Source organism: Musa acuminata, chromosome BXJ3-9 (genome assembly GCF_036884655.1).
Source record: "Musa acuminata AAA Group cultivar baxijiao chromosome BXJ3-9, Cavendish_Baxijiao_AAA, whole genome shotgun sequence".
In the NCBI taxonomy this organism is placed as follows: Eukaryota; Viridiplantae; Streptophyta; class Magnoliopsida; order Zingiberales; family Musaceae; genus Musa; species Musa acuminata.
In genome coordinates this window covers 13,662,501-13,726,215 of record NC_088357.1, presented here as the reverse complement: position 1 = coordinate 13,726,215, position 63,715 = coordinate 13,662,501, and the positions used below count along the sequence as shown (strand labels likewise).

At 37.5% G+C, this 63,715-nt stretch overlaps 4 protein-coding genes across 4 annotated transcripts; 3 read left to right on the top strand and 1 right to left on the bottom strand.

Annotated features, from left to right (window-relative positions):
* The first annotated feature begins 19,360 nt into the window (after window positions 1-19,360).
* LOC135649032 (tetraspanin-8-like) lies at window positions 19,361-21,009 on the top strand. Its single transcript, XM_065167128.1, has 2 exons — window positions 19,361-20,206; window positions 20,695-21,009. Exons 1-2 carry the CDS (start codon window positions 19,703-19,705, stop codon window positions 21,007-21,009), a joined length of 819 nt encoding a protein of 272 aa, XP_065023200.1. The 5' UTR covers window positions 19,361-19,702.
* A 591-nt stretch (window positions 21,010-21,600) lies between these two features.
* On the bottom strand, window positions 21,601-24,753 carry LOC135648659 (protein CHAPERONE-LIKE PROTEIN OF POR1, chloroplastic-like). The gene is made up of 5 exons (XM_065166536.1): window positions 24,550-24,753; window positions 24,339-24,430; window positions 22,787-23,169; window positions 22,017-22,093; window positions 21,601-21,936 (listed from the first exon to the last, which is right to left on the bottom strand). The coding sequence occupies exons 1-5, from the start codon at window positions 24,642-24,644 to the stop codon at window positions 21,789-21,791; spliced, it is 795 nt and encodes a 264-aa protein (XP_065022608.1). The 5' UTR covers window positions 24,645-24,753; the 3' UTR covers window positions 21,601-21,788.
* Window positions 24,754-25,803: 1,050 nt separating this feature from the next.
* LOC135649962 (calcium sensing receptor, chloroplastic-like) lies at window positions 25,804-29,683 on the top strand. The gene is made up of 6 exons (XM_065168969.1): window positions 25,804-26,400; window positions 26,485-26,730; window positions 27,654-27,846; window positions 28,829-28,970; window positions 29,063-29,194; window positions 29,284-29,683. Exons 1-6 carry the CDS (start codon window positions 25,819-25,821, stop codon window positions 29,540-29,542), a joined length of 1,554 nt encoding a protein of 517 aa, XP_065025041.1. The 5' UTR covers window positions 25,804-25,818; the 3' UTR covers window positions 29,543-29,683.
* Window positions 29,684-36,586: 6,903 nt separating this feature from the next.
* LOC135649564 (homeobox-leucine zipper protein HOX16-like) lies at window positions 36,587-39,604 on the top strand. The gene is made up of 4 exons (XM_065168048.1): window positions 36,587-37,228; window positions 37,303-37,439; window positions 38,012-38,251; window positions 38,958-39,604. Exons 1-4 carry the CDS (start codon window positions 37,135-37,137, stop codon window positions 39,336-39,338), a joined length of 852 nt encoding a protein of 283 aa, XP_065024120.1. The 5' UTR covers window positions 36,587-37,134; the 3' UTR covers window positions 39,339-39,604.
* The last annotated feature ends 24,111 nt before the right edge of the window (window positions 39,605-63,715 follow it).

Sequence of the window (63,715 nt, the reverse complement as noted above, 5' to 3'; positions counted from 1 at the left end):
GAGCTAGTTACTGGCCTTCGCCTGCTCTTTGCTCACACTTCTGAAGCACATGAAGTGTTTGCACTCCTTGCGTTGAGTTAGCTACTGTGATTCACCTTCTCAATGCCATTGAACTTCTGGAATGCAGGAAGTTTTCACCCCAACTTGGAGTAGTTCTCTCATAGGTTTGGTCGCCTCTGGGATCCTACCGTCTTCTCCATCAACCCTGCCGCCTACTTCACTGAGTAGCAAAGGTACAGCACCGCGTACTACCTACTTCGTTCCTTGGTTATGCCCTCTTGCATGACCCGAAGTCCTTCACTTTCGGCTATCTTGATGAGAAGCACATTGACACCGGTCTTACGAAGTTCTTCAGCCTCTGCCCTTCAGCCTTGTCTCGGTACTTGGAGATTACCTCTGCATTCTCCACCTCCTCGGCCCCTTTCACGACCAAGCGCTCTCCCTCCATAAGAGCAAGGGATCAATGACCTTCACGGAAGTCCCGCCTCTACGGTACCATGGCGCTGCCATGCCCATGGCACTACTATCCGTCGCCTCGCATTTACATCCCTTTTCTTCACAATCAGTAGATATGCCTCTGTGACACTCCTCCGAGTCCACCTCCATTCTAACTGATTGCTTGATTTTGGGTAGCTAAGTCCCTCTGGACTCGTCGTCGCTTCCTTGCCCCTTTCAACCTCTTGCTTCAACACCTCTGTGTTCTCCAAGCAGTCCGTTTGGTCAATGGAAAGACAGACTGCAACTCCCATGCATGGCCTCTGCCATCACGTTGTAGGGTTTGCACCGATTCTGTTCTCCTTAGCTTCCTTGGTAGCAACGTTCGCTTACTCGGCCTTGTCCTCTGACTTGCCAGGCTCCCTTAAGCGAATATGAGCTCTGGAGCAGTCCAACTCTCTAGCTGCTTCGATCATACCTCTGCATGATCAAGTCCCTCCCATGGACTCACTGGTACTTGCATTCGAACTTTTCCCTTAGTGGAACACAGCCCCCATATGCTGATGACCAAGGTTTTCATCCGATGCAAAATTCGATGCACGCCCGGAAGACCCGCCTCTACGGTACCATGGCCTTCACTCCTTGAATCCATAGCCCTTCTTGCCGTCGTGTTGTTCACCGAAGTGGAGCTTCCAGTAGCTCCCGATCATACCTCCATATGTTCCAGTCCCTCCCGGGACTAAGTCGTGTGTATCACATTGCCACAAAATGTTCCACCACGATCCGCTGCACCATGTCGCCTCCTGGTGACATCTCCATTGCATTCTGATCCTTGTGGAATAAACTCGAATTGTGAACCCTCCATGTGTGGCCTCTGCCAATACATCGCAGGGTCTCCTCCACCTTCGATTTTGTTCGCTCCTTTGGCAATCGACCTTCATCCACCCACTCTTGGGTCACACCTAGATGAAGCACCACTCTAGGACAGTCCGTCGCCTAGTAGCTCCCGAAGTCCACCGACTTCACTGTAATTTGTGCACCATTGTCTAGATCCTGGGCCTCTGCCCCTACCAGCACAATCTCTGCTGCGCACCGCTTCCTTCATAGCAACTTTGAATGACAACACTATGGCATATTCTTCAAGAGTACCCGCCTCTGCGTCCTCTTGCCCCGTGCTAAGGCCTTCTGAACCCAACTTCGCCTCCGCAAATTGAGTCGCCTTAGTTCCTCCATCAAATGCTTCTCCGAGATAAGGTGCATGTGCCCCGAAGCTCCCTTCGTCTTTGGCACCATGCAAGATGAGTCCGCTCCGTCAGAATGAAGGACCCATGGAACAACATGATCCTACTCTTGCCTCTACAAGAGTTCAAGTCCTTGACCTCTGTCTAAGGAAAGCACTGTGCCTCTGCTCCACGTTCCAACTTCTATGCTGGCTCCCTTCATGCGGCTTGAGTACTTCGCCAAGTTACACCCAAGTTGCTCCGCTCCTCGTTTTTGCATTGAGTCGATGGTGGTCCTCGCGCCCACCATTCCACGGGTCAGCCCTCCCTTGAGTCCGATCTCCACATCGACTCCAAGTGTGCCCTCATTTAAGTTGCTTTGGGTCGCTCCCCCACTTGATCTCGCAATGCATCCACCAATGCATTCTCTCAAGCGAGATCATGCGACGACTCCTCGCCGCTTGCTCAGTCCATCGAGCTTCGTCGAGTTGTTGTTTGTTGAGGTACTCCTCCTCAACATGTGAGGTCCGTCTCACATGATTCTCCCTCTGGAGAGCCGAGACTTATCCCTCCTGGATAACTGTCCCATTGGAGCAACATCTCTCTTCGTTTCGGAGACCACCATCCCCTTGGACTACTCTTATCTGCTGAACAAACTGTGCATTATTCTGCCTCATGCAAACACACTTGCTAGATTATGCCTCCACGTCAATACAACCACCACTGCACCCCTCAAGGCCTAGCAACATATGCTGAATTCGTTGCACACATCAGCCTCCTCCGGACGTATCCTTCGCATGCCGAAGAGAAAGTTTCAATGCTCCATGGCGCCGAGTTTTGGTCACCTTGGGATGGCCATGAACATTCCATCGTCCGCATACAAGACCATGCATGAGTACCGAATTCTTCGAGTTAGCAATTCCCCTCACCTCTGTGAGCTTTGCACAACTCTTTCGGTCGCTGAGCAACTCATTCCACCTTGCCTGGTCTCATCCATTGCCAAGCGCCTCGCTTGCCTTGAGCACCATCAAGTATAGTTGCCAACGTTGAGCCGTAGCTCAAACTCAGCCATCCCAACCTTTGTGCGCTCCGCATTCTTCCAAGCTTGTCTGTTCTCGTGGTGCCTCTTGCGCGAAGGGTTGGCCATTCCTCTGAATGCCAATGTCGGATGCCCGCTCTTCCGAGCGACTCCTTTTCCCTACATCTCCATGCCCATTTTCTCCCAAACGATCGCGCGTGTGCTGACTGCCCTTAACGCAGCCCCGCTAGGTCCCCCACGTTTGCATGCTAAGTGTTTCTATGAGTGCTTGTCCCGCTCTGATACCATCTGTCACGGACTTAGCTGGTTTTGCCTAAGTCGTGCGGCACCCTTGCGTGTCCGTCCGCAAAGGTCAGCCTCCCCGAAGCCTCTCATTATCCCTTAGGACCACCAAAAGAGAGAACGGGTTAGAGAGAACGCCTCAATCGGGATCCACAAGCAAACATGTCCGAAAAATACTTCATAGACAATGCAAATTACAAACAGACTTTACAAGCTCTAAACAGTGGCACAACAAAGGGTAAAATGATCCATTACAGACCGAAAATCTCTCGCACGTGTCCACATGACACAACCTTTATTTACAAGCCTAAAGAGGCCACCAACCCAACTAAAATGGGACTATTAAGCCTTCGGCCGCCCCTCTACATGTTGTACAAGGCATGAACATGCCAAAAGACACGGACATACATAAGCATTACATCAAACACCCTGTTTCGAAGTTTGTCCGTGACAAGGCGGTGGTACCACCCAGTATTAGTGATGCTAGTGGTGGTACTACCCAGCACAAGCGGTGGTACCGCCCAACACGGGCGGTGGTACCGCTAGTACCCCTAAAATCGGGGAAGAGACACTTTTAGGCTCCATGTTTAAATCCACTTGAGGCCTATAAATACCCCTCTCATCCCTAGTTAACTTATACAAGAATTGAGAGCAAAAAAGTAGAAAAACGCTATTGTAATCTTGTGAGAACTCCTCTTAAGCTCTGAGAGTTAGTATGGTTTAAGAGAGGAGTAAGTAGGGGTGTAAAGGTTCTCTCCTAAACTTGTCAAAAGGAGAATCAAGTTGTAAGGGCAGTTGATCTTCGCCCATTGAAGGAAGATAGTGGATGCTGGTAGCCTCGACAGAAGAGGAATCGGCGGAGTAGATGTAGGTCACGACGACCGAACCACTATAAAACTCGATTTGCATTTCTATTCTTGCAATTTATCTTTACTGCAAACTATCTTACCTGCTTACTACTTTCACTATGTTTACAAATGATATTTGAAGTTATCTTTCCAAAATTAGTTTTATCGAATGAATAATTTTTCAAACTAGTGATTTTATCCGCTGCACTAATTCACCCCCCTCTCTTAGTACCGCTCTTGATCCTAACAGAGATCTCTTGTAAAAAGAAAGTATAAAGGTTATTCCCTTAGCCTAAAAAAGGAGAGAATTATAATAACAGTAGTTGATCTTCACTCGTTAGAAAAAAGATTGATAGTAAAAGTCGATGACCTCGTGGAAAGAGAAATTAGGAGTGAACATAGGTTAAAAAACTAAACCACTATAAATTGGTTTATCTCTTTTTAGTTGTCATTTACTTACGACTTAGTTTTCGAAATGTATTGATTTATCAATCGAGTTTTAAAATTGATTAAAATATTATATTAATTCAACCCTATTACCATTAAGATCTTAATGATTAAACTCATTAATACGTAATAGAGATCTAATGACTATTTTAAGTAATCAAAAAGTTTACTCCATCACTCGGTTTTCTATGTTCAAGGGGATAGACTATACTTATTAAATAACAAGAATGATAATTTTTTTATCTTCTGTGGATTTTGACCTATAGAATATTGTTGATTTTTTTTTCAAAAATCTTTTAAAGTGATGAATAAATGAAATAATTTTAAAAAAATATTTTTTAAATACTAAAGTTATGAATACTTTATTTTATGTGTTTGATAAAAATAAGTTTAATCTAGCTTTTACTTGTGACACTACATATGATATATGACACACTTGAAATTACTCACTAAGGCATAAGTAGGGTAAAAGAATCCAAGATTAATCTTCATATATATAGTTATGAGTTATTTAAAATAAAACCAAATAAATCTATTAATGATATATACAATCGTTTTATGGATGTTGCCAATGGATTAAAAGCTCTTAGTAAAAGCTATACTAATCTTGAATGGTAAGTAAGATTTTAATATCTCTTCCTAAGAGTTGAGATTCAAAAGTAACAATAATACAAGAAACTAAAGACTTGAACAATATTCCTTTTAAAGAACTCATAGAATTTTTAATAACATACGAAATAACATGCAAAGCACATGATGAAAAAGAGAAAAATCTTCTTAAGAAAAGAAAAAATATTGCTCTCAAATCCAAAGAAATTACTCAAGCAAAAGCTCAAGTGATGATGAAGACATGACATTTCAGTTATGACCCTTTTATTTTATGATCTTTTGAATAATGTTTATTGAGTCTATTTAGTTCAGTTAGAGTCGGGTAGAGATTTATTTAATATTTATTATTAAGAGTCCAAGTTCTGATGGACTCTGTGGAACTCTATAAATAGTGATGTAAACCTTTCTTCAAGGAATCAATCAATAAAATATTATTCAGTCTTTTGACAAACCCTAGGAGGTCGATCCCCTCGAAGCGATCAAGAAGGCTGATCCCCTCGAAGCGATCATTTCCTTTCCCTTTTTCCTTCTTTCTTTGACGATAAGACCCTAAGGTCTTATTATTTGGTATCAAAGCAGCGATCCTCAGCATTCATGCTGTAGTTATCATCTAAAAAAAAAGAGAAAGAGAGAGAAAGAAGAAGAAGTCGCATCGTGCTTCCGGCCAGCCCACTTGTCGCCCATCGCTGTTGCTCTCCGACCAAGTGTCGACAATTGCCGATGCTTCAACTCGCTCCACCAGTTCGGTAGAGCAGTTTCTGCGGTCTTGGCGGCGCCACCCCCATCCCTTCCATCTCCTGATCCAATCTAAATTCCCATCTCCTCTTTCTCCCTTAGATCGTTAGTGACCACCACTACCGCTGCACCCCGACCACTCGCCACCGCTCGATCACCATCGGTTGCCTCCTAGCAGCAACCCTAGCTGCCTCCCCTTGTGTTATAGTTGTAGCTGCTCGACCTCCCCTCCTCGCAGCGACCAAAACAGGGCAACCGAGAAAGGGTCACCGTCGCTATTTCTAGTCAACAGACCACCCCCTAGCAGCACTAAGCCTCAGCACCCCTTTTTTACTCCTCGCCCTCGATGATCTTGCTCCCAGCCACACTGCCACTGCTGCCTCTCAACCCCGACAACAACCTTTCCTTCTGCGGTGTGATAGAAATAGAGCTTCTTCTGTTGCCGTAGCCCCCCGTCGATACTTGTCGCGACCCTCGTTGCCTCCTTCTCCACCACCGCACCCCTGCTTCCCTTCTTCCCCACTATCGTTGCAAGGCAATTCCTCCACCGTCGTCGCTATGCTCCGGCCAGCAACCACCATTACTGCCAGCCACTGCAGCCTTCTCCTCAACCGTTGTGATCCTTCTGGCCAACTCCTTCTATGGTGTGACAAAAATAGAGTATGCAGCAACCACTATCGCACGCAGCAACAAAAATAGTGGCACTCTCTACTACCGCAGCCACTGATTGTAACCACCGCCGTCGCTGCTCGCAGCCAACAACCAACCCCTCATTCTGCAGCAGCCGTCCTCTAGCAGCACACGCAGCAACCACAGCAAGTACGCTGCCCTGCCTCAAACCTAGCAGCGGATGCACCACCAATTCCTCTTCTTAACCCTGACCACTTCAATGTCACCTCCTCCTTGCTTAGCATCTTCTGCCACAACCGCAAGTTGTCATCACCGCAGATTGCCATCACCACAGCCTCAACCCCACTGCTCGGCGATCGCCCCTTGGGTCGCAACAACTGTAGCCACATCGATGCAATCACCTTCCAGCCCCGGTGCTCTCACCCCACACAGCGATAGAAATAGGGCAGCAACTCCTCCTCCAACACAGCGATCGTAGCACTACCCTCGGCGTCCACCTCCTAGGTAATTTTGCATCGATAGTATTGATGCCCTTGACCGACATCAAAAACAGGAGTTGAGATTACAGATTTATAGTCATACATAATGACTGTCGATAACTCAATGAAAGCATAAATGGAAGCGTTGGAAACCAGAATTGAGAATCGGCTATAAGAAACCCTTCATGATTTCAAAAAGAGCTTGTTGAAGCACTTTAGCGGATTTCAACAAGATGGGAGCTCAAGTTCTATGTTGCATAAATTGAAAATACAAGAAAAGGGCCCTAAGACTGTGATACAAACTACTCACACATGAAGGTGCAATTTCTAAGATAGGAAGATGGGGATCCGACCAGTTGGATCTCTAAGGTGAAAATTTTTTTTCGTTTTCATAATACCCTAGAAGAATCCAAGGTAGAAGTGGCCTCAATCTAGCTCGATGGAGATGCAATCCAGTAATACGATTAGTATGAAACTTTCCATGGAGTTCCTTCATTGGAGCAGTTCAAAAGAGGGCTTCTTGTTCGCTTCGGCCCATCAGAATATGAGAATATTGATGGATAGCTCGTTAAAATTCGTCAGACTTCTATAATATTGAAATATCAGAGCAGGTTTGAAAGATTGTCAAATGAAGCTAAAGATTGGTCGGAACGATAACTTTTGGGTATATTTATTGAAGGGCTTAATCTAGAGATTCGGTGTGAAGTTAAGGTTCATCAACCCCGCACCATGATAGTTGTGATTTTATTTGCATGCCTGCATGAGGAAAAAATCATTATGCAATATCGTTGAAATAGAGGTGTCAATAAATAGGTGAGCAACAAGCAGCCCACCCTATCTACTCCCAGTCAAAATCCTATCACTCGTAGACTAACCTGAGAAGAACTCAAAGAAAGATCAGTGAAGGGTTTATGCTATGATGAAAAGTAGAGTATGAAGCATCGATGTAAACAAGAGTAGCTTCTAATGATTGAGCCAATTGGAGAGGAACCGGAAGCAGAAGAGTTGGACTCCGATAATGAAGGTGTGAAAACTGATGAAGATATTGAAGCCATCACACATACAGTGCATGCATTTGCTAACTACGCTAACCCACAAACTATGAAAATCGAAGGACTTTAAAGCATCAGCCTGTCACTGTTTTAATTGATACGGGTAGCACTAATAATTTTATGGACAGAAAAGTTGCAGCCTGATTTGCCCACCACATTAAAAGCTATGACAAATTCGAAGTAAAGATCGTTGATAGACAGATTTTTATTTATGATAGCAAATGTTCAAAGATAAAATTGATTATATAGGGCTAAGAGTTTCTTGCAACGATTACTACACTGAAAGACCTACCTATTGCTTATACTATCAAAAAGTGGAGACCCTACTTTCTTGATCAACGGATTGTGATGAGTTGCAGATAGCCTATGACTGAAATGCTGAGAGAGAAACTCCCCGAGTTTAATGCTGCTCAACCTTAAGGACAAGGCTGATTTGAAGAGGGAGGAGTTGTTAGAACCCTTTTATTTTATAAGCTTTTGAATAATGTTTATTGAGTATGTTTAGTTCAGTTAGAGTCGGATAGATGTTTATTTAATATTTATTTATTATTAAGAGTCCAAGCCTTTGTGGACTCTATGTGGAACTCTATAAATAGTGATGTAACCCTTTCTTCAAGGAATAAATCATTGAAATATTATTCAGCCTTTTGACAAACCCTAGGAGACTGATCCCCTCGAAGCGATCAAGGAGGCTGATCCCCTCGAAGCGATCATTTCCTTTCCCTTTTCCCTTCTTTCTTTGACGATAAGACCCTAGGGTCTTATCAACTTCTTACCAAAAGATTCAAAATATTCATGAGGAAAAACAAGATAAATCTAGCAAGAAGAAAAGAAAAGACTAAAAGTGAGTCCAAGAAAGATACAATAGTCATATGTTATTGTTGAATCTCGAATTTTGATGATAAAATTAATTGATAAATTATTTAATCTAATCTATATGTTGAGATAAGTATGTAGGATTAACTATGATAGCAGTAAGACATGAAGTAGATGTTGACCGGAGTCAAGATCGAGACTTCATTGGGAGTTCGAGAGTTCGTCGGAAGTTCTACTGGAATTGACCGAGAAGTCAAGGAGCTTGCTAAAGCAGCTCATCTGAACTTGCTAGGAAGATCATCGTAAAGTCCAGGAGCTTGTCGGGAATCTGCTGGAACATTACCGAAAGATCATTGAAAGTTCGCCGGAAGCTCGCCGGAAGAACAATTGACATACCAGACCAAGATTGATTAGTTAGTATCTTAAATTATCATAGTTAGACCTTAAGTTAAGTTAGGATTGGGAGGTAATCCCACTAACTTAGTTAAGGGCCAACTAGGCCCTTAATAGGGTTGTACTAGGCGGGTTAAATAGCCCATTCAGCACCTAAAGTCATGGCCGACGGTCAAATGTTGTGTCAAAAAATTAGCGTGTCAAAAATTGGATATCGAGCAAAAGGATTGGTTGATGTGCGGAAGGTTGGACTTCATGTTAAAATTTTAGGCATCATACTAGAAAGATCGAATATTGCACCGAATAATTGGATGTTATGGGAAAGTCGATATGCTAGTGAAATATGTGATATACTAAAGGAAAGAGCAATATATTAAAAGTTCAAATAAGGAGCCAGAAGATTGAACAACATGTTAGAAGAGTGTATAATGTGCCAAAAGCTTTGTAAAAGTGTCGGGACTATAGTTGATTTATCAAGGTCTTAATTGAAATTATTTTAGGTTAATTTGAGTCAATATTAGGCTAAAATAAAACCTATTATAAAAAAAAACCATTGAGCTTGAAGCTAAATCAATTTAGGCTCATTAAAAGATTAAAACAATAGCCTAAACCAGGCCTAGGCTGTGGTACCACCAAGTCCAAATGATAATTGTTAAGACCAAAATTGGCACTAAGAGGGGGGATGAATTAGTGTTATCGAAAAACTTCGATGATTTAGAAAAATCGTTTCGGTAAAGCCCGTATCGGAAATGAAATCGAAAGTATGCTTCACTTGAAAAAATGATAATAAATAATTAAAATAGAGAATAATAGTAATGAAGAGCAAAAAGAGTGTGCACACCAAATTTATAGTGGTTCGGTCGTCGTGACCTACGTCCACTCCGTTCACTCCTGATTCCTCCTCTGTCGAGGCCATTGGCTTCCACTATCGATCTTCTTTTAATGGGCAAAGATCAACTACTCTCTTACAACCCTTTTCTTCCTTTCATAAGTTTAGAAGATAATCTTTACAAGCCACTCATCCGTCTCTTAAACTGAAATTAACACTTAGAGCTAGGGAAATTCTCACAAGATTACAATAGGATTTATTTTAATTTTTATTCTCAGTTTATATGTTAAGGATGAGTAAGGTATTTATAAGTCCTAAATGGATTTAAATTTAGAGTCAAAACGGTCTCATCTTAGGTTTTTAAGGTACTATTGGTACCATCACGGGTGGTACCATCGCCTGTCAGACTAACAACTTGCAGTACTATTGCTTGTCAGTCTAACACTAGGTGGTACCACTGCCCAGTCTGACACTGACATTGGGCAGTACCACCGTCCAATCTGGTAGTACCATTACCTAACATAGTTTGGGAGATTGTGTATAGGCAGTACTACCGCCCAAATAGCCTGGGAGGTCAAGCCTCAAGCGGTGCCATCGCCAGCCCTAGTAGTGCCACCACTTGGGCCAGTTAAGAGTTATTGAATGTACCTTCTACTTAGCCCAAAATAGTCACAACGCAGGACCGATGGGTCCCTAATTGAGTTGGCATGGTTACACCCCAAAATTAACTTAATCAAACTCTAAACTTTAACTAACACTTAATTACAATCATAAAGCTTACGTTGTCTGACATGTCATTGGTATATCTGGTACTTCATCTGATCCTTCAACACATTATTCTCTTATTCAACATATTGCCCAATTGGCATGTTGCCTTTTTGCAACACTCAATCCTCTTGGCGCAATGCCCGATTCTTCTGGCCCGATGCTCGAACTCATGACACGAAGTTTATCATCCGACACATCGACCAATCATCTGACATGATGCTCTTTGACCAAACGTTAGATTCTACTTTCATGATTCAAGTCCACGATCAAAGTTTTTCTTGCGTCACTTATCTTAAACATATATTAGTTCATAACTTTATCAATTGATTTCATCATCAAAATTTAAGATTCAACAATCTCCTCCTTTTTAACGATAACAACAAATTGATGATGGAGTTTAAACTAAACTCCTTCTATCAACATATCATATTGAAATGAAGCATCATTCAAATAAATTATAACCTTTATATACATCATCATAATAAAATCATGAGTATTGCATACATAATCATAATTTCAAAACATCAAAGTACACCATGCATGATTCAAATTTCAAATTATCATAACTTCTTCTCCTTTGTCATTAACAAAAAGGAGAAGTGCAACTAGCAAGTTTTCAAGCTAGCAATTTAGCAAGATTTATATCACTTTAGAACATACAAGCTAGCAAGTTGGCAAGTGTTACTTCTCTTTGAAGTATGAAGGCTAGCAAGTTTTGCTTCTCTTGATAGGAGTAAGCTAGCACTTTTCTCTTGAGATGTGTAAGATAGTAAGTTTCTATTTCTTTGAAATTTGCAACCTAGCAATTTTGCTTTCTTTTGCAATGTGCAAGCCAACAATTTTTGCTTCCTTTTGTAAGTTAGCAAGTTTTCTTTCTTTGAAATGTGCAAGCTAGTAAGACTTTCTCCCCCTTTGTTATTGTCAAATAGAATGGAAGAATACAATAGTATAATTTTTTACTTTTTTAATCAATGATTCAATCATATCATGAGATATATAAATCATAAATACAAGGTGATTGTACATAATAAAATTTAAATCATAAACATCAAGAAGTTAAGTGATATATCATGCTTAATTTGAATACATCTCTTCTTTAGTAAATACCAAGATGAATCGTAGGAGAATAATTAATGAAAATTTTAATTCATAATAAATCTTAATTCATAAATATTAAGTGAAAGAATCAAGATTCATTTGGATGAATCTCTTTTTTCAAGTTGTAATCAAACTTTCAAGTTGTAATTAAAAAAACAATCATGATTCATTTGGATAATTTTTGTCTTTAGTAAATGGTTAAAAAAAAAGAGATCAAATAAGAGATAAGAGATCTTGATTCCCAAAAAAAATCTTAAGTATCAAATATGGAGAAATCAAAATCATGATTAGGATAAAAACTTATCTTTAGCACAAAGAAAGATAAGAGAACTTGATTTATGCATAAAAAATCTCATGTCATCAAAATCATGATTCATAAAAAAATTTCAAGTATCTAGTGTAAGATTTGGATAAAACTCATTCAAATTCAAATCATTAAAATCACTTTCAAGAGATTCAAAATGACATAAATAGATTTTTCAATCTCTTATAGAAAACTCAATGGGATAGTGAAATTTTAAAAAAAAATACATTCCCCTTTTAGTTTCAAATAGTGTGATGCCCTAGTCTTTCATATAAAAGAATTACATCATTGTTTGAAAATGAAAAACAATACGCAAATCATCAATATACACATTATTACTTCTTACAAGGTGTTAATATGCAATTGTCATGATCAAATTTTTAATTGTCCAAAATCACTAGAAAGAGAAGTACAATCCCCTTTTTTTTAGCATTTTATATTTCCTACTAATTAATTAAAATCATCAAATAACTCATAAAATGTTTCAAGTAATTTTATAGTAAGAAAAAGGGGTTTCGGTTGAATTACTTGTTGAATCTCATATTTTAATGATAAAATCAAATGATGAGTTAACAATTTAATCTGCATTTTGAGTAATGCAGGACTAGCTTCAATTAGGGAAAGATAAATCGATTAAAGCAATGGAATCAGAGCCAGAGTGGAACATATCAAAAGATTGGATATCGAGTCGAAGGATCCATCGACGTACCAATAGAAAGACTTCGTGTCATGAGTTCGGACATCGGGCCAGAAAGATCGGACATTGCACCAAGGAGATCGGATGTTGCTAAGGTCAACATGCTGATTGGGCTATACACTACAAGAGAGGACGATGCGCCGAAAGGATCGGATGAAGCATCAGATGAACCAATGACATGCCGGACAACATAGTATTTTATTTATAATCGATTGTCTAGATTAAAGTAATCATAATTGTAATTGAGTTGATTGTAGGAAGAACCTTACTAACTCAATTATGAGTCAATTGGGCCTGTTGGGATTGTTTTGGACCAAATGGAAGGCTTATTCAATCACCCATAGAAGGGTCAAAAGGTGGTACCGTCTAGACACAATCTCCCAGATTATGTCAAGTAGTGGTATCGCTAAACTGAGTAGTGATAACTCTCAGTGTCAATGTCAGTGTCAGATTGACAAGCGGTGATATCGCTAGTACCCCGAAAACTCGAGATGAGACGATTTTGGCTCCAAATTTGAATCCATTTGGGACTTATAAATACCTCACTCATCTCTGCTCAGTGAACACATGAATTGAGAATAAACATCAGAGAAAATATTGTTGTAATCTTGTGAGAATTCCCTTCCTCTTGCTCTAAGCGTTGATGTCAGTTTAAGAGAGGGGTGAGTGGCTTGTAAAGGTTATCTCCTAAACCTATAAAAAGGAGAAGAGAATTATAAGAGGATAGTTGATCTTCATCTATTGAAAGAAGATTGATAGTGGAAGCCGGTAGCCTCCACAAAGGAGGAATCGGGAGTGGACATAGGTCACGATGATCGAACCACTATAAATTTGGTGTGCACACTCTTTCTATTCTTTATTACTATTGTTCTCTATTTTAATTACTTTTTAAACTTGGAAGGCTGAGCCTCAAGTGGCGCCACCGCTTAGGCCAGCTAAGAGTCACTAAATGGGCCTTCTACTTGGCCCAAAACAACCCTAACTCGGGCTCAATGGGCCCCTAATTGAGTTGGCATGGTTACACCCTAAAATCGACTCAATTAGACTCTAAACTTTGACCAAGACTTAATTACAATCATAAAGCCTACGTTGTTCGGTATGTCATTGGTATATCTGGTACTTCGTCCGATCCTTCGGTACATCATTCTCTAATTCAGCGTATTGCCCAATCAGCATGTTGACTTCCCACAACATCGGATCATCTTAGCGTAATGCTTGATTCTTCTGACCCGATACTCAAACTCATGGAATAAATTCTATCCACTAGTACATTGACCAATCATTTGACATGATGCTCTCCGACCCAATATTAGATTCTGCTTCCATGATTCAAGTCCACAATCAAAGTTTTTCCTACGTTATTTATCTTAAACGCATATTAGTTCATAACTTCATCAATTGATTTCATCATCAAAATCCGAGATTCAACAATAATACTGCTTAAGTTAATTAACAAGCATTGTTTGTACTTTGTCAGCTTTTATAGTTGTGGTATTACCTATAATAGTAATAGTACCACATAGGGTGGTCATAGTATCACCCAAAATTCAAAAATTATAGCAATAGTATTTCCTAGTGTCAATAGTAGTTCCACGCATGTCCCAAAAATAATAAGGATTTAAATTTTTGGTTTTATTCTTTAAGCCTTTTAGGTCTATAAATTCTCTACTTAGGCTTGGTTAATGAAGTATTCATTCCTGAGCTAATGAAGTACTATAGGCTCTCATTATAGAAGGTGAGAGATAAGAAGAGAGTACGAAGGCTATCTCCTAAGCTGGAAAAAGAAGAGACTTATAACAAGGATAATTGATGTTTATTCATTGTAAAGAAGATTGGTAGTGAAAATCATTAACTTTGAGAAAAGAGAAATTAAGAGTAGATATAGATCGAAAAGATCGAACTACTGTAAATTAGTATGCTTCTTTTTACTTGTCATTTACTTATAATCTAGTTTTATTCTCTTTACTCATGACTTTAACTTGATTAATCTAGTTTTTGAAATATGTTGATTTATCGATATAGTTTTAAAATCAGTTAGATATGCTATTGTACTAATTCACCTCTCCTTTTAGTCCTATTAAGATCTTAGCAGTTATTACTCCAAATATAAACATAAATAGAAACACGATCATCAAAAGCTCAAAAAATATTTTATAAATCTTTTGTTTTTCTTTTACATAAAGTGCCGAGTGGTTTGAGAAACTAGGTTGGCTATAAAATTCAAAGTCTCTTGACAATAATAATTAAAACTAAATTTTTCACCGAAACTAAAATATAAATATTGAATGAAAATTGATTTAGCTAATACTTCATGATTTATTTCAATAGAAAAAAGAAAAGTAAGATTAGTGGGGTGCTCGAAAATATATGTTTGATTTTTTTCATACGGACTTATGTTTGATGTTTCTTCTTTATATAATTTCAAAAAATTTCATATCCTCCTCTTTCTTTAAATTTAAAAATCTAATCACAATAGTTGAATATGATATGAGATATCGATGTTTCTTAAAGTACAACTTGAAGATGTCCGGCTTTACTTTGGCCGACATATCAAATTCCTTTGGCTCTTACTCAACGTCGATATGTTAGCTTTTTTGAATGGTCATAGTTGGACTTTCAAAAGGCTCGAAGTATTAGCTTACACTTGTTATTAGAATCACAGAGAGAATTTACGAGCTTACAAGAGAGTTTAAGAGAGCATATGAGTTCTTAATAATATTTAAGGAGGGCTTAATCAAACAAATAAGAAAGACGGAGGGGTTTGGTGTATTTATAAGATTTTTATATTTTTTTCTCTAAAATATCCACAAAACTAGTTATTATTTAGTTGTTGAAATAGATAATTTTTATTTTTTATATATTTTTATATTATAATTATAAAATAATCAAAATATTTCTGAAAACAATCATTAATATAGCAGTTGGGAGAGGCAAACCAATCATTTGCCTCTCCACCAATTGTTGGATTAGGCGCAGAATGTAGGCCGATCGTTTGAGCCCAACATTAAGTTCTATTTCGATTGTCCCTTTTTCTAAAAAAAAATATTGAACCATCGATTCAGAAACCAACGATATTCGATTTCCCAAACCTGAGAACCAGAATCGAACTGCTCCTAATCAGTTCTGATTTGATATGAAACCTACGAATCATTAGATCGATTTGGTTTTAGTTCCCTTCTATTTAGTTTCAATTTGAATCCTGTTGGTAATTTAATTTTTCTTCGAATCAAATCATGGTAGTCAATGCTGAAGTTAAAGATGGTGTCATAACGTGTTCGTGTGTGTCGTAGAAGACAATGATGATGAGCAGGTTAGATTCTCGTTCGTGAGCAACAGCTGGAAAGAACAAGGTTTGATGCCCCCCAAAAGAATGTTCAGGTTAAATGGAGTTCTTTTCATGAGTAGTGAAATGTCAGAATATATGAGAGAAGAAAAGAGTACTCCAGAATGATCTGGAATGAGACCTTAAAAGAGAATGAATGTTAGGTGATGATTAAGATAAGATGCATGTGTGGAAAACTTGAGAAAAACAATGGAAAATGCTGAGAGTCATGGAGAAGAGAGAAGGTTTTGCTCCATAGCTTTCGGAAGATGGCAAAGAGAAACAAATTAGCCTTGCTAGAGTCATAACAAAGATCATCATCCAAATCAGCACATGATAAATTATTCTTTTATGCGCACACAGTCTACAGGTTAGGGTTTTGCACAAAAACACCTGATATTGTCACTTCGTGTAGAACAGTGGAATCACAAAGCTTCCTGCATTGCACCGCTGAGAAACAAATTAGGGGCACTTCAGCTGGATCGGAGTAGATTCATCGAGAGTTGAGAGAATATCGAGTTCGCATGCACATTAAGTTGCAGTTTATATGATTAATCGTTGTACCGAACAACAACAGTGTCTGTGGACTACTTTCTTGTCGATGCTAGTCATTTATGAGTCGATACAGTCTGCAACATTAGCAACTTGAAGAAAGGAAACCGAGATTTTATTTCGCTGTAAAGATTAGATTATATCACCGAATAATATGAAGAATCAGTCAAAAGCTAACATCTTTCTTCCAGATCGAGAAGAACAAACGTGGCAAGAAAATCTTTCCTCCTCCTTCATTTCTTGATCCAGAGAAACAAACATGGCAAAGATGTTAGTTAGTGCATGTTCTTGCAAGATTTCAAAATGAAGATAGATTTTTTTTGTTGCCTGTATAACAAAAGCTTAACTCTTCCGTGACAGCAACTATCAACACAAGCGGTCAGAAGCATCGACACGGGCAGACAAAAGCAAAGCGAAGGTTAAATTGAGAGAAAGAAACATGGCAAGCTTTTATTCTCCGTTGTGCAGTCATTGTGGTGGACACACTACGTGACACACTGAGATGAACAGAAGAAGCACAAAAAAATGGTGCGACTTGGAACCTAAACCATGATAGCCTGATGCTCAGAGTCCATGAAACGTGAAGCATAAAATCTAGCGATGAAATCTGAAGCCTTCTTGTCCACATCCGGTTCGCCGATCCATCGTCCCCGGTCCTCATCGCTCGAACTTATCCTCCTCGTGTACCTCTGCTCCCAGTCAACCTCTTCGTCTCTGTTCCTCGACCTCCCGAAGCAAAGGCAGCCGAAGGACTTGGAAGAACCCCTCTTTCCTCCCATGTCTTCGCTTCTCCTTCCGTCCTCTGTGCACTTGGAAGGAGAGACAGATCACTGCTCGATTTATAGTGCTGGTCGGTAGCTGCTTTCTTAGGAACTAAGCCAAGTGGATGGTGGACGTTAGATGATTTGCTTTGTGCCCAAAAGTTGATGGAGGAGATGCCGCAGCAAAATAATTTATAGGCCTCTGCTTCCATCATCGTGCCATCTTTGTTGCCGTAGCTCTCTTCTCGTGCTTCTGAGAGTATCGAAGAGATATCATTTTCAATCTATCCGAACGGGGTTAACCATCTGAAGGTTGAGACAGTTCTACATGGCAAGGACACTGCAGTTGCACCATTTTGCATGTGATTTGCCAAAGAGGACACAGAATCTGGTCTCCTGTAGCTTAAACAGAATGCAACCATGGAAGCTTTTTACAGAAATTGATGGTCGATTTCGAGACTAGCAGTCTGCCATCACTTAACCACGTAAAGTTCTACGAAGCTAGCTAGAGTCCATTGCTCAGGGTTCTCGAATGCCTCCACATGCTGCATCCATGGAGCATATGATGCATGTTTGGGCATGCGAAGATGTATACACGGATATGTAGGTGAGTAGAACAATGGCGAAGACTCCTCTTTTTGGCTTGGAACAAGTTCTATGATGGATTGATTGGTTAAAGTGGGGCTTGAGGTTGATGTTTCCTGAGAGCACATCCTTCCCTTTTGCATACTGCAAGCTGTTCTTCTCTACTCTCCTTGCAAGAACGGGAGCTTCAGATGCAATCAACACTCAACAAATATCTCGGTGTAATCGAGTTCTATATAGAACCGTACCAGCGGAATCTTAATCATCGAGAGCCCTCGAGAGGTAGGTGATGCCTTTATATTGTGGCCTGTGAGGTTCTTCTGCACTACCTGTCCTTGACATGTCTTCGTCACTCATCCATTGAACAAAAGAGACTGCAACAGAGAACCCTATGCCAAGTGTTGGGAAATTTTACTGGCACAACTCTGCATGTTATTCAATGTACTTAATGTAATCCAACCAGTACTGCGCATCCACCTCTACTCTTTTTGTTTCAGTAGTACATCAAAGAGAGCAGCTCACGTCTTCTACAAATATCTTTCTGGAGATCTCAGACCAATCTGGTCTGCACATATTTCTCTTCTTAGACCACCATACCTGATGTTGTATGTAATTGAGTATATTGAATAACTAATCTATTTAAGTTGACTTTTTAAGTTGGAATTATCGATTCAAAATACTTATCAAATCCAATTGAATAACTAATCAATTAAAATCTGAATTATTGATCAACATGTTTAAGTGTAAATTGTATGCTCATCAAGATTAATTTAAAATTTTATTCACTTTCAATATAAGACTAACATTGAAATTATTACAACCTCCCCCCACTTAAGGATGTGTGGAGAGAGATTGTACAAATATATGGTACAAGTGAAGTGAAAAATAAATATTTTATAAATATTTTTAATTAATCACTGGACAAAACAAAGAAATATAATGATAAGAGTTTTCGTCACTGATCCCAAAGTTTTTAACTGATTAGAAAAGAATCATATATATAAAAGCTTTAATAAATAAAACTTCCCATATAAACTTTGGATCGACGAAACACAAAAAAAAAAAATAGTTACATGATATGATTCTTCTAGAAGGTCTGTATAAATAGTTCCATTAATATGGTGTTTATAAAAAATATAACTAATTAATTTGTGGCCACCACACGCAATAACAACAGCTTGAATCAAAATTAAATAATGCGAAATATAAGATTGACTTCCTTAATTTATTGGGTAAACATTGAGTATTCGAAATCTTACGTGATAAGTGTCGAAAATATCAACTGGTAAAGACTTTGACTATTAATAAGAAGGTCTTGAAATAAAATCTCGTTTTTGCTATTTATCATTTACAAAAAAAAGAAAATTCAATGAATTAACAAATTATAACCTTTTAAAATAAAAATTATTAATATTGACGTAATTATTTATATCCCGACATTCTCTTGTCTATCATTTCCCAAACGGTTGGAGGAAACCGAGGCCAAGCCGCGGCCCCACGATTCTAACTGTCATCCTTTATATAGATGCCTCTCATCTCTACCCTCCATCTATCTTTCACGAATCTTCCAACACCCATCTATCGCCCACTCCTGCTGTTCCTTCTTTCCCTCCCTTTCACCTTGCATGACAACCTCTCAACTCTTTATTATGAAATGCTGAGACCAAACTGTATCCCTTCCTCTTTCTCCAACGACAGAAGACAAAGAGAGAGAAAGAGCGAGAGATCGTCTTCCCTTGTTGCATGTTTCTTGTGGTAAGGCTTCACTGGCATTGATCGACGTCAAACAAGGAAGAAGACAATGGTTCAGATCAGCAACAGCCTTGTGGGCTTCCTCAACTTCCTAACCCTGCTCATCTCCTTCCCCATCCTCGGCGCCGGGCTGTGGTTCCGTCTCCATGCCGCGACGGAGTGCGAGAGGTTCCTGCAACTACCTCTCCTCGTGTTGGGCGGGTTCCTCCTGGTGGTGTCGGTGCTGGGCCTGATCGGCGCCTGCTGCCGCGTGTCGTTCTTCATGTGGCTCTACCTCTTCGTGATGTTCCTGTTGATCCTCGCCATGATCGTCTTCACCATCTTCGCGTTCGTGGTGACGAACAAGGGCGTGGGCGAGGCGGTGTCGGGCGTGGGGTTCAAGGAGTACCGGCTCAGCGACTACTCGGGATGGCTGCAGAAGAGGGTGGAGAACTGGGAGACGTGGAGGCAGATCGACGGCTGCTTGAAGGACGCACAAGTATGCGCCGGGTTTGAGGGCTTCGCTGGTCTCCAGGCCAGCCAGTTCTTCGCCAAAAACCTATCACCCTTACAGGTGCTGCTTCCTCTCCCCTTGCTCGTACGTAATACACGGCAACTTTCATCGATATAAGAAATATAATGTCGATAAACACCGTCTTATTATATGAATAGATATTTATTTTTACGACTTAAATCACTCAATCTCACTGTTAATTACTTTGATCGATGACGATGTGCTCTTTGTGGTCGTTCAGTGAAGAGTTTCTATCTTTTAGATTGTCTATCTAGCAAAAATTCTGAGAGAGAGAGCGAGAGAGGATATTCTTAGAGAACATCAATCAATCGTAACATTATTTTTCTCTCATGTTTTCTCTGCGTGCAACTGCGATAGCAGAAAACAATTGAGCTAGGCAAACAAATAGATTAGAGAAAGACTATCTGACTCTAATAATTCCAACTATGATGAATCTTGTTTATATTTGATTTTGCTACACTATTCATAAGTAACCAAGAAACATCAAGTCAGACATATCTCACCACACTTCTCGATCTTTGATGCAGTCTGGGTGCTGCAAGCCCCCAACATTCTGTGGATTCCAGTACAAGAATGCTACTTTTTGGACAATTCCCACAACAGGGCTTAAATCGACAGATGCTGACTGCAAACTGTGGAGCAATGACCAGGACAAGCTGTGCTACGACTGTGGCTCATGCAAGGCAGGTGTGCTTGCAACCTTGAAGACCAAGTGGAAGGCGGTTTCCATCTTCAATGTTGCCCTCCTTGTGTTTCTCATCATAGTCTACTCAATTGGTTGTTGTGCTCTGCGAAACAATAGAGCTAAGAGGCACGGGGGTTACTATCCCTATGCTCGTTGATCTTTCCACCTTGGTTCAGTGTATGCCTGTAACTTGTGGTTTCCTCACTCACAGATGCTACATTTTCAAAGTTGTAAATGATTGGCATCACGTTTTGATGGAGATATTTGCCAAACAACACATCTTACGGGAGACTCTGAAGGTGGCCCATAAACTTCAGAATTCTACTGAATGAAATAACCTATCAATCTTTAACGGACAGGAAAAACGAAACGCAATGTTATCACTCCAATCCAGGTTTTGATATGTATCCATACTTAACAAAAGAGAGAAGAAAAGTAAAAGATTTGGACACAAAAAAGCCATCATGTTTGCTAAGAGGTTAGTACTAAAGCAATAATTAATTGAGACTGCACTTTAAACAGCATTGAAAAAATTTTTTGACCTTCAGATAAGGACATGGTTGGAGACAAAAAAGAATATCATGGCCAACGCTTACCACACGAGCACATGTTCTCTCTCTCTCTCTCTCTCTCAAATAGCTCCTCAACATGCACTAGGGATAGCTGCCTTCAGAATAAGGTTCCTATTCTCCTTTTATGTGACGACAGATGACAATTAGAAGAGAAAATTACAGTGTAACAATGAATATGAGCTTGAGAAACTAATCTTTTAAAGGTGTTAAGCATACATAGTTACTAAGAATTCAGGCACTTTTATGGTGTACAAGGGAAAAACAAATGGCTCAAAAAATTTGTTCCCCGAGAGGAAGCTGATTTAGTTGATGGTTGCATGAAATCCAAAGTTCATTCTACATGTTTCAAGAAGGTAGAATGGCTTTATTTGAGAAAGGTGCATGCTAGAAATAAGAAAACATAAGAAATCAAAGAGGTCAAGAGTTCAATTGTCCAACTCGGATGTACAACTGATGGGATCATAGGTACCACAACTGATCCAACAGCCCACCCAACAAGAAGCACCCCGAATCTGAAATTTAATGTGGTTGATAAGCAACAGAGAGATTTTGTTGTAATCAACTCTTTTGATATTGTAGCATTCTCACTTACCCGGTTGCCGATGCTCTGACAAGGTTCTTCATCTTGTCATTGAGGAAATAAATACATGAAAGGATTGATAGAGCAACCTGCAGAATATAGACGAGTGCAAAATTGTAAACCACAGGCCATATCAATACTAGCATACAAATAGCTTGGCTTCATATACATTCAAAAAATAAATAAAAAAGAAACGTAAAGAAATGCCCAGTTCCAGAGCAGTTTAGGTGCATGAATTGGAGGTGAACATCGATCCGGTTCAAATTGCTAGAAAGTTACATAACTTAATCCAGGTAAAACTGTTTAATTTTTGAAGATAGAAGCTAAGTTAGAAATAGAAACATAGTCAAGTGCTGTGCACCCAAGGTTTCCTGACCATCTGTCGATTCAAATAGCATGGTTTCAATAAGGTACTTAAGAAACAGAAAGCCGATTTGAGTTGATGAAAATTGCTAAACAGCCAACCAATAACCTCATGAACTATGTATGGTCAAGTAGGTGTATACTAAAACAGGATGAAGAAGCATTAATAGTTCATCGAGCAATCAATCTGTACTTAGCAAAGGTAGTGATGCAAATATTAACTACTGCTCATCAAAATTTGTTAGCTGAATCAGGAAATTATGGTTGATTACAGCTTTCAAAGGCACTTTCAAGCAAACAAACAAGATGATGAGAAAATGTTTCATCAAATATAGGTTGTCAGCCTTGCATTGTAGGAGAAAAACCCTTAGAACAGGCATAGTAGTGCATAAAATATGACAAAGAAATTGAAAATTTACTTGGAAAGCAGGTCCAGATTCAGCAGAATTTATCACACTCCATGCTCCCATGAAGACAAAGAAAAAAAGTCTTCTAAGGATCACATCAGTCGGAGGCAACTCAACAAATTCAAGCAATCTTTTCATCCAGGGAGGTGATTCCACTACTTTCTTTCTTAACCTGCTTTTCAAATTGAATTTTGTTTTCTTACGTTCCTTGAAACTGGTAAACAGTATTCGTTCATAAGCAGCTTCAATGGTCTCCACACTGCTTTCATGCCCAGCATATTGTTCTAAAAGAAAGTTGCGTGCCTCTCTGATTTCTTCTTCAGAGGCATCATGACCGACTCCGAGACACTTATAAGGATCCCTTATATTCATCCTAGGAAATTTAGGAACATACTCTGCAAAATAAAGTAAAATTACTTTAAAAATTATAGTGGAATACAGTTGTGAATTGAAGGAAAAAAAGTCAGATACTAAAACCACTTCTGTTTTCAGTATGCAAAATAAAAGATCCAACAAAAATACAGAAAAGGATGATAAAAAAAATCCTGATGCCACATCTATGATTAAGCATCGAGAAAAAAAAAAGTTGTTTACGTTTTCATGTATGAACTCGCCTCATGATTGTCATGCTCATATGCATCAAGAACTAAAAGGGCCAAATGGCCAATCATAGAAAAATGTGCTTAGAATATCCATGGACAGTATAAGAAGATCAGTATTAGACACAAGAACTCATCACATATAGCTCAGAACATAGTCACATACCGATAAAGAAAAACATATTTCTAGTTTGAGCCAATAGCTTTGACAGAGCATGTTCACAGACTATGGTGTGTGCCATGTTGGTTCCTGAATATTAAGGCATGAAGAGAAATCAATTTCAACGACACGGAACCAAATTTAGTAAAGGTGTGCTAAGTCCAGAGGTTCATCGAGGCCAAAGTTTTGCATTTCATCTCAATCAAGATGGCATACAAAGTGCACCAAAGAATTGCACCTAGTGTGTCTCCTAGAAAAAGCACATACACATAAAATGGCACCTCTATATTGTACATGTATGTCTTTTCCATCAACACGGCCTTCCATCCTAATGTATGATAGACAAAATTAATTCAGTTCAAACCATCTGGTTAGACAACAAAAGCAAGTGGCAACAATTCAAGGCTGGCCTCTGGTACGAATCCATTTAACGAGATTATCTTTTGATAGTTGATTTTATACCATCTACTTTAATATATTTAGTACGACATTTTTTCCTTACCTTTCGATCTGTACAAAGTTAAGCAGGAACGAAGAAATCCTTAGTTCTGACTGCGTATCACTATGCAGGAATTTCCCAACACCCTTTGGCCACCTCTATTTAGAACATCTATTTCTGTGTTTTCTTTCCTTCCTTTTACAAAATCCCAAGAAGCTGATCACAGTTCATTAGGCTATTTAACGAAGAATAGAAAGTTCAATTGGAACTGAAAACAAGAGAGTAAAAGATCCTCTCTTTTTTTTCTCCTTTTTACCCTTAAATTGCGTCAAACAAAGTAAACAAACCTCAAACTATCTATCGTACCGTAACTATAGTTGCCGCCGCCGATTGCCGCGTCCAACGAGCACCTCGGAGTCCCAAATGCTGCTCCGCCAGCCCTCTTCCCCGCCGGCATCCTGCGATCCGACAAAAAAAAGAACCCAAAAATAGCAAACGTTCAAGAAGATCTATACCCCAAAAAAGTAGAGAGATTAGCCAAGAGAAAAACAGCTGAGCAAGAATCAAGAGAGGGTACCTCGCGGGGAGGAGCAGAGACGGTCTTCGATGGATCAAAGACCGAGAGAAGCAGCAGCAGCAGCTCGTCGGACTCGGGAGGCGGACGGCCTCCATCTCAGAAAAGAAGAAGAGCAGCAAGAGGAGTAGGTTTAGGAACCCTGGGAAGTCTCCCCCTCTGACCGTCTTCTCTCTTCCCCAAGGAGAGATTAGAGAGCCCGAGAGTGCAATCCCTGGAAGATTAGGGGACGAAACTAGTGTTGGGCTCGGAGAAGTCCGGCCCAGTTTGATGTGCTCTCGCTCTGTTTCCCTGATGTTCTTATTTTATTGCTTTTTGTTTCTAAAAACAAAAACACAAGGACGAAATTTCGAAAGAAAAAAAAAGAAGTCATTTTTTGAATTTTTCACGGGTATTGCCTCTCAATTCTCTAATAGGATTCATTCGAACCTAATACCTAATAGAAAATCATATTCTTAATTTCATAGTCAATCATTTATTTTTTTAACCTTTTGACTTGGAGTGACTCGATCTAATTATAATATTTTTATATCATATTATAGTATATTTAATAATATCAAAAAATATAATATATAAAAATAGGACAAAAAAAGAAAGAAAAGGATCGTGGCGGAAAGCATTTCAAATATTATGGGAAAAAAATATTAAGGAATTCTAAAAATGGGACAGAAAAAACCTAAAACAATGGGCCCAAAACAGGACAATTTAAAAAACATTTCCTGTTTTTAGATATTCTTCACCCTTTACTATAGACACTATGAATCATTCACTTGATATACAATAATTATACTTCAACTTATAAATCTTTTATTATTCATAGCAAAATTCTGAGATCAAACTTTAACGTTGGTTAGAAATATCAAACGTGTGATACAGATGACGATTTCTAATTTGATTTCCATAAGAGAATACATTGCTTGAGCTCTCTATGTGCTTACTTGGCAAATAGGAGCATTTGTAGATTTTAATGAAAAGTAGGCAAGCATACATGTAGATTCAAAGATATATACACGCATATAGCGCAATGCTTAATGACATTTAGCCTAGCAAGTTAAGAATTAGTGAATAACAATCACTATGAGGTGATAATAAATCTTGTTGTATTTTAAGAGATAATGGAGCTAAGAACTCAAAATTTACAAGTAATTGTAAACATATTACAATTTTCTAAAGATTACCTGTCTATGTCAAGAAAGGGTACAGTATTAGAGACCCAAAGCATGCGTGGGGCTCTCAAAAACCTGATCTGTGCGGGGCAGCGGCGGCGTGCGGATGACTGTTCCCTGCATTGGACGAAATAGGCAATCTCCAGAAGATTGGGACGCTCCGGCGGCGCTCACCGTCATCACCCGGCAGATCTCCTCGTCCACACAATCCAGCGTCAGATTCTTCGACAACCCTCCACCACACAAAAGGTCCGGCGAAGAAGATCTACTCTTATACCGAACACAACCTACCACTCGATCGCCGACTGTCGCACGCACCCAATCCACTCGTCGCCCGATCGAGCCAACCACAACCGAATCAGTCTTAAAAGTCCGCATCGATCACACACACAGCGGCAGCAGTAGAGCGAGGGGGGAGGGAGACGAGGAGGAAGAGGAGATGGCGATGGTGGCGTTCCGAGCTGCGGCGGCAGCGTCGACCAGTCCTCGCCCTCCCCTGTCCAAACCACAACAGGCGCAGCCACAACATCATCAGTCCAAGCTGCTTCACCCAAAGCAATCTCTTCCTCTGCTCCCACCTCGTACGCCCGCCGCGCTCTCCTTCGTCGCCGTCCTCTCCGCAGCCGTCCCCGGCGAAGCCAGGGCCTTCTCCTTCCCCAAGGAAGACATCGTCTCCTCCCTCACCAAGGTTCCACACGACGCCCCCTTCCCCATTCTTCTCTATCTTTAGATCACTGCCCTAAATCTTTTCTTTCTTCTCCATCTATCGAAGGCGGAGGACACGATTGGCCAGGTAGTTGATGTTGGTTCGAGTGTTTGGGGTTTCTCCCTGGACGTGTTCAGGTCCTTGTCGGAGACGCTCAAGCCAGGAGTCGACGCCGCGCTACCGATCTTGCAGAGCGCCAGTAAGGAGGCTTTGAAGATCGCCTCTCCGGTGGTTTCCGATGCTTCCAAGCAGGCCAAAGAAGCGCTTCAGAGCGTTGGGGTTGATCCAAGTCCTGTTCTGACCGCAGCACAGGTTGTTTCTTTGTTCTCCTCCTCCTCCTCCTCTTCTCTGCATTCCAGGCTAAATGTGCGTCATTTTCTAATTGCCAAATACAAAATGTCGATAGATACTTTTTTTCTCTCTCTTTTGCTACTGGTAAGTGGTGTTAGACTGGTTCTGATCTTAGGACCTTAAGATGATCCTTTACAAGTTAGCTAGCACCTTAGAGACCAATGTTTTAGAAGTTTAAATTAGGTTTTGAGCCCCCTATCATACCAATATTTTAGATGTAAAATTTATCAGATGTGGTTTTGAACCCTCGACTTCCTATGTCGTAGTTAAGAACTTATTCAATTTTAAGCTTAACTGGCTAGCTTAGATGTAAAATTTATCAGATGTCGGCTGGGGTTTCGTTGGTAAAGACCATGATAGATTATTGCAAGATCCTATATCCTATATCGGAAATGGACAAGATTAAGATTAACATATAAGGGTCGAATGAGAATATTATTATCAATTTCAACTTAAGCATTTTGGTAAGTGATTTACGTCAAATAAAATCGATAGACAGCTGGGTTATGACATTTGGTAATAGAACCGATCTAGTAATAGGACAGGTCTTAAGCATTTTGGTCAGGTCGGGTCATGAGCCTTTACCCTTTGCAAAATAAAAAATCGTCTTTATTCATCAATCTTGTAGTTATTTTCCTAGGAGATTAAACTTCCAAGTCATTTTTACGCTTATTTCACATTAATATCCTATTTAACATGACTTCTGTTAAGAGCCTGTCAAGTTTCTTTCTCTGTCGAATTATGGCTGTCCAAAGTACTTATGTATTCATTGTGGAATCTTGATATTATTGATGTTTCAACTCTCTAATTCTGGATTCTTCAAATTCCATTAGTACTAGTTTATACAGAGGATCACCTTCCTGATGAAGTTTTTATCTCAACAGACAATCGCCGATGCAGCACAGCAGACAACAAAAATCATAGAAGGAGCAAAGCCCCTTGCTTCGGCAACCGTGGAGAAGATCACATCCTCTAGTCCTTCAGTGGTTGTTGTCACTGCCGGAGCATTGTTTGTTGGATACCTTCTTCTCCCACCAATTTGGTCCACCATTTCTTTCAACTTCCGTGGTTATAAAGGTGAATTACATGCTCGATGAACAACCAGAAATGTGGTTTTCATCAAACATATTCTGACTCTCAAATCTAGTCTTTTTATACGTTTATGCAACTAACAACACCAATTATGCATGAAACTTACATTACGTAGCTTGGAGCAATAGTTGAGTTATGCTTGCAAAAAAGGAAGACATCGATCATAAGGGATTAATGGAGAGAAACTAAATGAGAATTTATATCGAAGAGCATTGTTCTCCAAACAGATCATCTTGTTCGAGAACTTAGGAGGATTGGTTTACCATTTTGTATTTATAATTAAATAGCTTGTACTTTTTGGTTAAGAGAAATTTGCAGAAGGTAATGTGGCGAAATAGTTTGACTGCATCAATTTCTTCTGTTGGCATAAGATTGAAGTTAGACTTATTAAGGAACAATGAAGTTCTTGTAATAAATAAAAAGAGACTAACAACGAGCAATTCTGACTTACAGTTTACTTGGGATGTGGAATGAAGTAGATAATTGTATGAGTGCAGGTACAGTATATATCATTTAATATCTGGTTACTTGGTTGACCTACATATTGAATCACTTAGCTTGTTACCTTAAATTTAATGTCTTAGTCTTGCTAGTCATTAGCTATGCATTTAATTATGTAAAAACAACATTATAGAAAAATCTAAAAGCCTTAGAGTTGTTAATATCTTTTGTTCATTGAGCTTTTATTGTATATATTTTAGTGTGACTTTTCTTTTTGACTGGTTCATACGTAAAATTGGATAATGTTCATTATTCATTCAATCTACACCCAATTTTGGAGACTCCAAGCTTAACTCTTATTTTGCCACATGTAACACGGTACATGAAATGCTACAAGTATATGTACATGATACAAGAGTTGGGTTACCAATTCTTACGCTTCATGTTTCATTCTTGCAAAAATAACTTTATTTTTGTTGGTGGACGACTGTGTTCTTATTTGTCCCTTTCTTTTGCTCTTCACCAGGCAATCTCAGTCCTGCTCAGGCGCTCGACGTGATAACCGCACAGAATTATCTTATGATTGACATAAGATCAGAGAAAGACAAAAATAAAGCTGGTGTTCCTCGCCTGCCCTCGAATGCAAAGAACAAGATGATCTCAGTGCCGTAAGAAATTCTACCTTCTATTCCTATGTGCTTGTTGGTTGTTATATAAAACAGCAGAAGATGCGACTACTGAGCTCACTTTTTTCTTGTAGTTTGGAGGAACTTCCTAGCAAGATAAAGGGCCTTGTGACGAGCTCAAAGAAAGTGGAAGCTGATATAGCCGCGCTAAAGATTTCGTACCTTAAGAAAATCAACAAAGGATCCAACATCGTGATAATGGATTCGTGAGTTCCTGCTGCTCAGAACTTCAGTCTTTCCATTATAAATTCATGATATAGTGAGTTGAGGCACACAATACAATTCAAATGTGCAGCTACTCTGATATAGCGAAACTTGTCGCAAGGACACTCACCAGCCTTGGTTTCAAGAACTGCTGGATTGTGACGGATGGATTCTCCGGGGGGAAGGGATGGCTGCAGAGCCGTTTAGGCACAGACTCGTACAATGCATCGCTTGTTGAGGTTCTGTCTCCTTCGAGGGTCATTCCTGCTGCTGCAGCTCGGTTTGGAACCACCAGCTCTACGGCCCTACAGTCGACTAGGAAACTTCTTCCTGGGAGCGTTGAGAACTGAAAATTCTCAGGCAGAAGGTGATTCTTTTGTAACTTTTTTTTATCTTTTGTGAAGATAAGGTATGCAGGGTATGGCATGTTATGTTGTTATTGTACAATGCATGCATCAGCTAATACAAATGAGTCTGGTTATATTGTCCCACTTTGCTTCCTGACTGCATCCAACAAGTTCTTAACACAAGTAACCTGGCAGCCAAATAACCATAGTCAGATTTGATTAAATGTTAAATCATAAAAAATGTTTCTTTTTAGGTTGGAAAGATGTTATTATTTATGTATGGAGCAATTTGTAAAAAGTGTTTCAAGAGCCTTTCTGTATATCTTCGGCTAAATGAATGCCGGCAAGTTCTTCATCGAAACCATAGGACATCAGTGATCCTACTATCTTGATTCAAGATACAACATATTATAACTACAGGACCACATACTATATACAACTTATTCTGTGCAATGATTTTTTATAAAGCAGGATAAAATGAAATAAAATCTGTCAGCAGAACTTTGAAAGCTTATCACCTTATTTTTGGCTGTTTGGAAGGATATTATAAGCTGATTGCTTGATACATCGAGGACATAAGCGGAGGCCAGAAATTAAGTTGTTAAGCTGTTGGCATTCAGCTACCATTAGAAAATTTAGTGAGCAGAAGCTACGAGCAATCGAACTTTACCATCTGATGCTGAACAAACTTCCTACAAGAATTCAAGAACCATGAATGAACATTAGCAAGAAAAAAGGGGGAAGGCTGAAGAAAACTTTAGCTACAGAAGCTTGTTTCTCATAGCCAAAGAAAAGGTTTCATGGTCCTTCATGAACATGAAGCATTTTCCTTCTATAATAAATGAAAGACCAAATTGAAATTTTCTTCCAATAGAAAAATACAAATTTCATGTGAGATATGACTTTGATGGCAAGTCATTGTAGAGAAGTTCAGCTCCAAAAAATATTCCGAATTTATTGAGAAGCCTGAAAGCTGAACTGATTCCATTAGATTGACCTCTTTTACTGTCAACAGTTGTTAGCAGTCTGTTGAGTTCGATTCCAGAATCCATCAAGTGGAGATCCAAATGTTTCCTACATTCGCATACCTCTTCTCTAATTCAAGTAGAAAGAAGGAATATGAAGGACCAAATCTATCAGCTGTTCCCTTCGAGGGACTCGGATGGAGGGCTTTTATAACCAGTAGTGCCTCTTATGGAGACAATAAAAGATTATTCCTTTCGCAGGTAAACAGCACACTTTCATCTGTTTCTATCAGTTCAATTTAAATATTAGAGATACTGATCGTGTTGTAACTTGAAATCAAGTCCCTCGGAAAAAACACTGCAGGAGTTACCATGATCTTTTGCGCATAGTTGGATCTGTTCTTGGACTCCCCAAGTAGATGTCACATGAGATTCTCCCAATCTGAAGTCATCTTTGATTGGTTCTGCAGAATGAAGTATGTAACAACCATGTTGATGCTATGCAAGAATGGCATGTACTTCATCAATCATTTTGGCACGGCAGCATATGGCAGAAACAAGACAAACCATTTCTGTCGCCATTTAAATTCATCTGTTCCCTGTTGCTCAAGCGAGTAGTATCAATTAACTCACGTATGCGATGACAAATTGTTTATTGCTTGAGAACAACACTATGAAGTTATCCTAAACTTTGTCAGAACTATTTAATCACATGAAGCCAAGCACCACAAGCTCAACTTGGCCTGCAAGTGCTCCTGTTTCTTTTTCTCTCCACCAACACTCAGATATCAGAAGAAGAAAGCTGCGTTCTCTTTATGTTTTTGTTTTTTAGCTTGATTTAGGTGACACTATCTATCTTCGCCTGTAGCTCGACTTTCGGAAGTGGGCAACCTCTGTGGCCATAAAATAGAAACACAGACACAGCTTTCATCTGTTGGCTTTCAGGTTTCCTTCTTAAAGAAAGGAACAGAAGGAGAGAACAAAAGCAATGCTGCTGCTTGCTACGTAGTCCAGATTAGATTATGAGATCCCAACTTTAACTCACACTCACACTCGAGAGAAAAAGAAGGTGGTCCTCAAGCTTTCTGAAGCACCAGCGAGCAGCACTTTGAGGAGGCCGCAGCAGTGGGAAGAAGAGGGAGGAGCGCTAGCTCGTGCGCCGACCTCTCTCTCTCAGACGCGCACCTTATCTCCAAAGGCATCCTACTTGTTCTTGTGCTCCATCCTGCAATCGCATTACCCTTTTCTCAGCTCACCACCCTCCCTTTCTTCCCACCCACTTTTCTTCTTAAAAAGCTATAGGCACCTTCCATCAAACTTGGGCATCGAAGTTGGCTGATCACATTCTTCTTCTACTTCGAAGTCCTTACCTTCGTAGCTAAGAAAACAAGGGACAGAAAAAGAATGACCACAGTTTGTTTTGCGCACGCACGACTTGGTTTTCACTCTGCAGCGTTGATCAAAGACGGCAAAGAGAAGATGAAGTATTCTATCTTTGTGGATTCTTAATCGACAAGGCAATCCGAAAAACATGGTTTTAAACTTTACCACATCTCTTCTTTAAATAAAACTTAGTAGTCTCTTTGTAAAAGTTGTTATTGTCGATTTTGGTTGTCACCTCGTCGTGACAAAGGCGATGCGACCCCAACCCTTTTTCTGAATCTTATTGCTACAAAGCAAAAACTCCCCGATTCGAGAGAATCTATCGGGAATTAAAGAAAGATTACAAAACATGTGTCTAGCATTCATCACATAGAATCTCAAGCAGATAAATTTTTTTCAATTATACGAGGAAATCTCTTTATTCAGTTGAGAGAAATCTTTTATTCTATTGACTTCAATAAAACTTCTTATCTTCTATTCTTTCTAATATGGTATTAGAGCAGGTGAGACGAGCGAGACTCCACGACCATCGAAGTTTGTCATTCATCACAGACGAGCGAAACTCCACGACCATCAAAGTTTGACATTCATCACATCCTTTGCCTCTACAGAACAAAGAAGGGGGAACTCTTTCTTCTACTGCATTTCTCCTTTGTTGCAGTTTTCTTTTTTACTGTAATATTACTGTAGCTTTCTCCTCTACTGTAGCTTTTATTGGTATTCTTGTTGCCAATACTAATAAGTGGTTCCTGCAACTCCCCACTAATAACGAACAAAGATATGATCGGCCTGGGAAAGATGTGTTGGGTAGGACATGCATCCAAAACCAGATAGATGATGATCCTGTGGGTGTGGGTGCTGTGAAGCCATAAAAAGATGACACCGAGTTGGACAAAGTGGCTTTTGTTCTGTCGTGACATCTGCGTGCCTATGTGTCGAACTCAATTCTGTAAAAAAGTTAATCTCCACCGTGCCAAGCATGTGAGGCAACTTGAAACGCCTGCCTGGTCAAAATTTGTATGCCACAACTTGTTTGAAGTGCGAGTGCAAAGCATTGACATGCCAGAAAGAATTAGGTGATCGGTCGAATGTATTTGGAGGAATTAGTGAACTCTTCTTCACCTACACAAACATATATTCTATCCAGTTTTAGCCACTTTGTTTTTAGTTTCTTTTTTCATTTTTATTCTTAATCCCGAGTAGATTTATCAATCCCGAGTAGACATATTGTGATGATATATCGTTCCATTTATCAAATGTTGAGATCTCAAAATCTCATTTATTAAATTTTATAATTAAAATATTGATATGATGGTATGCGAGCTTCAGTAAGTCTATACATAAAGTCGATAGCTTTGCTTCACATTCACAGCACATTCGTTGAACAATAAAAATAAAGAAGGCACGCATTGAGACTTACGAACCCAATTGACTTGTGGCATTGATGATGCCGCAGGAGAAGTCAAATGTGCAGGATTGCTTGCAGGTAGCAGCCACAATGGTGCAGCCTCCAAATTGGACATGTTGATCTATGTGCATCCATTCCAAGTAACTATAGGAAATGACAGTAACGACAAAAGGAAGTTGATGAGATTTGGTAAACATCAAGCTACAGAGCTTTAGCTTTGTTGGTGGGAGTGGAGACCCACTGGACTCTCTCTCTCTCTCTCTCTCTCTCTTGCCTTCTCCCCATTACGAAGGTTCAGGGATTCTGCACTGCCTTGATGAGACTCTTCCATGCTCCCCGATCTTATGACTTCACAAGATCCGAGACTCAGATATGATGTAATAAGAGCTAAATAGTTTTTATCCACTGGTTTATTTTTTTTATTTATTTTTTAGCCTTCAGGTCCGCTGTTGGAAAATAAGAGGTGTTGATTCATCTGATTGGATGATCCAATCAACTTAGTAGTCAGCAGAAGTTGAGATATTCTAATCTGTGGAAGTTAAGATGAGCTTGTCATTTGATGTGGCTCGAGTGTGGAATCTGAAATCTAGTGGTTTTCTGAGGTAGCACAAATCCATTTAGTCAGAGTGATGCAAGATTTGGTTCGAATATTATCAGCATGATATCATACCTAATGGGCATAACTTACACAACTCAACCTCTGACATACCACTTGGGCATTCCCTCTATGTTATTCCCCCAATCACCTTCTTCTTACCATTTTGTTTTCCCTTCTAAAAGTAATATAAGTGTAAAGACATGAATCTACTTTTATATCTACTTTGTTTTCATTTTCAAAAAAATTTGATGTTCATTCTCTGACAAGGAACCTCAAACCCTACGATATAGACTATAAGATTTGATGGAGCTATGGTAAATTATAAGATATAACATCTTTCTTTTTTTATATATATACAATTGTATAGAGACAAGATTACATAAATTGATATTATATTTATAAAATATAATCAAATAAATATCATCAATTATTTTGTTATAAGTATATATATGTATGTATATATACACACTGGCATATTTTATTTTAGATCACAAGATAAAAATGTTTCTCCAGGTATATGGAGGTAAGATTTTGTGCATTGATTTTTTTGGGATCATGTATTACACGTGTAAAATCTGATCAGAGAAAAAAAAAAAAAATCAAAAGTCTAAAAATCCAATCGGCTTCAGCTTAATCGAGTTAGATGCAAAACGCAACCATTGACTCGTTATGATAAGAAGACAAAATACAACAAAGGATATCAGCAGCCGTGTACTGAGCAGCAAGCCTTACCCATCACCATCTCTTTCACGGATTCAAAAGAGGATGCCGAATGGAATTCCCTACATTCTTCTTTGATGCATCCAAGCTGTGGACTACATAACTCTTTTTCACATTAAATTAATTTACATTTGCATTATTCCCCATCGATCGATATTAACTTGCCATGCCCAAACTGATGTGCGGCAGCGTGACAACCACATGTTCTATTTTTGTGACCCCAACGAGCGCGCATGCACAACATGTCAGTGTCTTCTAGTTCCTCTCACATCATCAACATGGACCATCGGATCGAGATCCGACGGTCGATGCGGCGTCGACATGGAAGCCATCGACCTCCCTGGATGTTTGCAAGTCGGCAATCCGTCGGGGGGGATGGGGATGGGGATGGGTGGACACTTGTCGCGTGTCGGATGGACGATGGACCCCCGCCCCCCGCCCCCCGCGGTTGGATTACTTTTTGTCCCTTGACGTTGTCTCCTTCCCCGAGCACGTCACACTCGGAACTCTTTGTTTGTTTGTTTGGCCTCTCGTGGTGGGTTTGGGTCGGGAACGATTTTGATCCTCCGCTCATCTCACCTATGCTTAATTTTATCTGTCATGTAATCCATTGTACGGAAATATATAAAAAAAGAAAACTATCTATGTAAGCTTTTAGATCATCATTCTATATATGATTCAGTACATCCAAAGATACTCCAGCAAGTGCCATGTTTTAATTGGAGAATAGGAATACTCATTTGATCAATGATGTGTTGCGCATGAGACATCCTACCCCGCCCCAAGTCCCTTTCGTATGAGTAGTAGGAAGGATGAGAGTTTTAACTATACTATGATGTCTTGTTCATCCATGTGATGTGATGATCGAGATATTAGATATGACGGGTGAACCTTTCTGTAGTCATATTAATCCAACAGTGCGTGGCATCTCCAAGAGTAAAGATGATGATAATTTATGATGTCCCAATTTAGTTCAACACAGATGGTTGATTATAGAAGAATTATTATAACGACGGGTAAAAACTATGTTATGTAAGACTATCAATCACTCACTATACGAGAGAGGAATTGAATGAAGGGTCGGAAGATAAGGTGAGCGAGGACCAACGGAAGCAGCTCCACGTGGTTGCTGAGGAGATGTGGGTTGGATGGATCTGGCAGTCTCCGGAAGAGAAAGCCAATCAATCATGTGCCAAACAATCGTGTTGATTTGACATCACCCGATGATGGATGCCTTTTGCATCCCGAGGTTTGGTCACTTGGAGCGTCAAATGCAACCCCAATTAACGGATCATCGGGTCGATCGCATCCTTTCACCATGCGGTTTGGGGGCATTTGGAGTTGAGCGAGCACAAAGGAAATACAGTTGAGCGAGCCCAAAGCAAAAAGATTCCTTTATTTATGATCTTAAATTAAGGAATACACTCTTCTTTAGAAATCATATATTTTCTAAAGATTATTTTTATGATACAGTAAGTGGATGGCGACGATAAGAATGCTTATTTTATTATATATATATATATATATAAATCCAAGTGGATCTAATCTGAGTTATGTACAAAATCTATCACATGGATTACAACCTTACAGGACCTAATTTAAAAATGGCCCAGCACCATAGATTCAAAATAATCTCCCAATAAAGAAATCGTAAGTCTAATCATGCCATTGCCTATTATATTATCATTACTTATCAACGTTGGTTAGGTCACCCTTAGCACTTTACCAAATTAATAGCGTCCAATTAGTTGGAGAACGAGTCAGGAAATAAAGACGTCCCACAATAATTTTCCAAATAAAAATCTATTTATGATATTTTTTCTAACTAATAAAAAATATGTATCCACCCAATCCAATAGTTTAATTTTTCTCCTGAGTAATTTTTTGTTATTTATCTATTTTATTTTGCTTTGCCGAGGGGCATTTTCGTCCATTCGGCAAAAAAATTTCTCGCTATAAAATGCCCGCCCCTCCAAATCCCCAAGCTTTAGCCCTCCAAATAAACCACGCAATATTAGCGACAAATCCACACCCCACCGCCAAGTCCTCCTCCGCCGGAATCTCGAGCTCCGGCGACGACACCCTCTCGGAAACTCCCTCCTTGGAGCGACTTTGTTCTCTCTCCCGGCGTCTCTCCGTCTTCGCCGGGCTCTGAGGCGGTCTCCGGCGGGCCTCCGCCGGAAGGTGGTGGTGAGGGTTCTACTTCTTCTGCTGCTGGCCTGAGGTCCCCGCAACCCCGACCTGCATGATGGGGTTTTCCCTCTACCCCATGAAGACGTCGACGCGCCTTCTCTGGAGCACCAGCTTCTTCCGCCATAAGACCATCTTCATCCTCGCCTTCTTCTTCTTTTAAGCTCCCGCAGGGAATCCCCTTCGATCGATCGATCGATCCAGATCGACATCCAAGGGAGACAGAAAGAGCACATAGACACTCATATCTAGAAGCGAGTACCTAGACAGACACATACATACCCGTCGAATCCAGATCTGACCGTCGATCGATCCGATCTAAGACCAAGGGATGGGTTCTAGCTGTCTGATCTTTGATTCCTCTTCGTCCTCGTCCTCCCGCGGCCGCCTGCTCGTCTTGGGCGGCGGGAGTCCCATCTTTCAAGGTACTACCTCGCTTGCCGCTATTTTGGTCCGGCTTTGGTTCTGGCTTGGTAAATGTTTTGGGGTGGAACTGAAGGTGTGAGGTCGGTGGTGGCTGGGGAGGATGGCGGTGCGAGCAAGCGGCGGCCGTTCTTCACCTCCCCGGATGAGATTTATGAGGAGTACTACGAGGAACAGCTGCCGGAGAAGAAGCGCCGCCTCACGCTTGAACAGGTAATTCTTCTTCCCAGAATGATCATTACTAGTATTTTAGGGTGATTTTCCCTAGAAATTCTTTTACCGATCGCCCCTTCTCAAATCACCAAATTCCAAATTTGTCGCTTTCCTTTTGTCCTTCGACCGATCTCATTACTAACCCTAATCATAAAGCAGGTGTGTGTTAGAGAATTAAACTCTGAAATGGTAGGTAAAGCGTAGCTCTTATTTTCAACACTCGTGTGCGTTCTTAAGATTCTCTTCGTTATCATCATAACTATTAGAGAATCAAAACAAAAAAAGAAACCAAAAGAATGGGACAAAATGATTTGTTGTGCAAAATAGCTGAGTCAAAAAAAAAGGGGTCTTTTTTGCTTGGTCAAAGTGGAAAGGAAAAATTAGATCACAAGCAATTTATACATTAGTGTCTCAAAATATTTAGCTTATGGCATCATATTTCTACGATCTGTGTTGCTTTTAAGTCTTCTACGAACATAAACTGTTATTGTAATCCTGCAAAATTTCATGCATATATTCATGTTGATTGATTTATCGAGGGATGGTAACCATGAGTTTTTGGAGTAAAAAAGATACATTTATTGGAGCGGAGCTTCGAGGAGGAGAACAAGCTGGAGCCTGAGCGAAAGAGCGAGCTAGCTCGAAAACTAGGATTGCAACCGAGGCAGGTGGCGGTCTGGTTCCAGAACCGGCGTGCTCGATGGAAGAACAAGCTGCTCGAGCGCGAGTTCGATCAGCTCAGATCCTCTTACGACGCTCTCCTGGCCAATCACGATGCCCTCCTCAAGGACAACGACCGCCTGCGGTCGCAGGTACTCTCTCTCTCTCTCTCCCCATATGCTCGACACCGGTCACCTCAATCTGACAATTTGCTTTAGGTAATGCAATTTGTGTACATACTTTATTGCTATATAATTAAACTATGTTCTACCACTCATGCACTCTAATTAGGTCAACCAATCTGGAGTCTTTGGAAACTATAATGCTTATAGACATTTCGTGTTTTCATCGGTTGGCGCAGTTGGTCGTCCAAAGTGACGGAAATGTCCTTAAGATTTCAACTTATAGCCTGTGTTTCATGTCTTTTGCATGCATAAAATATTATCTGGACGGCTGTTGTGCCGACTCCACTAGCAAAATAAATACACGATTGTAGAGCTATCAAAGTGCTACAGATGTACGGAAATCATATGAAAATAAGTCAACAATGTTCATGAACCTATGGTGAACGTCACCATGAGTTGACATGAAGCTCAATGGTTACTAAGTCAGATTCCAGCATGAATGTGAGTGGAATCCTGAAAAGACATGGAGGGACTCCCATTATTCATAAGGTCGCGCATGAAACTTGATGTCATTCATTAAGAGATTGTAATCTTGCAAATAGCTTAGATAGATAATCATCTCTCATCTCCTTTGCCTATTATTAGCTGAATTAATTAGCGGAAAAAGCAGTTTAAAGCGTGTGCTATTTCCGCTAATTTACGGGTGAGATTAACTAGACAACATCTCTTGCAGGTGAACTCACTGATCGAACAGCTACAAGCGAAGGAGCAGGGTGCATCCGAGGTCACTGGGGTAGTGCAGCATGAGCAGGCGGCTTCAAGTGCTGATCTGATGGCCCCGAACATCCAGCAGACTGTGGAGTTGAGCACTGGGAGTGGCGGGAGCACAGTGGTGGTCGAAGCGGAGGGCACTAACCACCCGGAGGAGAGCAGCCGGCAGTCTTACCTCCCGGAGACCTACCACGGTGTGGGGCTGGTCGCCTGTGGCATCCGCACCGAGGACGACGATTTGAGCGACGAGGGATGCAGCTATTACCCTGATGCCATGTTCATGGAATTACAACACCAGGAGGAGGAGGCCCACCTGCCATGGTGGGAGTGGGACCAAATGTAACGTGGATGAGTACAACCTTCGCTCCTGCGTGCTGCTGCTGCTGCTTCATTTTCTTCCTCAGTTTATGTTCAAATGTCCACGACTAGTACTGTTGCATGTGTAGTTTCTGTAATGTATGAAGGAATGTTCGAAATCTTGCATGAATGTCCGGAATAAGTGGTTGGAGGAAAAGACTCTACATACATATTTGCGTTTATGATCTTTAGAAGAAAACTATGTTTGTGTTTCTGGCTTTATCTAAAATCAAACCCCATGCAACTTTTAGATGGTTTTTTTTTTGGGGGGGAGCGGATTTATTTTGCTATTGAACATGGTTCTATGAAATGTATTGCTTCGAGTGAAGCATGAATTCATGGAGGTCACAGCAAGAACTCCAGCTACTGCAGGCTGACTCAACTATGTCCCAACTTGGAGCTCATGAAACTATCACATGGACTGGGTGGGTTGGTGGTCCTGTTTCGTTTGGCCTATCTGTGTGCTCCTTTATTCTTCACCTGATGTTGACACCAACCATCAGGTTCATCTGGTTCCATGATTTGTGCTGCTGACACATCCACCTTGTTGATGTGTTGTTGCATCTTGAGCCACAGCACTGGCAATTTGCAAGGGCTGCTGGTTAGTATTAGGCGGCCAGACACCTCCGTCCACATGATGATGCTGCTTGTTTGCGACCATCCCATGGCCGCTCGGCTTTTCCCAAAGCTGATCCCTCACGCAACCGTCGTCGGTCGCAGTCTGCCCTGTCTCACTGGAGAAGAGCAAGTCACAGTAAGAGGCGGGCATGAGTGCTTCCTGTTGGTGTTTTCAGACTGCTGGAGCTGACGATCTCGAGAAGAAAGGTTACCAAATCATTACGTAAATTACTGATACGTTCCCATGTACTAAACTCGTGATAGATGGTTTCATGAATACCATTAAAAGATACAATCAATCTGCCATAGCCAAATGAATTCCACGACTGTCCTATGACGACATGTCATTATTGTTTTTCTGACACTACAAATCCATTTCCGATGATAAATGTGTTGGTGATGGAGGAACAAGGAAGAAATAGAATACTACGATACGAGTAAAAAGAATCATTTTGACTCAAGAAAACTGATGTAGTATTAAAAACAGAAGGAACACTTACAAGATACCAAATGCACAAAGACTCTTTATCTTCCTCTCCTCAATCTCAATATCTTGCTAGATGAACTACGGTCCTATTTATAGGACCTAATGACAACCACCCTATAACTACTAGATCATAAGGTAGTTATTGAAACTACTAGATCATGATCAAGTGGTTATTGAAATCATCACGTAACCACTAGATCATGATAACAATCTAGATAACTATGAATCATATCTCAACACTCCCCCTTGATTCATAGTTGCATACACCAATTCGCGACATAAAATAAATATGCTTTCGAAATGAAAGTGATTTGGTGAAGATATCCGTAACTTGTTCATCCGTTCCACAATACTTCATTGTGATAGCTCCACTTGCCTGAAGTACTCTTTCGATCATCTAAAGCTCCTGCACAATCACTATCAGTGAAACCAAATAATTTACATTTAAATTTTGTTTTGAACATCCATTTTAACCCAGTCGCTTTCTTTTCTTTCGGTAGATCCATTAGCTCCCAAGTTTCATTCTTCTCAGTTGACTTGATTTCCTCCTTCATTGCTTTTCTCCATTCCTCTTTTATAACTGCATCCTCAAAAGTTGTCGGATCTGAAATAAACAAAGCAAATGTTGAGTTATAAATTTCTGTCAGTGATCTGAAATTTCTTAGAGGGGTTTCATCTGAGGAATCTAAATTTGAACTGCTATTGGGTGAGGTTGACGATGAATTTGTTGGAGCAGGATCTGTCACTTGATTCTGCGGAGTGTATAGTTCTGCTGGAATCTGCATTTGTGTTTCACCTTTATTGGTCTCCCAATTCCAACTTGCCCTTTCATCAAACATAATATTTCTGTTAATAATAACTTTGCCACTAATAGGGTTATATAATCGATATGCATTAGATTGTAAAGAATAACCAATTAAAATGCATTTCTCTGATTTTTCATCAAGCTTGTGATGATTTTGTGAATTCACCAAAGCATAAGCAATACAACCAAAAATTCTTAGATGTCTATCACTTGGTTTCATACCATACCAAGCCTCAAAAGGAGTTCGATTCATAACAGCCTTTGTTGGTGAAATATTCAACAAATAAACTGCTGTTGCAACTGCTTCTGTCCAAAACTGATTTGGAAGATGTTTTCCTTTAAGCAAACTTCTTGCCATTTCAACGACAGTCCGATTCTTTCGCTCAGCTACACCATTTTGCTCCGGTGTATATGGTGCTGTCAATTCTCTGTGGATACCATTTTCTTCACAAAAAGAACTAAACTCATTAGATAAAAATTCACCACCTCTATCTGTCCGAAGTGTCTTTATATATCTACCACTTTGTCTTTCTACAAGTGCCTTGAACTTTCGAAAATTATCAAATGTTTCAGATTTCAATTTCAAAAAATATACCCAACTCATGCGACTATAATCATCCGTAAACAATAAAAAATATTGACTTCCACCAAATGATTTTGTATTCATAGGTCCACATAAGTCAGCATGAATTAATTCAAGACAATTAGATGCTCTCCATGCTTTTCCAATAGGAAATGGTTTTCTACTTTGTTTGCCATATATACATCCTTCACATACGTCAAGCGTATTAATCTTAGGCAATCCAAAAACCATTCCTTTTTGACTTAACAACCTTAAACCTTTAATGTTAAGATGTCCATATCTTAAATGCCATAAACTAGACTCATTCTTTTGAGTTGTGATAAGCGCATGTCTTTCAATATTTGACACATCAAGTGGAAACATCTTGTTTTGTGTCATGCAAATATTTACTATAATCAAACCAGATTTCTTATCTCTAATAGTGCATGAACCATCATCAAATATTACTTGATATCCATCATTTACTAATTGTCCAACACTCAACAAATTATGTGATAAAGTAGGAACAAAGAAAACATTATCAAGGTATTTTACCTTCCCTTGATTTGTCTTCACCTCAATTGTTCCTTTCCCTTCCACTTGGATTTGCTTGTTATCTCCAAGTCTAACATTCAACTTGTGAGTCTCATCAATATCTCTAAATATTGATTTTATGCCTGACATATGATTAAAACATCCACTATCCAAAAACCAAATATCATTTGAGATGTTATGAATTTGTGAATGAGTCATAAACAACTTACTATTTTCTTCAATTTTCTCCACATAGCTTGCTTGTTTTTCTCTTTTCCAGCAATCTGCCTTCATGTGACCAAACTTTTTACAATAGTGACATTGAATTCCACTTTTGTAATTTTTTTGATCATAATTTGATTACCCTTGTTCATCAAAGTGTCCTCTTCCTCTTCCATTTCCTCTACCACGAAATCCTCCTCTGCCACGTCCTCTTCCTGTTGATTTTTTGTCTTCTTCTGAAGTAGAAGACTCTCCCTTAACCTAAAATGCTTTTTCTTCACTTTTTTCAAGTGACCTGTTCAACCTTACTTCATGTGCTTGCAAGGAACCCATTAGTTCATCAAATGAATAAGTAGATAAATCTTTTGATTCCTCAATTGCGGCAACAACATGATCAAATTTCGGAGTTAAACTTCTCAAAACCTTTGCAACAATTATATGATCAGGAAGATGTTCACCATAAGATTTCATTTGACTAACAATTTCAGTCACTCGAGAAAGAAAATCTTGTACCGATTCATTGCTTTTCATGAACAAAATTTCAAACTCACGACGGAAGGTTTGAAGTTTTACCGTAATCACCCTTGATGAGCCTTGAAATTCATTTTGAAGTATCAACCAGGCTTGCTTTGAGGTTGTCGCTGCTGCAATTCTTGAGAAGATCGTCTCATGTACAGCTTGTTGAATGAAGAACAATGCCTTTGAGTCCTTCTTTCTATTCTCCCTCAGCCTGATTTCGTCATCTGGATCTGCATATCCATTCTCTATTAAGTCCCAAAGATCTTGAGACTTGAATAGAGTCTTCATCTTGATACTCCAAAATTCATAACTTTTGCCCGAGAAGATTGGGATAAGGGGTTGAGACACGGAATTGCCGTTAAAAGCCATAATGCCCAGTTCAGATTGAAACTAGGCTCTGATACCACAAATGTTGGAGATGGAGGAACAAGGAAGTAACAGAATACTACGATACGAGTAAAAAGAATCCTTTTGACTCAAGAAAACTGATGTAGTATTAAAAACAGAAGGAACACTTGCAAGATACCAAATGCACACAGACTCTTTATCTTCCTCTCCTCAATCTCAATATCTTGCTAGATGAACTACGGTCCTATTTATAGGACCTAATGACAACCACCCTATAACTACTAGATCATAAGGTAGTTATTGAAACTACTAGATCATGATCAAGTGGTTATTGAAATCATCACGTAACCACTAGATCATGATAACAATCTAGATAACTATGAATCATATATCAACAAAATGAACGGGTATTTGAGCTCTCCAGAGTAACTTTGTGGTGCTTTGGAAGCTTCAAACATGGCATTACAGAAGCTTATAACACCCAAAAGAGGCGGGCTGCTTTTGGGTGACAAGGCTGGACGTTGGTGTCTATTAGTGCCTACTATCTTTGATGGCTGTGGCTGACTAGAAATGAGAAGACTGATTTCAATCAGAAAATTTTTTTCGTAAGGCTGTAGCTTTTAGTCTTGACCAGTGGTCAGGCTAAAACTATATGATGATTAATCTGCAAGGTATACGATGGTAGGCTAGGTGGCTTAAACCCCAAAAATGGATGGGTGAAAAAACTGAACTGTGATGGACCTCTTGAGTATGATCAGATAGGGTGCTTAGGATTTGTTCTAAGATACAATGCTAGTAATGTTATTTTTTTGTTGCAAGCACAATGGCGAAGCAGTGGAATATCTTGTAAGGTTGCTGTAGTGGGGGATGGACTCAAACTAGCGATGACGGATGGCTTATTCTCACATCTATATGAAATCTAAATTTAGGAATATCGGTGAAGATAGGAAGAGGAACCCACCTCCTCCCTAGTGCCTTCTCCTAATACATGATATTTGCGTCCTCCTCCAAAGTAAGTTTTGATATATTTGTGATTTCAATATACGTAAGGAAAGAAATGAGATAGTCAACTAAATTGTCAAGAACTTACGTACGACCCATCAAATCTTCTTATTTCTTTCTAAAGAGGAGTGTAAAATATAAAATTATTATATAAAAAATTAATATCAAAATTGAAATCAAGCATCATAGATCTAAGATAAAATGTACATACATTTTGAACATGATAATCAATAGGGTATATTGGATGTCGTGAAGTAACACACCGTGTGATCCGTATGCGCTATGAAGCTACATAGGAAATAAACTAAACTCTCATTCTCTTTTCTTCCTATTTTCAGAATAACTGTAATTGATGGAATAGAAAAAATAATTGGGAGATAAGAGAAAAGATGTCTATGATCATGATAGGATCCCTATAAGGTTTTGTCTATATATAAACAAGAGTAAAAGGTCTATAAAAGATAATTATGAGAGTTCTTTTCATCAAGATTATCATCGAATGAATATTACCATAATTAATTTTTTTATTGATCGATGTTCGTAATTAGAATCTAATTAGATATATAATATATCTTAATTAATTAGATGAGATCATAGAATCTAACATTATCTAACATATCTAATTAATTAGTAAAATATAAAAGAGTTTAAAATTAAAATAAATAAAATAAAATATATTTAAAAATAGTTTTGCTCTATTGGATTCTAAAATTTTAAAAATCATTTATATGCACACGAATTTAAAAATGTACTAATAAGTCTAATAAATATAATAATATTATATTAAGTCTAACTAATAATGTAAGTCATATTAGTTATTTGTTATCATTGTCATACTTTCTTCTATATACTACAACACTATTAGTCTTTCCTAATATAATCTAAAATGACCCTTATATTTTATTTTATTAAGATAATTTTATTATTCATATTCAATCATAATATATATATAAATGTAAATAGGAAAATAAAAATAAGTAACTTTAATTACATAAACAAGAATATCAATAATAATATTCTCTCAAACATGCATCATTATATCTTTTATGGGTTACTCATAATCTCGATCATAAAAATATATTTTTCAAATACTTTAGATCGTAAGGCCCGTAATTAATACGGTGATACTTAGGTTCTTATTTGACAATAGTTATTTCTAGACTCTTTCTCTAACCACCAAATAATATATGCTAATAGGCTTAGAACTACTATACTATTTATCATTGTTAAAGAAGAAAGCGATTATGGTATATCATAAAATATCTTCAATGACTTATCAATTGAGTTTAACCACACCACGTCTTGAGATGAAATTTCATAGGCATAAATTTTGATTAGTAGCCTCAAAGAATACCATGAAATCAGTTTCTACTATTAATAATATAATTTGCATTGTACTATTCTTGTAAATTGTTCTTCCAACTAATGTAAATATAATTCATAAAATGGATTTTTTACCATCGAGGTAATTTAAAAATATTATTATTTTAAATTGATCTAATTTCCTATATATGAGCATAGTCCTTTATCCCTTGTAAATATTTTTATTATATTTTTTATTATAATTTTCTAATATTTAATTCCTAAATACTTGTAATAGACTTGAGCATATAATAGACTTTCAACTATACGAAATATTTCTTTTATGTGTTTTTTATTTGATTCTTTTATAAGTCAATTTTTAGAAAACACTAGCTTTGATTAAATCTTACACTTTTGTTATTTGATTAACAAAGCTATATATTAAATCTCTCTAAAATTTGATTAATAATTTTTTTCTTAAATAATCTTAATAATTAATGAGATGTATCCTAAGTATCTCTATGTCAATAAGATAAGTTATCTCAATTATATTAATTATATTAAAATTCATGTGAAATTTTTTTAATTTCATGCAATAAACCAATATCACAAATTAATATCTACGTACAAGACTAATATAATAAGTATTTTCACTGATTTTTAGATATAAATACTAATTAATAATATTTTTCTTAAATCTAAAGAAAATAATGGTATCATGAAACTTTATATTCTATTATGTAAAAACTTATTTATGGTTATAAATAGATTTTTTAAATTTATGTACCAAATTTTATTTTTTTCTTTATAAATTGTTTATGTTAATTCATATAATTTTTTTCACCTAAATTTTCATTCAAAAAAGTTATTTTCACATTCATCAAATATAACTCAAAATCATAATAAGTCATTAATATTATGATAATTCTTAACGAGTTCTTTAAAAAATATAGAAAAAATATCTCGTTATGGTTAATGCTTTCTTTATTAGTAAAATCATTAACCATAAGTCTGACTTTATATTATTTGATATAACTCTTTAGTTATATTTATTCTTAAAGATTCACATATAACAAACTCTTTCACAATTATTAGCTAATTTGACCTGTGATCAGATGCTACTCTAGTCTATTGATCTTAACTCTTCTTTTATTGTATCGTACTATTTTTCAAAATTATCACTTTCCATAACTTATGAACATAATGAGGAATCATTTTGATTTTTATATCATAATATAATTCTTATAAATATATCACATACTTATTAAAATTAGTATGTCCCCTTTCATTTTGAGATTTTTTCAAAATTATCGATTATGGTTATTCTACAAGTCATCAGCAATAATATTAATATTTTATAATAATTTATTAATGTTATTTATTGCTCGCCTTCATTAAGTTATTTAGTGATTTAAGGAATAATAATTTTTTGAATATAAAATGATAAAAGTGTTAGGATCAAGAGCGACACTAAGAGGAGGGGTGAATTAGTGCAACGGAAAACTTTTTGGATTTCAAAAGTCTTTGTTTCGATTAAAACTGATTCCAATGAAAATGGTTTCGATTCAATCTGTTTCGAAAAGAAATTGAATTTGAAAGCTTTCGTAAAAAAACAAGAGAAGATTAAGGAGATTTGCAGTAATGTAAATTATACAAATGAAAAGTAAACTAGAATTTAGAGTGGTTCGGTCAATGTGACCTATATCCACTTTCAGATTCCTCTTCCGTTGAGGTCACTGGCATCCACTAAAGACCTTCCCTCAATATGCGAAGGCCAACCACCTCTTTACAACGCTTTCTCCTTTTCCCAGGTGTAGGAGATAACCTTTACAAGTCTCACTCCTCTTTCTTGGATGGTTACAAGGCTAAGAGATGAAGGAAAAGAACTCTTCTCACTTTTACAACACTTTTAAGACTCAAGAATTCAAGATTATGCCAATGCTTTTGTGTCATTTCATGTTGAAAAGGGTGAGGTTTTTATAGGCTTCAATGACTTCAAAATTGAAGCAAAAAAGTGTCACATCCCCGGATTCTGGGGTACTGGCGGTACCACCGTTGTTATTGGGCGGAACTACCGTCACTGATCTAACACTAGGTGGTACCACCGTTGGTAGCTTTCACTATCGGCGGTACCACCACCTAGTCTGGGCGGTACCACCGCCCAGAAATCCTGGGGCACTACCTTCCAGGAGGTGCCACCGCCAGCCATAGCGGTCCCACCGCCGGCCATAGCGGTGCCATCGCCGGCCATATTTTTAGGGGCTGAATTGGCTGCTCAATTCGGCTAATTCAGCCCTATTGAGGGCCCAATTGGCCCCTAATTAAGTTAGTGGAATTACCTCCCAATCATAACTTAATTTATACTCTAACTATGATAAATAAGACATAATCACAGTACTTCTTATTCCGATGTGCCAATTGCTCTTCCGGCGAGCTTCCGACGTACTTTTGCCAAATATCTGACGAACTCTCGACAATGCTTCGGCGGACTCCCAGTAAGCTCCTGGACTTTACGACGATCTTCTTGGCAAGTTCCGACTAGCTTCTTTGGCAAGCTCCTAGACTTCTTGGTTGGTTCTGGTAGAACTTCCGATGAACTCTCGAACTCCCAATGAGATCTCGATCTTAACTCTGGCACAACACCTACTTTATGTCTTGCTGCTATCGTAGTTAATCTTGCACACTTTTCTCAACATATAGATTATATCAAACAATTTATAATTGACTTCGTCATCAAAATATGAGATTCAACAATCTCCCCCTTTTTTATGATGGCAATCAATTTATGATGGAGTTAACCTTAATTCCCCCTATCTATATGCCATACTTGAGAAAAGACATTTTTGAATTCAAGACCTTTGAATTCAAGAAACAAACTGATCAGATAAGTTTATTAAATTTATCACCATGTACATCATGATTCCTATCATGATCTAACATTCTCAAAATACAATACCAAGTATTTTTCAAAATGATATCAAGGCATGACATCCATTTTCAAGTATGATATTTCAAATATGAAAGATGACAAAGATAGTAATTCATCATTTTATGGCAAGATATCAATTATAAAATAGTAATTTAAGCTCTAGATATCTTATCATAATGAAAGAAATTTATCAAGCAAACATTTCAAGTATATATGATGAAATACATTACAAACATTTGTCATCAATTTACCACATTTTGGTATTATTTCTCCCCCTTTGTTATCAACAAAAAGGAGAACAATTCAACAATACAAGTGTAATAAAAAAAATTTAAGCAAGTTTTACACTCAAAAGTTCTCATCATTAAATGTTATCAACATTAAAGCGATAGATTCCAACAACTTCTCCTCATTTGTCATCACATTTTGTATGAAGAGAGAGGAAAGAAGGTAAGGAGGAAATCCATTAAGAACTCAATTTATGAAATGATTTACATCAAGTCAAAAACAATAAATAAGTTTTCGTTAAAACATGCTTTTATTTTGACAAAGAGAAGGGATTCATGAAAAGGATCGAGATATCCATATGAAATCAAATCCCCAATCTTGCAAATAATTATCACATATGAAAATTTATCTTTTAATGATTAAGATATCTATTGGAATTCATGAAATTTATCTTTCATGAGAAGAATAAAGAAGAATTCATGGGAGAGGAGTATCACATGAAGGAGAAATTCACATTAAAAATTTATAAGAGTGAAACCATAGTGAGAAGAGCATTACATCAAATCCATTTCTTATTAAAAATTCATAAGAGTGAAATCCGTGAGAGATGCATTTGTCAATGACTTCCATGTATCAAACATCAAGATATATAAATGCACAATCACTTTATGCATCATAAAATATTTCGGTATAGCCTTTCATCACTCTTTGCATGAAATATCATTATTATTACATTGTAACATTCAAAAGTTCACAATATTAAGAATCCGATAATGCATCATTTGTATGATAAAGAGATCACAAACTCATAAAATTTTTTAGCACAGTGTTTTGACATCAAAGTAAGAGTTATACCATATAAGTAAGCATTTTATTGTCATGAAGCACACAACCTTATCATGTAAAATTTGCATCATACGAGGAGAAGATTCATACTCAAACATCATATAAAACTCATACGGGAAAATGCATATGGTTTATTGCGCATACTATAAGATCATGATTTTAGTGAGTGATCTAAAGAATCAAGAAAGTCCGAAAATAAAATTTAACAAATTCATGCATTCGGACAAATTAACATTCATAATTCTCTTCTAATAAAATCAAATTATTCTTCACTTAAATGCTTTGTAAAAATATTGGCTAATTGATATTTCGTATCAATAAACTCTAAGATTACATCATGATTATTAACATGATCTCATATAAAGTGATACCTAATATCAATATGTTTGGTTCTAGAGTGTTGAATAAGATTTTTTGTTAAACATATTGCACTTGTGTTATCACATTTCATGGGAATGTTTTTAAGATGAATCTTATAATCCTCTAAAGTATTTTTCATCCACACAACTTGTGCACAACATGCACTACCTGAAATGTACTCAGCTTCGGTTATAAATAGTACAACCGAGTTTTGTTTCTTGGAAGACTAAGAAACAAGTGCGTGTCCTAAAAATTGACATGTTCCGGATGTGCTTTTTTCTATATAATCTACATCCAACAAAATCTGCATCAACATAAGCAATTAGTTTAAAGTTCTCGGATTTTAGATACCATAATCCTAAATTAGTGGTACCTTTAAGATATCTAAGAATTCTCTTAATTGCTTTAAGATGAGATATCTTAGGATTAGATTGAAACCTAGCACAAAATCCTACACTAAACATGATATCCGGTCTAGTTGCGGTAAGGTATAGTAAACTTCCTATCATACCCCTATAAGTTTTTTGATAAAAGCTCTCTCCACTTTCATCAATGTCTAACTTAGCGGAAGTACTCATGGGAGTATTAATAGCCTTTGAGCTATCCATATTAAACCTTTTTAGCAAATCTAAAGCATATTTTGTTTGACTAAGAAATATACCATTACTTAGTTGTTTGATTTGTAAGCCTAAAAAGAAAGTTAATTCCCCCATCCAACTCATTTCAAATTCAAGACTCATACTTTTAGCAAATGATTCACATAGAGATTCATTTGTGGAACCGAAAATAATATCATCAACATAAACTTGAACAATAAGAAAATTATTTTTAAATTTTTTGATAAATAATGTAGTATCGACCTTGCCTTTAGAGAAATTATTTTCGATAAGAAATGAGCTAAGTCTCTCATATCAAGCCCTTGGGGCTTGATTCAATCCATAGAGAGCTTTAGTTAATTTAAACACATGATTAGAGAGATTATTATTCTCAAATCTGGGAGGTTGTTCAACATAAACTTCTTTAGAAATAAAGCCATTAAGAAAAGCACTTTTAACATCCATTTGAAATAACTTAAAATTGTTACTACTAGCATAGGCAAGGAGCATCCTTATGGCTTCTAATCGTACCACAAGAGTGAAGGTTTCTTCATAATCGATACCTTCTTCTTAGTTGAAACCCTTGGCTACTAATCTAGCCTTGTTTCGAACCACAATACCAAATTCATCTTGCTTGTTTCTAAAGACCCATTTAGTACCAATAATTAAATGGTCATTTGGCCTAGGAACAAGCTTCCACACTTTATTTCTCTCAAATTGATTCAACTCTTCTTGCATTGCGATAACCCATGAATCATCTTTCAAGGCATCGTAAATGCATTTTGGTTCAATTTGGGAGAGAAAAGCGGTGTTGGCACAAAAATTCTTAAGAGAAGAACGAGTTTGAACCCCTTTTGATGTGTCTCCTATGATTAGCTCCTTATGATGAGCATCTATATACTTTCATTCCTTGGGTAAGGATGTTTCAGAAGAAGATGCATTTAAGTTGCTAGATGAAGAAGGGGTTTCATTTAAATTCAAAGTATCAAAATTAACATCATTATCAAAATCATTTTTCTTGACTTCGGAAACTTCATTAAAAACAACATGAATAGACTTTTCTATAATTAAAGTTCTTTTGTTAAAGATATGAAATGCTTTACAGATAGAAGAATAGCCGAGAAAAAATTTTTCATCGGATTTTGCATCAAATTTTCCTAAGGCATCTTTTTCATTTAAGATAAAACACTTACACCCAAAAACTTTAAAATATGAAACATTGAGTTTTTTTTTGTTCCACAACTCATAAGGAGTTTTAGCGATTAATGGTCTTACTAGAACTCTATTCATGACATAGCATGTCGTATTTATGGCTTCGCCCAGGAAATATTTGGATAGGCTATGTTCGTTTAACATGGTTCTAGTCATTTCTTGTAAGTTTCTATTTTTTCTTTATACTACTCCATTTTGTTGAGGATTTCTTGGAGTAGAGAAATTATTATTGTATCCATTAGATTCACAAAATTTTTGGAAATCACGGTTTTGAAATTTACCATCGTGATCACTTCGAATTGATGAAATCATAAAACCCTTTTCATTTTGAACAAGTTTACAAAACTTAGAGAAATACCTAAAGCAATCACTTTTGTGTGCCAAAAAATAAGTCCATATGTATCTACTATAATCATCCACGATGACAAATGTGTATTTGCTACCTCCTAGGCTTGATGTAGCAATTGGTCTGAATAAGTCCATATGAATTAATTACAATGGCTTAGAGGTGCTTATTTGGTTCTTTGGTTTAAAACTACTTTTTATTTGTTTTCTTAGTTGACATGCATCATACACATTGTCTTTGACGAACTTAATGTAAGGAATTCCTCTCACAAGTTCTTTAGATAAAATTTGAGAGATGAGTTTCATGCTTGCATGACCTAACCTCCTATGCCAAAGCCAAGCCTCGTTATTCAAAGTCAAAAAATATATTTCAGTATAAAAATCATTAATATCGATAGTGTATACATTGTTTTGTTTTAGAGCAATCATAGATGTGTTTTTATATGGTTTTTCAATAATGCAAGCATTGGATTCAAATCTAATGATGTATCTTTTATCACATAATTGACTAATACTCAAAAGGTTATGCTTTAAGCCATCAACTAACAACACATCTTTAATAGAAAAGGTGGATTTGTTACCTATGGTTCCTTTGCCAATGATTTTACCATTGTTGTTGTCTCCGAAAATGACACATCCTTCGTCTATGCTAGTGAGATTAGAGAATTGAGATGGATCTCTAGTCATGCCTTGAACATTCACTATTAAGGTACAATTTCTTGCTCCTAGCTTGTAATGGTAAGTTTTTTTATAAAAAAGGATAATTTTTAGGTACCCATTTGACCTTGGGTGCCTAAAAAATCGATCTACATCGCTTATCATATTGCATTGAGTCATTTGAGGTTCTTTTAGGAACCTAAATCAATTTGTGTGGACTACATTTATTAAATGGACAATGATAAGCTACATGCCCAAATTTATAATAAAAGTTGTATTTGTTTCGGGGTGAAACATGTAAAGTAGGGCCTTTAACAAAGGTGGTTAGATTTTGGTGAGAGCTACTCACAAATCCGATTCCGTATTTTCTATGAACATGACCCTTGTTGGCAAGGATCATGTTCAAGGATTTGCTACCAACCTCAAACTTTTCTAAGGTTTTTTTAAGTAGCATGTTTTCCTTTTGAAGTATTTCTAGTTCATCACTTTTTGTACATGAAGCTAGACTATCATTATGCTCAACTTTTAATCTATTGTAATCACTAACAAGAGAATCACGCTCCTTTTTTAACAATTTATATTTTTTACTAATTGATTTACATTCATTAAATAAATTATGAAAATCATTTAATATTTCATCAAACAATAAATTTACATCAAATGAACTTATTGCCTCATCTCCGATAGTCATTAGTGTATAGTGAGCAACTTGCTCGGTGTTGGTTGGCTCCTCTTCTTCGGATGAGCTTGAGTCATCCCATGTTACTTTAAGAGCCTTCTTCTTCTTTGGTTGTCTCTTCATTGCTTGGGAACATTCGCTCTTGTAATGTCTTTGCTTCTTGCATTCATAACATATAACTTGTTCTTTCTTAGGTTTAGTTTTATTTTTAGTATCATTTTTAAATTTATTTTTTTTATAAAATTTTTGAACCTTTTTGACTTGGTACTCATCACTTCAAATTTCTTTCAAGTGGTCTTCTTGAGTTCTTAGAGTCATGTCCTTCTTGTTCTTTAGAAGGTTATTCTCAAGCTCTTCATGAGCATTACAAGTCATCTCATAGGTCATTAGTGACCAAATTAGTTCTTCAAGAGGAAAGTTATTTAGATCTTTGACCTCTTGAATGACCGTGACTTTAGGGTCCCAACTATTTGGAAGAGATTTTAAAATTTTATTAACAAGCTCAAAATCCAAAAAACTTTTACCAACTCCTTTTAGACCATTGATGACATCCGTAAATCGGGTGTACATGTCTCCAATGGTCTCACTCGGTTTCATTCGAAACAACTCATAAGTTTATACTAAAAGATTAATTTTTGACTTATTCACTCTACTAGTGCCTTCATGAGTCACTTCGAGTGTGTGCCAAATATCAAATGTTATTTCACAAATGGACATACGATTAAACTCGTTTTTATCTAAGGTACAAAACAAGGTATTCATAGCCTTGGGGTTTAAAGCGAAAGTCTTCTTCTCTAATTCATTCCAATCGTTCATTCGAAGAGAAGACTTTTGAAATCCATTATTTACAATATTTCATATTTTAAAATCCATTGAAATTAGGAAGATCCATATTCTAGTCTTCCAATATGTGTAATCTGTCCCATTGAACATGGGCGGACGTGTAATTGAATGACTCTCTAGGTTGTCGGCAAAGGCCATCTCTCTTGGGTTTAAAACCAAATGAGAGTGAACCTTGCTCTGATACCAACTGTTAGGATCAAGAGCGGCACTAAGATGGAAGGTGAATTAGTGCAGCAGAAAACTTTTCCGATTTCAAAAGTCTTTATTTCGATTAAAACTGATTCCAACGAAAATGGTTTCGATTCAATCCGTTTCGGAAAGAAATTGAACTTGAAAGCTTTTGTAAAAGTGCAAGAGAAGATTAAGGAGATTTGCAGTAATGTAAATTACACAAATAAAAAGTAAACCAGAATTTAGAGTGGTTCGGTCAATATGACCTACATCCACTTTCAGATTCCTCCTCCGTCGAGGTCATCGGCGTCCACTAAAGGCCTTCCTTCAATAAGCGAAGGTCAACCACCTCTTTACAGTACTTTCTCCTTTTCCCGAGTTTAGGAGACAACCCTTACAAGTCTCACTCCTCTTTCTTGGATGGTTACAAGGCTAAAAGATGAAGAAGGAGAACTCTTCTCACTTTTACAACACTTTTAAGACTTAAGAATTCAAGATTATGCCAATGCTTTCGTGTCCTTTCATGCAGAAAAGCGTGAAGTTTTTATAGACCCAATGGCTTCACTGTTGTTACTAGACAGTACCACCGTCGTTACTGGGCAGTACCACCGCTGTTACTGGACGGTACCATCGCTTGATAGGGGTGGTACCATCGCTGGCAGCTTTCATTGTTAGCGGTACCATTGCCCATTCTGGGCAGGACCATCGCCCAAAAATCTTGGGGCATTGCTTTCCAAGCGGTGCCACTGTCGGTCATATTTTTAGGGGCTAAATTGGCTGCTCAATTCGACCCAGTTCAGCCCTATTAAGGGCCTACTTGGCCCCTAATTAAGTTAGTAGGATTACCTTCCAATCCTAACTTAATTTATGCTCTAACTATGATAAACAAGACATAATCACAGCATTTGTTGGTCCAGTGCGTCAATTGCTCTTTTGGCGAGCTTCCGACGTACTTTCGACGAACATCCGACGAACTCTCGGTAATGCTCCGGCGGACTCCCGGCAAGCTCCTAGACTTTACGACGATCTTCTTGGGAAGTTCCGACGAGCTTTTTTGGCAAGCTCTTGGACTTCTTGGTTGGTTCCGGCAAAACTTTCGATGAACGTCCTAACTTCCGACGAACTCTCGAACTCCCAATAAGATTTCGATCTTGACTCCGGCACAACACCTACTTTATGTCTTACTACTATCGTAGTTAATCCTGCACACTTTTCTCAATATATAGATTAGATCAAATAATTTATAATTGACTTCATCATCAAAATCCGAGATTCAACAAAAAGAATATCATATATCTTTAATATCAATATTAAAATTTTGATATTTTTATTTTCATTAATTCAAAATTTTTAAGAATTTTGTTTTGCTAGATTTAACTATTCTTATGTTATGATTAGGGCAATAATATCTGGTTAAATATTTTTAGATAAATAATAAAATACCTAGAAATAATCTTTAAATCTTTTTTCATGTAAATTGAAGACCTTCATTTTTGTAGGATAATCCTAAGTATATAAATATCTTAAGTTGAATTTTCTATTAGTATGTAACTCAAAAAGAGTTGATAAAGTAACTTGCTATGAACTCTGTTTAAGATATACATAACGCTTCACCGTATATTGATTTGGCTACAGAAGAATTATTATACTTTGATCATATTTATAAGAGTATAATTTTTCCTTTTAACAATCTTATTGTATTGCAACACACCTAGTAAGACATTAAATATCTAACTTTTCTAGGAATCCAACAAAATAATCAAAATTATGATTGGACTCATCGTATCTATCATAAAATTTAATACCTATATCGAATTTGATAATTTTAATCTTTCTATCAATTATCTATCGATTTCATTTATGTATACCTAGATGTGTTATCTTACATGATTTAGTTATGTATAATCATATCTCAATAGTTTTTCCATAAAGGTGATAAAATATCTCTCTTCACTAAAATAGGAAAAATTAAGTGATCTACGTATGTAAGCATATATAATCTTAAAGAGTTTATGAAATGATTTTTTTTTAATATTTGATTGCAAGGTAGTTGAAAACTTAATATTTACATTAATATTATACAAGCTATTATACAAAATTTTATAACCAACTGAATCATAAATATATTGAGTTTAATATTACTAAAAAATCTAATAATTATAGATAAAGAAACTAATTTTTGAGAAGTATAGGAATATAACATATATACTCAAGATACTTCAACTGAACCACATAAACAATAAGTATTCACTATTATCACTTATATTTTAAGATGATTCCCTATAACGATAATCCTTTCATACCCTTTTGGTTTTTGAGTTAAAATGATTCCTTGCATATTATTGGTAATATAAGTTGAAATGTCAAGATTAACACATCAAGTATCATAAAGGGACTTTGGTAATGATTAATTCAAACATACAATGATTAGCTTATATATTTTCCTTTCAGACCAAACATTATAGTTCATTTTCATATCATCTTTCTTATCACAAAAATAGTATTTTAACGTTAATATTTTTCTTTCATGAGTTAGTATAGTATTTATAAACTTAGTTGATTTATTTGATAAATTATGGTTCAACCTTTTATTGTTACCCATTATTTGAGTAGTAATCAAAATATTATAATTTTTTTAATTTTATATTCAAAATATAACTTTATATATGAGTTAGTATAGCAGTTGTTTAATTTTAATGTGAATATTATGGTTCAATCATTTTTAATCTTGTAGCAAATTTTTAATGAGTCAAACTAAGAATAATGAGAATTAAGAATAAAATTACGTTCATAACCAATATCTTTAAGTTTTATAGTTTTATTAGTCATAATGAGGATATATCATATAATTTCTTGATTATTATAATATTAAGCTATAGTCAATTATTTCATTAAGGTATTAGTTAATGACTTATCAATAATTTTAAATCAATCTTTTAATATTTGAGTACTCTAGTTATATTATGTAATAAAGTCTAAATATTATTAGCAATTATTAAGGCTAAGCCTTTAGACATATTTCAATCATTTTATTATTTGTCTCACAAAACTTTCAGTAATTAAGTCTGTAATTCTTTTAACAAATAAAGTGTCAATATCTAACTCTCAATGTATATTGCACATATTCAAGTCATTTATAATAATTTAATCTAAAATATATATGAACATTGGAAGTATAAAAATGTAATGAATTATTATTATAACAAAATAATACAATATTAATACTTTAAGTTTTCTAATAAATATTAAACTATTGATAGAATCTCTATTTCATCTTTTGGTAAAATATTAATAGTATTCACATAAGATTTTATTATTATAGAGGACTAGTAATATTTTTGTAGAATAGTGTTAAATAGAATCTCTATTTAATCTTTAGATATACAACCCTGTAAGGATATTCAAAATAATATTATCATATCTATTATATAATTATTTGAAATAGATTATTCATTGAGATTATTTAAATTTCTTAATTATGTATATCATTATGAATATTTTCACAATGTGTAGTATTGATTAATAATTTTCTAATATAATTTTATAAATTTAGTAGTCCATACCAACGACTATATGGCTAAGATAATAATATAAAATATAGTTCAAAATATCTTATAAATAATAAAATATTTATTATAATTTATATCTTATAAAATTAACATCCTAAGCTACTTTGATGGCTACAAGTTAGAGAAAACTTAAGGATATAAGTTACAAATAATATTCATAATTTTTTTAAATCTAATTGTGTAGTACTAATCAATAAAAAAATCATAATAATTATTAAATAAAAATTTTAATCTACACAAAAAATCATCTGATAATAATAATCATGATAATATAAAATTTATAACTTTTATGAAAATAAATATTATTTCCTAATTTTAAAATATATGTATGTAAATATCTACACAAATAACCAATAATAATAATTAAAATTTAATTATCATAAGTAAAAAAAATTACAAATATGTCATATAAGAAAGCTATAAAAGAAATCCATTGAAATTTGGCCCAATAATCAATCCTATTTAATTGGACATTTCAAATTTGAACCAAGATAAATTGGACTTCTTAAAATTGAACCACCTAAATTCGACCCAGTAATCAGCCTAGTGAATTGGTTAAAATTGATTTACTAGTCAGAGTTCACCATGTCAAAATTAGCCTTGACCAATAAAAAAAAAAATCAAAATCCAGATGATCTAAAAGTATAAATTAGGTCAAATTTTGATTTAAGCAAAAAGTAAAGTTAAAATCCGTAAAATTTGATAGATAGGACATAAACGCAAATATTTAATTTTCAAAGAATTAAATCGAAACAATAAACTAAAGGACGCTACGAATTGGAGTAAAACTGGGGTTTTATTGTTTTGGGTCAAAATTGATTTTAACAAAATTTGGTCAAAACAAAGTTGTTGCCCACATCGTGCAACCCTATCCTCATGGGATTCTTCACAGTGGCTTCTCCATCGCACATAGCCAATAGATAAACTCTTCACTGCGGCATGGTCGAGCCCTTGCCGAGGAGCAGCACCTCACGATGCTTCTCCGTAGATTCCTTTCGTCATTGGCACCTCGCGGTTGCCATGCGACCCGATGCTGGTAGCTCATTTTTGTCTATTCCAATGACATTGCACGTTGCCCCTTTGACGCAGCTGCCTTGACCACGATCCATCCTCCTCACAACCGCATCTTCCACGCAACAGTGAGGCATAACCTCTAGCATTCCATCGAAGACACCGACCGTGGTCAACGAATGTACTACCATGGCATCTATCCCGCGGCACCTTTGCTATGCTGCCATCATCGGCCCAATGTAGCCGCTGCACCATTGCTGCCAAAAGCAACAACACTCGCCTTTCACTGTCCATGGTGAACTATCTTTTCGCAATGCTTTCTCGCGACACCCAATTGCTGATGGGATATAAATAGAAATAATCTTTTTATAGGAACAAATACTAGAAGATCAAAATACGTAGCGGAATAAAATGGAAACACAATCAAACAGAACACCAAGATATACGTGGAAAACCCCTTCAATGTGAAGAGTAAAAACCACGGGGCAAACTAGAGATAATCCACTATGAGAATAATGAATGTACAAATCTCAATCTCTTGCCCAAAACCCTAGCAACAACCATAAGAGAATAACTGAGATATAAGGATCACGTCATTGCCCACAATATCTAAAACCTCCCAAGTAATCACAGCAAGAGCCTACTGTAGATTTGATCTAATCTGAGATGAGAACACTGCTAGATGATTGAGAACAGTCTCTCTGCGTTGTCCTTGTCTTCTTCCCTTTCTTTCTCTTCCTTTTCTACCTTGTTCTCCTTCTTCTCTTTGGAATCTCGTGGCTACCAAGATCTGCCTCGTTGTTGCCTTTTTATAGCTTTAATCTGCCTCTAAAATGTAGCCACCACACCCCCTTAATCTTAATTAGGGTTAGGTTAAGAGGGGGTGTGGGCTGTGGGCTGATAAAGCCCACATGGGCTGAATATGGGCCATCAGCCCAACAATCTCCCCCTTCAGCCCATAAGGGAGGCTGTCCCATGACTCCTCAATGTGAAGTCATACCGACCAGCTGTCGGCATATCTCCTGTCTTTCTTTTGGTAAGGTCTTCGTCAACATGTCTGCTTCGTTGTCATCTGTATGAATTTTCTGAAGCTGCAACTGCTTCTCTTCAAATACATTTCGAATCCAGTGGTATCTGACATCTATATGCTTTGACTTGGAATGAAACATTGGGTTCTTACACAAATGGATGGCACTTTGGCTGTCACAATGCACCACATAATTTTTCTGTTTCAGCCCCAATTCTTGTAAGAATTCTTTCATCCATAACATTTCTTTGCATACCTCTATAGCAGCAATATATTCTGCTTCTGTGGTAGAGAGAGCAATACACCTTTGCAACCTGGATTGCCATGACACAGCTCCCCCTGCAAAAGTAAGTACATAACCTGAAGTAGACTTCCTCGTATCTATATCTCTTGCTATATCTGCATCTGTGTAACCTATTAACATAGGTGGTCCACCTCCAAAGCTTAAACAAACCTTAGAGCTCCCTCTGAGATATCTAAAAATCCACTTCATTGCTGCCCAGTGCTCTTTGCTTGGATTTGCAAGAAATCTGCTAGTAACACCCACTGTATATGCGATGTCTGGCCTCGTACATACTATTGCATACATTAAACTTCCAACTGCTGAAGCATAAGGAACCTTTTGCATTTTCTCCTTCTCCTCATCACTTGACGGACTCTGTTCTGAGCACAACTTGAAGTGACCTGCAAGAGGAGAACCAACTGGCTTAGCATTGCTCATACTAAATCTTTCCAATACCTTCTCGATGTATTTCTCTTGTGACAACCAAATCTTCTTGTTTTTCCTGTCACGGGAAATCTGCATGCCTAGTATTTGCTTTGCTGGCCCCATGTCCTTTATTGCAAAAGACTCACTCAGTTCCTTCTTCAACCTGTCAATTTTAGACATATCTTTCCCAAGAATAAGCATGTCATCAACATAAAGTAAGAGAATAATAAAATCCTCACCAAACCATTTGATGTACACATAATGATCTGAAGCCGTTCTTTTGTATCCATTTTCTGTCATAAATGAATCAAACTTTCTGTACCATTGTCTTGGAGCTTGCTTTAGCCCATACAAGCTCTTCTTCAACTTGCAGACAAAATTATCTTTACCTTTGACTTTGAAGCCTTCTGGTTGATCCATATAAATTTCCTCCTCCAAATCACCATGAAGGAAAGTTGTCTTCACATCTAACTGCTCAACTTCCAAGTCCTGGCTAGCAGCAATACCAAGAGCAACACGAATAGAAGACATTTTAACAACAGGAGAAAATATCTCTTCAAAGTCAATACCTTTCTTTTGACTAAAGCCTTTCACAACCAATCTAGCTTTGTACTTTGGTTGAGAACAATATTCTTGAGTCTTCAACCTAAAAACCCACTTGTTCTTCAAGGCCTTCATTCCATTTGGTAGCAGCACCAAATCATAAGTGTGGTTCTTCTGAAGAGCATCCATCTGTTCCTGCATAGCAACTAACCACTTCTCTTTCTACTCATTCTCAACTGCTTCCTGGTAACTCTCTGGTTCACCTGCATCAGTAAGCATTACATACTCATCTATAGAGTATCTTCTGGAAGGTTGACGTTGTCTAGAAGATCTTCTCAACTGAGGTTCTGCGGGAACTTGCTCTCCTACTTCTTCTTGCTCAACATGTCCTGCAAGTAAATCAACATCAGGCTCTACACTATTTTCCTGCACATCTCCCCCATCACCCTGATATACTGGAGGAATAACTGGGTCACAATCTGCTAATCCTTCTGCAGAAGTCTTGGCTGGTGCCTTCTTCTTCAAATCTTCAAAGGTTTGATCCTCAAAGAAGACCACATCTCTGCTCTTGAACACCTTCTGCTTTTCTGGATCCCAAAGCCTGTAACCAAACTGATCATGTGAGTAATCAAGAAAAATACATTCTTTAGACTTACCATCCAGCTTGGACTTCTCATTATCTGGGACATGTGCAAATGCACGACAACCAAACACTCTCAAATGCCTGTAGGAAATATCTTTCCCTGACCACACATGCTCTGCAACATCACCATCTAGGGCTGTACATGGTGATAAGCTGATCACATCAACTGCAGTCCTCAAAGCCTCATCCCAAAACCTTTTGGGTAGCTTGGCCTGTGAAAGCATACATATGATTTTTTCCATGATGGTACGGTTCATCCTCTCTGCAATTGCATTATGCTGAGGTGTACCAAGAACTGTCATCTCATGTTGGATCCCATGTGACCTGCAATAGTCATTAAACAATCCCGTATACTCACCACCATTATCTGATCTTATGCATTTCAATTTCCTTTCTGTCTCCCTTTCAACCCTGGCATGAAACTCTTTGAAGACATTAATAACCTGATCTTTGGTCTTCAAAGCATAAGCCCAAACTTTCCTGGAAAAATCATCTATAAAAGTGACAAAATAAAGTGCACCACTTATACCAAGAACATCAACAGATCCACCAAGAGTTTTTGTCCTCAAAGGACCACATACATCATGCATTTTTCTAGACAAAGCAGCACTAGCAAATGAAACTCTATGTTGTTTACCAGCCAAACAATCAATACAAGGGTTCAGATGTATACCTCTGAGATCTGGTAATACCTCTCTTTTGGAAAGAGCTTGTAGTCCCTTCTCGCTCATGTGTCCCAATCGCCTATGCCACAACTCCATACTGAAGTCTTTCTCTGTAGCATTTAACTGCTCACCATAAGCTTTAGCCTGCAACCTGTACAAAGTATGACATTTCTTTCCACTAGCTATAACAAGAGAACCCTTACTGAGCTTCCATTGCCCTCTGTGAAATCTGCTTTCATACTCTTCATCATCTAGTCTTCCAACTGAAATTAAATTCAGCCTCAAGTCAACCACATACCTCACATCCTTAAGTACCAACTTGCAGCCAAGGTTGGTCTTTAAATGGATATCACCCATGCCAATGATGTCTGCTGTGCCATAGTTGCCCATCTTGATAACACTAAAGTTTCCAGACCTGTATGTAGCAAAAAACTCTCTCCGAGGTGTAGCATGATAAGAAGCACCTGTGTCAATCACCCACTCAAGATCCTGACACACACAAGAAAAAATATCATCAGAAGGAGACAAAATCAAATAATCACCACCTTGCACTATAGCTATAATATTATCCTTTGACTCTGTAGACTCCACTTCTTTTCCCTTTTTCTTGTTCTTCTTAGGTTGCTTACATTGGTTCTTGTAATGTCCTTTCTCACCACAATTATAGCAAACAATATCTTTTCTTGATCTTGACTTGCTCCTACCCATACGTGAACTGCTTCTAGACTTTGACCTTCCTCTATTCTCTGAGATAAGTGCTTGTGAATCATTCTGAGATGTTGTTGAACTCTTTCTTCTCAACTCCTCATTCAACAAACTGCTTGTTACTTGACTCATAGTGACAATACCATCTGGTGCAGAATTACTGAGGGAAACCACCAGTGTCTCCCAACTTTCTGGTAATGAACTAAGAAGTAACAATGCCTGCAAC

Excerpts from the sequence above, each read along its gene's own strand:
- LOC135649564 (XM_065168048.1), top strand. The coding sequence starts at position 37,135 with ATGGGTTCTAGCTGTCTGATCTTTGATTCCTCTTCGTCCTCGTCCTCC. Across the intron at positions 37,440-38,011 it reads GCCGCCTCACGCTTGAACAG|ATACATTTATTGGAGCGGAG; the intron begins GTAATTCTTCTT and ends GGAGTAAAAAAG. Across the intron at positions 38,252-38,957 it reads ACGACCGCCTGCGGTCGCAG|GTGAACTCACTGATCGAACA; the intron begins GTACTCTCTCTC and ends CATCTCTTGCAG.
- LOC135649032 (XM_065167128.1), top strand. The coding sequence starts at position 19,703 with ATGGTTCAGATCAGCAACAGCCTTGTGGGCTTCCTCAACTTCCTAACC. Across the intron at positions 20,207-20,694 it reads AAAACCTATCACCCTTACAG|TCTGGGTGCTGCAAGCCCCC; the intron begins GTGCTGCTTCCT and ends TCTTTGATGCAG.
- LOC135648659 (XM_065166536.1), bottom strand. The coding sequence starts at position 24,644 with ATGGAGGCCGTCCGCCTCCCGAGTCCGACGAGCTGCTGCTGCTGCTTC. Across the intron at positions 24,431-24,549 it reads TCTCTGCTCCTCCCCGCGAG|GATGCCGGCGGGGAAGAGGG; the intron begins GTACCCTCTCTT and ends GTCGGATCGCAG. Across the intron at positions 23,170-24,338 it reads CGGCGGCAACTATAGTTACG|AGTATGTTCCTAAATTTCCT; the intron begins GTACGATAGATA and ends TTTATTTTGCAG.
- LOC135649962 (XM_065168969.1), top strand. The coding sequence starts at position 25,819 with ATGACTGTTCCCTGCATTGGACGAAATAGGCAATCTCCAGAAGATTGG. Across the intron at positions 26,731-27,653 it reads CTGTTCTGACCGCAGCACAG|ACAATCGCCGATGCAGCACA; the intron begins GTTGTTTCTTTG and ends TTATCTCAACAG. Across the intron at positions 29,195-29,283 it reads AACATCGTGATAATGGATTC|CTACTCTGATATAGCGAAAC; the intron begins GTGAGTTCCTGC and ends TCAAATGTGCAG.